A 61,236-nucleotide genomic window follows, 5' to 3' on the forward strand; every position below is an offset into this window, starting at 1 on the left:
AAGAATGCAGCATTACAAGGGTGTCCCATGTATATTATAAATATATTTAATATGAATATAAAATAAATATAGAGTATAATTCATATAGAATAATACAGAATTTATAGTCATTTTACAGCTTTGAACGTAGCTGGTCCAATCAGAATTTAGAGATGGAACTATGCATTTTAGGATACAAAATTAAGTCACTTTTAGAAGTAAATCTGTACCAGTGGCAGCACTTAAAGAACGTGTATCAGAAATAATAGCTCTTGTTTATCCTTGACAAAAGCTGTACGGTCAGAGTAAATATCCATTAGAAATAGCCTGTTAACCAGAGACCCCAGAGTCTCATTTAGAGTCCCTCACAAGCCCTATCACCTCACAGGCCAAGTCAAACTTTCAATATTTCATTAAAGCATTTAAGCTTCAATGGACAGATGTTCTCTGTTGACAGAATCACTCACTATTGAAAATCTCTGCACTGTGTTGCTTAAATTAGACCATTAAAAGAGTATAAAAACAATTGCCCTCTTTGCACCAAGCCTGCACCCAGTCCATGGCTTAAATTCACTGATGTCAAGTTGCATTAATAGAGCAGCACCAACATGCTTACTCTGGGCTTTTTGCAATTTAACCACATTACACATAATGAAAATGTGACTCTGTAATCTCCCAAAAACTCTTTAACAATGCAGTGGAATTCAACTGAACTGCATGCAAGACAAGCCCTATAATACAGCACAATTAAGGGAAGCAACCAAGGGCCATGAGGAGCAACGGAAATATCTAATCTCATTAGAAGACCACTGATCCAACCTGAACTGAGACTGGCCTTTCTAACACTTTATTACTGAGAAGTTCATAATGGTGACGTGCACATCACTTTGTTTGCATGAATGAGATGGAAAGGCTTAACAAAAGTTCACAGCTTTGTAGAATTATATCGTAAAGCTGCACTCAGTGATTTTTTTTCTTCATTCAAAATCTTTACCCCTAAATAAATGTGTAGTATTTTGGGAAAAATAAATAAAAAAATCATCAACTCTCACATGAAATATACATTAGGCCTCATGGGGGCCACCATTTTGAGGTTCCATGACTAGCCGTATACTTGTTCTCTCTGTAATCCCCTTTTATCAGACACGCATGGAATAAATGAATCATGGCTGACTGAAAAAAGTCAATTTCTACAATCGCTTCAGTAACCGAAAACACTTTTACGTGATGCTGCATCCACGTCCATATGGTGTCAGTTTGCATCCAAGAATTGTGTTTACTGTGAGTGCACCTTTAAACAGTAAGTAATAGTAACAGTACATGTATATAAGTACACAAAAGCTAAAATTAAAAAGCTCTTTGATTTCTTAACTGGTTTACACTATTAAAAAAAGGCATATAAAATGTACCAAAACATGAAAAATCTTTTAAGAGTTTGTTTTTGTCCAAGACGATGGGGGAGCTGGCAAATTCACATGGTAATACTGTAAGCACATGGCACTTCATTTCAAAAGCCAGATTATCCTGATCAGCGCTTGCAGACTAGAGCCAAGTGGAGCAAACTTAACATGACCTCTGCCTCCCCCCAGCAGCTTGCAACCCCACCACTTCCCAGCCATGCGTGTACAGAGGGAATGGTCTTAAGACGACTCCATATATATAATGCATAACCATGTTGGGCCATATTTATGGAGCATTTACGAGTATGCAAGCACAGAGCAGAAATCCAGCTCCCTCCAGAGAAACTGGCACTGGGTTTGCCTGATTGTTTACAAACCAATTTTAACTCTACCCCCTTAAAGGGATAATAAATTGGATTATAAATATAATATTGGTCATAATTTACTAGCCGTCATGTTGTGCCAAAGTCTGTATGACATTCTTTCTTTTGTGGAACATGAAAGGCGATGTTACCATTCACTTTCATTGTTTGGAAAAAATATGAAAATTGAAAGTGAATGGTGAATGAGACTAACATTCTACCATAACATCCCTATTTGTGTTCCCATAAGTAAGAGTGAATGATCACAGAATTTTCATTTCACTATCCCTTTAATAAACCAATAAGTATAAATATATCTAAATATATTTTTAAAACGTTTTTTAAACATTTTGCCATCTAAGTTTCAGAAACAAATTGCTCAATGCAAGAAAAATAGCAGAATACCCAAGCAATAGCTCAGGGTTAAAATAAAAACAATGAATAATAACAAGCTTGTTTAAAATATATTTGTGCATTTCATGTCTGAATACAAAAAAACACATCTAGCAGATCCTTGACAGATACATTTTCTCATACTTCTTAAAGAAAGTAATCTAATATGAGTATGTTAACATAAAAGACAAGAGATTTTGCTGTTGCCAATGGTTACCTATACTAGGACAAACATACATATTGGGTTATTCATTCTATTAGTTTCTAGGCAACATGTTTCTGGACTACATTTCAACCTGTCAAACCAATGTTCTCTACAGCCGACAACAAACAAATACACATACTGGTTCTCTGTCACGAGTTAACAAAAACAGCAGCAGCACCATTTGATATTATATATATATATATATACACACATATATACACACATATATACACATATATACATAACATAGTGTTCGACTTTATTCAAATTAAGAATATATTCAGCTTGTTTAGCTTTTGTTAAAGCACCATAGTATTATTATTTTTACAGACACTTACTACAGAATCCTTTACACACATTCAGCTGTACAGCTCTCAGCCCCACACCTCAAACTTGCTTTATTTGTCTCTCAAGAACAATTGTAGAGGGGCTGTCCATATCCTTGGATATTTTCAAAAAATCTTTCTTTACAGACATCATGAAATTGATTGACAGGCATTTTTTTCTGTATTTTGTAATATAGTTCAACTGTTTGATTCCGGAAGTAAAAATTCCATTCCAATTCCAAAGGGGAATTGATTAGTAACTATAACTCATACACCTTAAATGCTGAAGTGTGCAATTTATGCACCACCAGGTCTGCCAAATGGAATTCTATAAAAATAAAAAAACGTTCAAAATACTTTTTTGAACACTCCGAACTCAGTCCGCATTTATCATCAAATCCAAAAATTATGTTTTACAGTGGAATTTGTGGTCAATAACTACATTACTCATGATCCTGCTGAGAAAGATCTACTAATCAGAGAATCACAGCAAACAATCACACGAAAAGAGCCCTTCAGCGAGCGACCACTTCCATGATGCACTGTAAATGATGCAATCGTGTTGAACTCCCTACACTCTCAAACTACTTATATTCGTATATATCTTTAAAGAATATTGCAATGCATAATTACAATTGTTTTTAATTAAATTACATAATTTGCAGTGCTTCATGGTAGTGTAGTTCATGTACTCATGAAAACGTTTTTGTCCGATTTGAAAAATACTTTTTGCCTTAAATCAAAGTCTGTAATATTGTGATTCAGCTCTGAGTGGGTTGGTTTGGTTTATGGTTTAATTTTTTTATTTAAATCTTATGAAATCCCTATGGAAAAAATTTAGGAGAAAAATACTTCAGGAACCAAGATGGTTTAAAAAATTGTGTGGGCACTGTTGAACTATTGAAACAGGAAATTGACTCATCCCTTTTTTAATGGCCAATTGCCTTTAGTTGATGTCTCAGCCATGAACCATGATTTGCTACTCACTATTGCTAGTCAGAAGTAGGTGTTTTAGAGGAGGGTCCTTTCATTCTAGAGAGCAGTTTATAGGGCAGTAATGTTTTTAATTCTGATGTGTATTCAATATTTTATGTCTGTTTTCCCAGAAGAGTAATACTGTACATGGAAATAGTCACTCTACATTATAAATGGGCTCTATATCTGTTGAAAGATAATGTGAGCAACTTTGAGTACACAAGCATACAGATGACCTCAAATCTGACAGACATAAACTAAAAGCCACAAATCTCCAATTTTGAGTTCATGTGGTCTTTCAGTTGGCTGAGCTGTTGGAACATTTTTGGAACATTGTTGGAACAAAATATCTGTCACAGATCAATAATACCATAACAGCATGCGTTGCAACAGGGGCTACAAACACATTTACACTACAGCAGTTTAGCTTACACTTTTTTGGGGCTGGAATTGGTAATCTTGAGGAAGCTAGGTGCCCCTGTTGTCTTCAATTAAACATCCATCACTGGAGATCAGCAGTCTCCTGCAACTTGAGATGAACTCAGGGTTGGCATGTTGGGTGACATTCAGAGTCAAATAGATCAAGATAAACCAGGATTTAAGGGGTCAGGCAAGATACACATTAAGAAAAACCCTCCACTACAAAAGATTGAGTTTCTTAACAAATGCAGAGAGCCATCTGGTGAGAGAATGATAGTTTAGAGTATAAAGCGCCAGCACGGCTCTGATTAATCACAACCATTATAATGGTGTTGAGTTAACAGTGCTGTTCTTTCAAATGGTTAAGCCACCCCACATAACCACACCACAACAATAAACACAATAAACAAACACCTCTCTCTGTGCCTTTCTCACATACAGAATGGCACCTACTGGAACATTAAAACATGATCAATTATTCTTTGTTGTTTGTATGATGAGCAGTGGCCACGGAAAACAAAAAAAAAAGGTGGACACTTAAGCCACTTATAATGCATGAATATAGTCGCATTACATAACAAAATATCAAACCAAATGGCATTTGTTTAAAGAAAGATAGTACAAGCACACAAGCAAAACATTTCACTTTGGTAGGAGAGCTTACCTCTGCAATTGATTACTAGAATTAGTAGAAGCAATTGCAAAAATGGCTAAGAAAAGTGAAGCAATACTCCAGAATAATTTGCTTGTCGATGAAGCTTTGGATCATTTTATTATCTAATGCAAGAACATTCATACATTTATTTGTGCCTTAAGTGTTCAAATACCGTTTGGAGCCACGTAGTTGTTCTGTACTGAGATTACCCATATGTCAGACTCTGGGAAGTAAAAGACGGTGGAAAGGGGAGGGATGGCTGGTCCTCTATTACTAAAATCTTCTCATGACTCCCTCATGGTACAACTAATCCAGGTCTTGACATCCTCGAAATCCCATTTTCCCTGCTGGAGAGAGACACAACATAGTCAACCACTTAATCAAAGAAAATCCACAGGAAATCTCAAATATGTGTTTACTAACATTGTCTAATCCACATGCTTCCTTTAATGATGTGGCTTTACCCCTTTTCTGTAGCCTCTGTACTGACCTGTGAAAAAAGTATGTTGAGCTTGCCTTGGGCTGAACTGTTTATTATTTATGCATATGGCCACATTCTCAGGGGATCAAATCAGACAAGTAGTTGACAGTTAATCCCATGGAAGTTTAATCCTCAAATAGAACCTGAAGAGATTTATGTTATATGGGACCACGGAAATCAAAGTGCATGGATAGGTCAATCTTTCACCCAAATCATAAGAATACATATGGACGTTGTGAATATACAGTTGTTGTATATTTCTGAAATTATAAACACAAGTTTGAAAGGACAAGCATGGTAAAGGAGAATCTGCATGGATTATAGGTTAATTAAGGTACAGTCAGCTGGTCATTATCACAAAATATATTCTGACAGTGTGTCCAATACCCCAATGCAAAGCTGGTGACAACTTAGTAATCACTACTTGCCAAATAAATTATTAAATAGACATAAAATATTGATTTGAGTTTAAATAATTATGTGATATGAGAGACATAGAAATAGTACAGTGTAGAAGATCTGAACAATGGTCAAATATACAGTTTAGCAGTCACTAAACGAAAACATTTAAATGCAGAATTCCGGCGATTGACCAATCAGAATCAAGTATTTCGAAGTTCTAAAATAAGATGCTTTTGTATCCTCTTCCTTCTTGCTTATTTGATGATCTAACAAATGAATTTCATTGAGCTGGCACTCCATGCTGTTAAAATAAGCCCGTCTTCCCTTTAAACATTTTGACAAAATATTAAAGCTCAAATTTGTACAAATTAAAGCTATAATTAATTAGCTACTATTGCCTTTGGGAATAATTCTCTCCTTTGTCTTCAGAGAGTTTGCAGGTGCTAACACGTGTGCCTAATTGACTAGATAAAGCAATTCATTATGGAGAAAACGAATGATCTCACTTTCTCTGGTCTGCAGTTTAAACCTCTATATGGTGTATATGATCTGTATTAGCTTCTCACTCTATTGAGACCATTTTATCTATCCATCTATCTATCTATCATACTCGAGTGCTGTGTGTAATGGAGCAATTTTGCATATTGTTTGGTACAATTTTACATTAAAAAATCTGTACCGTTTAAACAGACTATTGGACAGACATCTTTATGCCATTAACTGATCATAAACTCTGCATCATAACCTTCATTTCAATCTAATGCATGCATCCAGCAACAAAAAACATCGACCCGACCTTCATTCCAGAGCCGGTTGCAATAAAACGCATAATTTATTTACACACTGCATACAAATATGTGGACAATTAACCCTTTTTGTTTGCATTATAAATTGGTATATTTAAGGGGAGCTCATCCACATGTGCTCTACAAGCTAGAAGAAAACATACTGTAGCTGTGTCATTGTGCAAACCGCAACGCCCCATCCACTGCAATCATGCCCTGCTACCTGATTTCAGTGCAGAGCCAGAAAAGGAGGATAAATTACCCCTAGCACAGTACAGAGCTATAATTATAGTTTTGCAGACAAGAGAAAGGCTCATTGATGTGTAGATGAGGATGGACTATGCATGTTGCACTGAAAGAACCCATGTTTTGGTGGTTCTCTATCAAAAGAACAGCTGGGTTGCCATTTTCTCTCAAATTAGATTTCACCAAAGCAATGCAATGTGAAACTAAGAGGCGCAATTTCAAAAAGTTATTATTCTTGTTTGTTGAGTCATAAGAGCAACAGGAAAAGTCGATTTTGAATTATGTTAGCTGGCAAAAAACGGCAAAGGAAGCACGCGTCCCAATCATCTGGGCTAGGTTCAAAGGTTGAATTGAAATAAATGCAATCATTTTTTGGCTCAACCTTTTCAGACCCTGCAGCACAATAATACCATATCACAGAAAGGCTGAGATTTTGCATGCAACAACGTGAATTAATAATTTCATACATTCAAATGAAACAAGTGATAATTGAAAGAAGAAACAAAGAATTGAATCATGTCATTTCAGCAGGGGAGGCATGCTTTTTAAAGCATGAACTGATACAGCTAGGTAAGGGAGGAAATGTTGGGTGAAATGTGTTACCTCCGTCCAGAGACTTGGCGCTGTAGTGTGAGTCCTGGTGATGGCAGTCCATCCTGTGTGTTTGTTTTCAGAGTGCTTTTAAAAAGATTGTGTGGTGAAACATTGGGGTTACTGATACCCCTGCATGCCTCAGAGAGAAGAAGGCTCCACCCAATCATGAACCCCGTGACCTGAGGGTGATAAAAAGTAGAGCACACACACACTCACACGCAGGCATATCAAACTTATTTCTTTATCCTTTATTCCCAGGTGGAAGTTTGTGTCTTACTATTGCTTTTCACCCTTATACAGTTTTCTGTTATCTTAAGTCAAATTATTACATAAATATTTAACAAGTATTACCAACATAAACTCATGTAGATGTATTATTCAGTTTGGTAATCTTTCAAACAAAAAATCTGATAAATTACAGAAAAGTCATCAAATTATTTAGCTCATAAGGAAACAAATAATTATTCAGGTTTATGATATGATAACAAGACAAACTAAATTTTGCCTTGAGTCAAAAGGGCCCATCTGCAAGATATTATGATATTCCAGTCCCAAGATATGGCTTAGGTCCCATATTTAATGTAAATCTATGGGATTTTTCCCATAGGCAGCAAGGCAGACTATAAAATAAAGTGTTTTTAAGTATGATTACTTAAAAACACAATAGCTCACATCATTTCAAAAAGCTGCAGGATTTGAAGTAGAGGTAGACCGATATATGGGTTTTACTGATTAAATGGTGTCGATAATTGCTTTTTGGAACAATCAGTTATCAGCAAAAATCAATAGTTATTTTTATTCCTTCGTGTTCCTCTATGGCATGTGCTATTTTAATTAGATGATAATCTAAATTGAAGCAAAGGCATGCAAACATTTTTTTGACTTTATGGAAATATACCCTATCAGCACATACATTGTGTCTCCAACTTTATATGCAACCCAACCTCTTGTGAATAATAATAAACCTTATTCCTAATCAAACCTCATCTGGTAAATATATAAAGACTATGAAACACTTAATTTGGTAAATATTTATATATAGAGCATTGTAATGAAGCCAAGTCTCCTTCATTTCAAATTAAGATCCCCTTGAGTGTTTTGGGCTTGTTTATAGTTAAAAGTCCCTCATTATGCACCAAATCTAAATTTTTTCTGGATTATTGGCATTTTGATTGAACAATAAATTCAATCTGGGAGTTTTATAAATTTTGTATTCATGTAGCCTCAATATCTGTGCCCGTTACAATAAGGACATTTTTATTTACAATCTTTAAATCGAATTTAAAAACTATCTGCCGACTAATCAGTAAAATCCACTATTGGCCAACCTCTAATTTGAAGCATCAGTCATGTCTGTAATACAAGACGAGTTACGCGTTGAAATATAACACTCAGGGTTAGAGGTTTGTTTAACCAACAGTAACCGTGATGCTTTCCTTAGCAAATGCCACTAATGAACACCTTTTGATAAAACAGAGAATATTACCACAGTGAATGTTTTCTAAGTTACAAGTGATTATATATGTTAACAAAACTTTAGACAATCTGAGTAAAGCAAAGAAAGATATATGCAATTCTCTCATGTCTCGCTGCTACTCTTGCCCTGAATCTTTTCACATTTCTGATTAGCAGACACATTTTATCACTCTGCAGACAACTCAATTTTCGTTTTGGGAGGGGAGACAGAGAGGGTGACAGCCCAGGGGCTTTAAGGTGGCTTGAGGACCCCTGTGAGTCCAGTGCTGAAGCTGATAATTAGACTTCCCTGAACCACAGGTCAAAGAGACAGAATTATTTGGCCTGTGTAGACAGCAATTTCCTCAAGCCACACAAGATGAGATATCGCAAGCTGTTATACATGTGCACCGGGAAGCCACAAGTGTGGGGTCGGAGGCAATCCTATTCCCCACAGATATTCGTATATTGAAAGGGCAGCTAACTAGGGACCATGATCATTTAATTTGACTTATTTCAGGGGACCGTGTTCCTCAGCCATCAATTTCAGGGACTGGTTTGCAGCTCTTACATAACCCGATAATAATATCTAGGTTTTGCCCATGCTTTTTTTCTAGAGGAGAAAGCTCTTCATCAGGGTTGGCAGTCATGTCGATTATACGTATCAAAAGTGACAGAATATAATGAAAAGGTTGCTGTCCCCTGTGTAAGCACTATCACTCTGGCTATGAAAAAAAAGAGGCTGGGGTTTTCAGAATGTAGCAGAGGTGTGTAGAAGAGTGGGATTCGGAAATGCATTATACCTTCTCGGAAAGTCTTGGGGAAACTAGCCATATTCAATACAGTGGATGATTGATGCTTCATTTGATTGGGTTAAATGAAATATTGTTCTAAAAATGGCTGTCAATCCACCCTCCTTTCTTAGTGTGAAAGACATATGCAAATGTATTTAGAATACATATTGTACTACTATTAACACACATCCCCTGCCCCTGTAATAACAAATGTATGTGCCTTTTTCCATATTTTGAGTAGAGTTCTGGATATAATTGGCAAAATCGGTAGTGTTCTCAGCAGGGCACTAGTCACAAAATTACAAAATATAAAGAAAACATGATTTTGTCTGACAAATGGAGCAATTTGTATTTAGTCTCAAAGTTAGTCATACATTTTCCTCAAATATTTCATATGGCGTATGACACCTGTTTCACAAATTACAACAATGAACCGGAGAGAAAGTTGTCAGATTCTTGAAGATAGTCTTTACTGAAAAAGGTGTTTTTTGTGAGACAGAGGCTGATGCATTGGCTGGGAATGCAAACATGGGGACAGCTGTATAATTATACTATTTTTACTGTCGGGAACTCGGTATGTGAAAGGAGAATTAGCATCGCACCTGTGCATAATTGGCTAAATTAGCTGCCATAATGCAAACTCTGAGAAGCATTGGACACTGCTGTGTTGAAAATTGGAGGAGTTGCTTGGACTCTCTCTGGAATTGAGTCAAGGGAAGAAAAGCATGGCCTGTAATCTTATATCTCAAGTCAAAAGAGCATTCATGGACCCCCTTGCAAGTGTTTTCAAAAAACAGGCAAGTCAAGACCTTGATCAAGGTCTCCTGTATCTGTTCAGGCAGGACAAACAGACAAGCAGCCCAGCACTTATTTTGTTCCACTCCAATGAATCTCTGAATCAGTTGTGACTGCCCAGCCAGGGCAGAACGGGTTAGTTTACAGGTGCATCCAGTGACCGAATGCGAATTTCATGAGAACAAAATTGTGCTGGATTTGGCACATGCTCAAAATAAGTACTAGAGAATTCTTTTAAAAAACACATTTCCTCCAAGGGCACCAGATGTATTCATCAGTTCTTATTTTGGAGACCAGTGAGTTAGTAGGCTTCTAGGTCATACGGTACAAATACAATGTTTTCCAGTATCCTACATAAGAGAACATCCTTCCTGACATAGCATTGTAAAGCAGCCTTCAATGGCAAAACTGGCACAAGGTCTCCCAATCCATGACATTTTCAGATATCTATAAGGATATTCTCTCTCGCTCTCTCTTTAAGAATATTTGAAAGAGAGTGCATTTTGAATTTGAAACTAATTTTGAAGTATAAAACAGGAAACAGATGTTTTATATTATAGGATTTTAGGGTAAATAGGGTAAGGTAGTAGAAATAAATGGATGAAATCAAGAAAAGCATGTTATTTACTATTTATTAAAATTCTTTATTAATTGCCTAAATCAAACAAAACATTCACAAATATTCAATGCATATTGGCACAAACTAACTATTTAACCTTTTTAAATGTGGGAATACTTTTAGAAAATTTAAATATACTTACAATTTCACCAACTTTTGACCTTTAATTTTACTGAAAAGGGGGGCCTCAAAAGCAATCTTGAGTGGATGTATTAATTTAGTGAACAAATGTCATCAGTTGATCTCCGGATATCCTTCTTGAATTTCTTCTTCTTCTTCAATTTTTTAAATGGCGGTTGACAACTATTTGTTGCATTACCGCCACCACTGGACTGGAGTGTATAACAGGAGTTACCTATTTTCTATAAAATTAAATTCTTTTCAAAAGGCCTGTATTCTTTAAAAACAAAAACAAAAAATGCAAAATCTTCCCATCCTTTCTTTGTAAAATATTCCTGTATTCAAATACACTTTCACTGGCTTCTACTTGAGCAATAAACCTCTGCCTATCTTGATAATATTTTTGACAATGAATTCATACATGCTCTACTGTTTCAGGGCTACACCTGATACAATACCCACAGTTTCCATCAACATGCTTTTTCATTAGAAATAAGGTACTATTAAGTCTGGTATGCCCAATTCTCAACCTGGACAATACCACTTCCTCATGTCTAGTTCTGATCGAAACTGCAAACTTTTTAACTTTAGGCTGTATACTAAAAAGATGTCTCCCACCGGGTTCATTATCCCAATAGACTTGCCATTTTTCATAAGATTTTGTTTTAATAATACTCTTAACCTCTGCTTTGCTGTATTTTATGTCCACATCAATGTTGACTTTTCCTGCTGCTTTCTTGGCATATATATCAGCCAGCTCATTCCCCTCCACCCCTATATGGGCTGGAACCCATAAGAAGGAAAATTTTAAACCCGCCTTTTGCAATCCACTCGCTAACTGTAAAATATCCAGAAGAATGTCTTTCCTAGACCCTGAGTGGGAATTCTGGAGACTTAAAAGAGCAGAACTAGAGTCAGATGCTATAACTACTTTTCTATTACCCCCATTACTTTCTACCCATAACAGGGCAAACCATATAGCTACAAGCTCTGCCGTATATACAGCCAAATCATCATTCCTTCTTGAATTTGGGATTACTCGGACCTTAAAAAGAGAGTGCTTTGAAATGTTTTGATCTACCACCACCTACTGGTTAGTTACACTGATGGAGAATCAACAAGGTGAAACCTAATACAGAGCAAGTGGAAAATATCTGACATGAAAGGAAATAATATGTATAAAGATTACAAATGCGCGAGTACATTACGATAGCCTTCTAAAATATACTAGTGGTTAAATATACAATAGACTAGAGGTTTTTAAGTGAAGGCTGAAACTAAATAATATTAATAATTATCACTGACTGTCAAACGTAACATTTTACATTACAATAAAAGCCCTCTGTGCTGCCGACGTTTATTTTGAAGGACAAACGGAAGTGGCGTATTGAGTGACCTTATTTGCCTTTTCCCCATAGCGGTGTTTTGGTCAGAGCCCCGCCCACCGGAAAACCTCTGTTTTGGTTTGAATTTAACCAACCGAAAGCAGGCGGAGGCGGATTTTCCGGGGAGAGGGAGTTTTAAATTTTTATTCTGCGATTTATACACGCAAATTGCTCAGATATATTTGATTAAAATTAAGTGAACTTGTTCTATATATTTTTTTGTATCTCTTTACGTTGATAACACTGAAGTGAGTTCAATGGGCGAGTTAGCAGCAGACTGCTAATTGTTAGCGTAGTTTTGTGTAAGTGACAGAGATCGTTTTAACATTTCAAAGTTTTACTCACTGCGCTCTGTCTAGCAAACTAATCATGAGAGCGATGAAAGAGAAGGGTACTGAAATAAAAGAGATAAAGGACAATAAAGACCTCAGTAAGTTGTTTTCTTACCAGTTTGTTTGCTTATCAACGAATATTCCAATGTCTTCCTGATGATAATATAAATTTTCGGATATCTCACTTTATACTAGATAAAGTTCATTGAGATCTGTATCTTTTCTTTAGTTTGTGATCTTTGTAAGCGGTCCGACAACAGTCCAAAAAAGTATGGGGAGAAGATCACGCTCGAACAGCACAACCTGACTGTCCACTATTTCTGTTTGGTGAGCAATTGCCAGCTTAGTTTTTTTTTTTTTTTTTTTTTTTCACTTTACAGTTTAAATTAATAACGTGCTGTCAGCTGATTATAACCATGGCCACTGACGTCTGTTTTCCATTTAAGATGTTCGTGTTGTGTGTTTGAACAATACATTTAATTTTGGACTTCTCCCTTTTGAAATAGTCCAGGTTAAACTGTTGGTGGAATCCTATTCCATTTCCCCAAGACTAGTCTGTGCTATGATTCTTATGAAAACTGTCAAGAAAATATCATAGTCCTATTTTACTAATATATATATATATATACTCATACACACACACACACAGTACTGTGCAAAAGTCTTAGGCACATAAGATGTTTCACAAAAGCATTTGTCTTAAGAATAGAAGAACAGGGATCCCTTCAACAGACGTCATGGCCCCCACAAAGCCCCCTACTGAACATTGTGTCTGTCTGAGATTACGTAAAGAGACAGAAGCAATTGAGATAGATAAAGAATTGTGGTGAATTCTCTAAGATGCTCGGAACATCCTATCTGCCAACAACTAAGAAAAACTGTGTCCAGGTGTACCTATAGGAGAATTGGGGCTGTTTTAAAGGCAAAGATGGTCACACAGAATATTAATTTAGCTTTATTGTTTACTGGACTTTGTATGACATTAAGTGATAAATGAAACTATTTATGTCATAATTTTCATTAGACATCCTCACTATGCAACATTTTTCACAAGTGCCTAAAACTTTTGCACAGTACTGAATATATATATATGTTCTGCATAAAGAAAATGCTACCTGTTTTAAGGACCATTAAGATCTTTTTTTAATTGTGAGATTATTTTCAATTAATTAAGTTAATTGAGAGCATTTTACCCACAATTCTCATTACCAGAATGTGAAAAAGATTAACAAAATGATATTCCTATTACTGCCATGTGAATGTTTTGTTTATATATTATTTAAATTGTAAAGTGTTTATACACTATCTTAGTACTCTTGCTGATTTTAATCAAAACCTTGTACAACAGCATCTTATTCTGAAAGACAGTTCGAATTACTGTGTTACAGTAATGAGAATCATCATTGAATGCAATGGGAAAGGTAAATCGTGCCTGTAATGAGAATTGGGTAAAATGTGCTCAATAAGGAAACAATGCAAAAAATCTTAATTTTTTCCTAAATGTAGGCTTCTGTTTACATCTAATTACAAATTTCTAATTACATCTGTGTGTAATTCTTTTTATTGAGTTTGGCTTCAAATTTGACCAGGACATTTTTTTGACAGGCTTTATGAGAATCACCCTTTCTCTGTCAGACACGGATCTCTAATGAGAATGCAGAATATCATATCTCAGAAACTGTATATCCTCTATAATTCAGACCACTTCTAAATTGAGGTTCTGACGATTTGTAAATATGAATTATTCTGTATTATTTTGTACAAATATAGTAAAACCCCAATACTAGACTCGTAATTCAAGTATAAAGGTACTGGAATAGTCAAAAAAGTATTTTTCTATCTCCTTGTACAGCTGGTGTCTAGTGGAGTATTTCAGAGAGGAGAAGAAGATGAAGGAATACTTGGTTTCCTTGTGGATGACATCAAGACGGAGATTCGCAGATCTTCGAGGCTGGTAAATCCACATTTGTTGCATTCAATTCAATTACATCACTGCGTAAATGTTTCTGAGGCAGTAATTGAAAAAAAAAAATTTAACTTGCAGAAATGCACACACTGCAAAAAAAAAGGTGCTTCAGTGGGATGCTACATCAAAAGCTGCAGACAAGTGGTCCACCTTCCATGTGGAATCGAGCAGGAGTTTATTTTCCAGTTCACTGACTCTTTTCCGTAAGTATCTCTTAAAAGAAAAATGATAGAGAAGGGTCACACAAACCCATTTTAAACCATATCTGAGATTGAAATGAAAATTCAGAATCAGGTGTCCTTTTTTCATTAGCATTTAAATCAAAGACAGGGGGCTGATCTTGGAATAGGAAATTGCACCTGAGATATTGATGATGACAGCTCTTGTTTACAGGTCTTATTGCAAAAAACATGCGCCTACGCAGACTTGTGCCTCCAGCCCCAGTCTGCCACTGTCCTGCTCTGTGTGTCTGGAGCCCATTGAACCCATTCTCTCCTTTAATGTGCTCAAGTGTCCTGCATGTCATGGAAGCTGGTTTCACAGGGACTGTGTCCAGGTAACAAAACATACAGCAAATTCAAGCATGCTAATAAATTAACACATCCTATATCAGGAGCTGGAAATCTAAGCCTGGTTCTCAACTCTGTTGTTCCAGCAAAATGCATATAGTGCTGCCATGTTTTTCTTCAAATGCACACTCTGCAATAACAAGGACCAGTTCCAGCAAGAAATGCTTAGAATGGGAATATATATACCAGAGAGGTAAATATACAAATATTTCCTGCTGATATTGATTCTGGTGTTAAACACTACATTCTCATTGGCTCTTTTTCCACCTTATTATTTGATTTGTACTATCCTTAAAGCTAAAGTGTGTCATTTATTAAATGTTAAAGTACTTCCTCAACAATAAAGGCCAAGATATACTTCATACTGAATCAAAGTACGAATGGGTATGGCGTCATTTAGAACTAATGCTGCCTTCACGTGATATACAGCTGAGTTTCCCACTCGGAAGTTGCTCATGAATGACCCCTCAAGTTGTAATTACGACTGGTAAACTATGAGATAATTTTCATACACAAGTTTCTGAGATGGGTGGCCTCCTAAACTTTCAACATGGCGGAGGAGAGTACGGTTTCTGTATTGAATGACAGTTTGTATAAATTTTTCTAAATACAGCTAATTGTTAACGCTTATCATTTTGGTCATATTCATATATGTATATCAGCAACAATTTGATGCATGTTGTACATTTTTACACTGTAAAAATAGCTCGTATTTGACCAAAATGCCATTATGGTCAGCGAGTAATATTTTTTTTTTGTTTTCAAAATTAAAGTTTCTCAGGAAATATATATGAATAAAAAAAAATTTCCTTCAACAAAGCACTTCCAGGGCTCTGATGCAGTTTGAAAATAAGTTCTTTTGTTGTAAATAAGCGCCGCTTCTGAATTCTCACATGAACTCGCCGACATGCTGTCAGCTACTGGAAGGAAGTGCTTTTTAAACGTTAATAACATTTTAATTATTTATTTATTACCCAAACTTATCGATTTGCTTCAGAAGACGTTAATTAATTGATCGACTGGAGTTGCAAGGATTGTTTTTATGCTTACTAATTGGGACTTTTGGCCATCAAAGTGCTGGCACCCATGTACTTGCATTACAAGGATTTTACAGAGCCCTAAGTTCTTCTTAAAATCTTCAATTATGTTCTGCTGAAGAAATACAGTCATACACAAGTGAATAATGAGAATTTTTTGGTGAACTATCCCTTTAATATCCTTTCAGTTCTATTGTTAAAAACATTTAATTCTAATCATGCCTGGCACAGATGAGAATAAAGCCATTAGAGTCGTCTCTCGTTAACATGCGCTTATTTACCCACACTCTTTTCAGAAATGCCGGTACTGCTTTTAGCACGTCTTCAATAAATCAATGTAAATACTTGTAAATAGTACACATTATGCACTTAAACTACTGTATATACATTTAAAAAAATAATATATAAAATATAATATCTTGTATTGATTGAATACATTGATTTGTTCATTTTAAAAAGCCAAACCAAAATTATGTAATTCATAAAATGTATATTTTTGTAATGTGCTTATTAGATGGTCCCCTGTATAATTCACAGCATTAGCTGGGAGAGAATTTCTTTCATATGTAAGCAAAAGCGACATTATAAATGAAATATACCCATATTAATTTATTTTGAATCTAATCAAGAGCTTGTGAATCGGAATCAAATCAGGAAATCTGTATCAATACCCAGACCTTGTGGGACTTTCAGTTTATATGACCAATGGCAGATGGAGGGAGTGTTTGGAAAACATGTCAGAAATGACACACTTCAACTATTACTACCAATATGTTGTAACATTGTATATTTGTTGTAGGGATGCATCATGGGAGCTAGAGGAAAATGCTTTTGGAGAATTACTGCAGGTGTACCAGCACTGTGATGCTGCAAAGTGTCGCTTTTCTGGAGGTCGTACTCAGGGCTCACAGTCAGGGTAACTCAATCATTCAAGCATAATTAAACATAAAAGGTTTCAAACTAATAAAGATAGTAAGTACTAATTAAGTACTATGTTAATTAAGATTGGACATGTCTGTGGTTCACAGGCTTTTTGAAATCATTCTTTGTAAGTTCTGTGGATCCAGCGGAACTCATCGAAAGTGCTCCAACCTGAGGCTTTACGATACCGACTGGAGCTGTGCTGACTGTAAAGCTGCTGTTGAAGGGAAAAGTAAGCTCTCCTGTTCTTGATCATCCTGTAACAATATTTGCTATTTTTCTTATAGAAATTAATTATTCCAAAAATACTTGCTTGGACATGGAATGGGCCTCTCAGAATTGTTGTCAGTTTTTGTTAACTCTATAATAATAATATATTATTCATGGAAGACTGAAATAGCGCATTTCTACAATGACATTGGTAACCAAAAATGTATACGTTTGCATGATACTGCATCTACGCTGATTTCAGATGGCTGCCATAATAGCCAGTGTAACATAAACAGAAAATGACTGTGAGCATCTTTAATACTTAAAAAGTATGTTCAATGAAGTAATCAAATTATATAGAAAGAAATCTAGTTTTATGTTTCCCACAATCGTGGAAAAACGGGAAATATCAGGATATTTTAAAATGGAGATTTTCAGGCTTGATAAGTCATACAAATTAGTTAAATCAAAATTCCATGACAACACTTTACAAAAAGGTTCCATTCGTTAGCATTAGTTAATGTATTAGGTATCATGAACTTACAATGAACAATATATTTTTTTTTACAGCATTTATTAATCTTTATTAATGTTAGTTAATAAAATTGTTCATCATTAGTCCATTTTAGTTCATAGTCCACTAAATGGCCAGGTATACTTTGTTTTTGTGCATTCCAGATGGCTCGTGCCTGGTCGATGGTGTTGCCTTTATGAGTTTACTCTTCTGACCGTGAGCGAATACAAACGATTTTGAGGCATGCCCACTACAATAACTTTGAGATACTCTTTTAGTACAGTCTCAATAGGAGGCACATGCATCAGCAACATGCACAGCTTAGAACCACATGCGCAGGTCAAGAAAATAGGCGGAGCGGTCAAGCTGATGACACAATTTGTGTCACACATACTGTGTGCGGAGCAATCCAAAGCACGGACAGTGATGTAAACAAAAACACTTTTGATTTTAAAAATGTATTGCTAGATTTTAAAATTAACATTAACCAATATTAATAAATGTTGTAAAAATTGTTTAAAGACCAATCCTATTGTTTAAAAGATTTTCAGCGCATGTGCAATAAGGGGTGGCAAAGAGCTGATTGACTGTTGTTAGATTTGACATATTAGATGATTAATCAAAAGTATGACAATGATTATAAATACACAAATATTCTTAGCTATACAATTATAATAATGATATGAGTTAATAACATATCTGAAATAATGTTCGCTTTATATGTTTGCTGCAAACCCTTGAGTTGAAATGATCTCCTCAGTCCAGTCAGCTCTGTTGATGGCATGAAGCCACAGCTGTCTATAAGAACCCTCAAATGTTCAACAACAGAATCCGATAAAATGTTACTGTTTGCAGATGGTTTCTGCCACCACTTCCGTGTGTAATATAAGCGGTGATGTTGCCAAAGGATTGGTCAATTGTTAGTTCATGTATTCTAATGTTGTTAACAAATGAAACCTTATTGAAAAGTGTTACAGAAATGTCATTATTGAAATTGACATTTTAGTAGTTTTTTCAGCTATAAAATATATTTTTTGTGGCTTGAACTTGCTCTTCGTGAATGTGATCTCTATAAAACAGTTTTTAACATTTTTTATCCTGTAATCTGAACAATTAGAAAAGGTATGGATAAGTCATGGAAATATCATGGAAATTAATTTGGCCTCTTTGCCACTTTATATTATTCCTGTGTTTCAGAGTCGGTGCCTTTGTCAGACTATGTTGCTTCACCACTGGCCAAAATACAAGAGAGGAAGAGGCTGTTGCAAAGTATCTCAGACCTTCACTCATCACTAATCACTAAAAGGTACTTGCTCAATCACTAGTATTTGGTTTTGATAGGGAATATTCTGGGTAATTTCCAACTCAATGTCTACGTACAGCATCTGTTGCATGCTGACGATTTCCACAGAACTTAGTTTGTAATTATGAATAAAATGTACAAGTATTCATTATTAATATTAATTTAGTTTGCTGAATTCCATTTCATCAACAACCAAACATAACATGAATGACTTTTTAGCTGTGAACAAATCAGAGGTTAGCAGAGGATAAGACGCTTGCCGACTCTATTCCAACACACACTAAAGCTGATCCAGTAGATCGTGATTTTTGCAGTATTGTGTTATTACCGTGACTGTTTTTTAGGCAGTGTGTGTCAGCCACTTCTCCACAGATCTTAATGGATCTGGCCTATCAGATATCACAGCAGCAGTCCACAGAGGTGCTAGTGGGAGTTGATGATGATAACGAGGTGCTGGAAGCAGCTCTGCGGGTTCTGCGGCAAAATGACTTTAATCCCTGCTACACTCTTTCTGTGAAATTCTCCAAAGACAAACTGAACAGCAAAGTTAGGAATCAGCATCTATTCCTAAAACGTCTTATTCAGAACTTGCAGATGTCAGAAATCTTTGAGGGGCCTGATGGTGCTAAAAACCTGGTTCTAAACTCAAAAGGCAGGTCAGGTTTTTATTACGACATTTTTCAGTTTAAAGGGATAGTTCACCCAAAAAGAAAATACTGTTTTGTTTTGTTTTTTGTTGCTGTTTTTTTATCATCTTTATTTTTTGCTCACCTTCATGTTGTTACAAACCCATATGACATTCTCTCTTCAGCAGAACACAAAAGGAGATGTTAGCCTCATTCACCTTTTTTTAAATATTTTTCCATACTGAAATGATTAAAGTGAGAGGGGACTTCAGCTATCTCTCTGCCTATCTCCTTTTGAGATCCTTAGAAAGAAAGTCATGTAGGTTTGGAATAACATGTGGAAAAGTAAATAGTGACAGAGTTTTAATTTTTGGATGAACTAATCATTTTAAGTTTAGTTGATTTCCAATACAGTACCACTCACTGATAAACAATTGTTTTATATGAATAGCCCTGAGGGATGATCTTTACTTTGAGGTTGGCAGCCTGCTGGCTCTCTCTTTGGTTCATGGGGGTCCTCCCGTGGGCTTCTTCTCTCCAGCACTGTACCATAGTCTGTTCAACTACCCCACAAACTACAGGCCTGCTTTAGAAGACCTTGGAGACACTGCTTTAGCACACAAAATCAGAAGGGTAAGTATTATTTTTATTTTAGGATTCAGAACCAGAAATATGAACATATGAGGCACAAATCATGATTATAGCAAGCAGAAAGCAAATGACTGTTGTTGTACATATAGATTGCAGGAGCAAACACCATGAAGGAGTTGAAATACGCAATGCATTCAGCATCACAATATTTGGAAGCAGCCGGCTGCTGGCGAAATATCAGCAAGCTGTCTGAGAAAAACATGTTGGTGGAGGATGTTCTAAATTTTTACCTGATCATCAGAGTACAGATGCCTCTTCAGAGGTTTGTACCCTAAACTGCTTGTGTCTCTATGTACACCTATATAAAAATAGTTATCCTAGAAAATTCAAGTTCTCTTCTTATTGCCTTTTTCAGATTTCGTGAGGGTCTGAGGACACTTGGACTGTTTGAGCGAGTTCAGATGTGTGCAGATGGTTTCTATTCCGTTTTCTGTGGCCCCGTGGAAAGTTTGACGGCTGAATCAGTTATGGAGCTCTTTACTGCCCAATTTTCAGAGGAGAAAGAACAACAAGCAAAGGAGAACACAACTTTAAGCTTTTGGAATCAGTATCTACATGAGTGTGAGGGTATGTTCATTACAAAACTTAGAAATAGAATTTAGAAATTGAGTCCTGTCCCAAAGCAATTGCATAATATAACAATATATAATATTATTTGTTATAATACATAACATAATGTTTAGATTTTGTACAATATTTCTATTAACAAAACACTAAAGGTGCTGTAAATGATTTACCCCCTCTTTCCAAAACCCCGTACTCCAAAGATACCCAATGAGCTTAATTGAGACCAACACTGAGCAGAAGCGGTTGTCAAAAACAACAGCAGCAAAATAGCGCCCTCAACTGCCAACTTTAATGAACAACATGGCATAAAAATGGCAGTAAGCCTCAATAATTCTCTGTGATTACAATACTATGAAGCGTCTGTCTATAAATAGGCTATTCACCTTGCATAACAAACTCCACGCTGAGTCAGTGATTGTCTTTATTTAACCTCAAGAGGGTGCTGTTATATTACTCAACCAAGGAGGTCAGAATATAGAACCCTCCAGCACTGGCCACGGAGAAATGAAACCAAAAATAAATATCGGAAACTATCAGAGTTGATTTTTCCTGATAGTTGCATTTTTTTAACTATCAGCCCCGATTAATCTGTAAATCCAATATATTGGTCAACCACTACTTCAAATTCTGGCCACCATTCACTTACATTGTATGGACCTACAGAGCTGAAATATCCTTAAAAAATACTTTTGTGTTCAGCAGAAGAAAGAAAGTCATACACATCTGGAAAGGCTTGAGGGTGAGTAAATGGTGAGAGAATTTTCATTTTTGGGTGAACTATTCTTTCAATCCTTCCCTTGTGTTTCAGAGGGCCGGTGTGCAGCATCACTTGAGGATGTTCTAATGTTTGCCACTGCTACGGATGTGGTTCCTTCCATTGGATTCAACCCTGCTCTGTCTCTTTCATTCCTAAACTCGCAAGACCCTTCTTGTGCCTTTCCTCAGAGCAACTGTGACACCAATCATCTCGTTCTGCCAATACTACCCTCTTATGAGATCTTCAAGAAGCACTTGGATTACACTGTGTGTCATTTTTCAGTTATGCAGGCCACTTGAAGACACTCTTCCCAATCTATGGATATTTCAGTATATTAATGGTGTTGATTTATCCAATAATCCCCAATGGTGCTAAATTTCTGTTTCTATTTATTGGGGTTATTGAGTATTGTTATATGAACTGTATTTTTCAATGTAGCTCACATAAGCATTACTTTGATTACCATGATCACAGTTTGCTCATTATCCAATTTAACCTTTCACATTCATCAGACGTTTCTAGCAGTTATTTGGCAGTAAATTGAAATCCCTAAATGGAGAACATAGATGATGGTTTGGCTCTGTTACAGTTTACTAACATTTACAGTTATAACTGGATTATGAAAGAGCAATTATACGTTAGTCAGCTGTTGTCACATTTCATAGGAATTCACTTGAGGACTTGATTTGAGCTGTTAAAAAAAAAAATGGGCCTCAGTAATGAGGCAATGCAAGTTCTTTACATTCATAGACTTGTGTTAAGGTTGTGTGTTCTTTGGGCATTTTCAAAAGAATAGTTGCATTTTTTCCCAATGAAGAGAAGTACTTTCTACTGTAAATTTGGTCTTATAGAGAGGTATTAGAAGTTCTTGAAAACTATTCATTTATTCATATGCAAGTACATGAATGGCTCTACAATATTGTCTTTGGTGTCAGAGCTGATATGCTACCAGCCGCACATCTCAAAGGTGCACTGGTTTTCGTTAGTAGTGCAAATAAAGTTTATGCTGTTGAATAGGTAGTGTTTTATATATTCTGGCTACAGCACATGTATTAATCAGAGATTGGAATTACATTTTCACTCAACAACAGTATACAGTATAAAAACAGATTGTGATTTTCTGGTTGCCACAAGATGGTGCAATTGTTACTTGATGCCAACACCCAGTTGGCCTACAATGGATATGAATAAGCAGTTGCTGAGTTCTATGGTTTCAATCAGTTTGTTACTGAGACCAATGTAAGGAATCATACACGAGAAATGTATATATGTTTTCTTTGTATAGTGTTCTATTTTTCCTGGTTTTGTTTGAGAATATATGATGGCTTGCCTGTTCTGTAATTGTCATAATTTATTAAACTCTTTCGCTTTCCTGTTTCACTCACTGTTTGCCCATTGGGTTGAATACATAATTTTGTATCTGTTTTGCAGGGGCTTTAACTCGGAGTAAGAGTAACTCAGATTCAAATATATATGAACACCATAGTAAATTGTGGAAGAGAATAGGTGGATCGATGGATAGAGAGAGAGATTCTGGGCCCTATATTGATTTTAAATGCATAAGGGTATATATAACTAATCATATAGTTCTAATACCAATATAGCACACTGCTTCACTGATCACCTGTAGCGAGGCCTTTTACACAGACAGTGGTTCACCGGTAGCCACGTCACCATCACAGTCGTCATCGCATAAACAGTAAAGATGGCGGCCTCCATCCGGGAGAAACAGGCAGGTCTGTTTATAAGTTTAATTTTTTATCGAAATAATCAAAATTGTTGATATTATGTAAATGTAAGATTTTCACTAGGTTTTCACACCTTATTTATTCCAAATTCATGACATACTGACGAATAAACAACAACTGTTCTAACAATCTAGCTGATACTGCTAACAGTTTTGTTGACCTAGCAGCTGGTTAACATCAGATGGATGAACTATATTTTAAGCCTGCATAACTAGATAAAGAAGTACTTGTGTTTTAATCGCTACATACACCCAACCAGTTCATTTATGAATTCTGCGGGTATTTAAATCCTTGAGAACTGTCAAGAAACACAAGATGATAACACAAGCTTAGCGAAACTATTAACCATAATATTAAGTAGTATAGAATAATCGTCCTTATGTTAAATGGGTACTGTTTTCGTGGTGAGCTTTATATTTTATTTTTCGAAGGCTGATATTTTAATTTATGGATGTTGACACTGACTGTCAGTTTCGACAATTTAAAAGCGTATTGAGCTTTTATGAATGTGCAATAGATGATCTGTAACTACCTAAAAATAATTAATGACTTGTGGACGATACATTCAGACTTTTTTTTTTTTTTTAAATTAAGCTAAAAAAAAGGATGTTTGCAAGTTTTGCGTTACCTTGGTGAAATCCTGTCAAAAAAGGTCTGACAGTTGCACACATGCAAGTCCTTTGAATCCTTTTTGAGTCCTTCCAAGGATGTTCGTCAGTCCTGTTTTCTTATTTAAAAAAATATGGAAGTTGTTTTAAATAGTGATATATTCACATGATGTGTCTGTCACTAGCTGCTTTAAAACGAATGCTCAACTTCAATGCCCCACCCCTGAAAAACACAGCATCTGAGCCGGTATGGAAGGTAAGGGTACACCACACACTCCAAGGGTTTTCCTCATGCACTGTCCACATTGGCACAGTGAAACTTTTGTAGTTATAATTTGCATGCACACTCACACTTTGCCAATCTTTTAGGTTCTTATTTACGATCGCTTTGGCCAAGATATCATATCTCCTCTGCTGGCTGTAAAAGAGTTACGAGACATGGGCATCACTCTGCACCTGTAAGAACTCTAATACTTCTTTGTTTTACACTAATATTTTGATATGATTATGTCATTGTGGTGGAGTAAGCCTTTTATATAATGCATATGTGAATACATTTTTCGTATTTCAGATGTACATTTGTGTTTTTTTTTTTTTCTTTGAATAATTGTTTACATTTGATTTATTTTGTTCACACTCTTGTGTTTTATCTCTTAGCTTGTTGCACTCAGATCGCGATCCCATTCCAGATGTTCCTGCCATTTACTTTATAATGCCCACAGAGGAGAACATTGACAGGATATGTCAAGTAAACCTTAAATTATGTTTTCTTCTTTCACACTAAATGATTGAGACTTACTGTTTGCATTAAAAACATTAAAACCTCCTCCCAATGAATGACTCTAGTAATGTTAAGAGGTGACATGGTTGCAAAACTGATAGTTACTTTTACCATTGCAGGACCTGCGAAACCAACTCTATGAGTCTTACTATCTGAATTTTATCTCCGCAATCTCCAGAAGCAAATTGGAGGACATAGCAAGTGCTGCTCTAGCAGCTAATGCAGTAAACCTGGTGACCAAAGTAAGTCACACACATTTCATGCATCTGTCATCTTGATAATGTATTATGATTAATGGGTCAGGTTGACAGTGGATTAATAGTAACTTGCTTTTGTGATTTGTGTTGTTGTTGAGAACATGTGCTTATGTGTGGACCAATTATTTTATATACAAAAACTGCTTAAGAGTGGTAACAGCCTATTATTGAATTGGGGGGGGGGGTCTTTTATATATAAAAGACAAGCTTTATGAATGTCAGAAGAGAAGCAAATACATGACTGGTTGTTTTTAAAGCATAGACTGGTCCAAATGCCTGAAGGTGCACTTCAATATTTTTAAAGGCTTCTTTCTAAAAGCTGATCTGTCTCTCTGCAGGTTTTTGATCAGTATTTAAACTTCATCACACTTGAAGATGATATGTTCATTCTCTGTAATCAAAACAAAGAACACATCTCCTATCATGGTATGCTGCCAGGAAATCATGAATTATTTTAAACCTAAATCAAGTGATTAACAACACAACTGTTCTCTACCTTCAGCGATCAACAAACCAGATATCATGGACACAGACATGGAGGCCATAATGGACACTATAGTGGATAGTCTCTTCTGCTTCTTTGTCACTCTTGGTAAATAATGGCAGTGTATTGATCCTCCAATACATTTACTCTGTCAACTGGGTTGTTTTGAATTAGGAGCATTTATGTATGTTTAGGTTAAGTGTGTAATTTCTGCCCCTAAATTTCACACATTTTGGGTAATCAGATCACAAGCGGTCTGCGCTAAATATATGTGTAAATGGGGTCCAAAACATTTTTTGATCGGATCACAAAAACCACATTCGGAAGTAGTAAAAAAACGCATGTAACCACATTGCATTTGAGATGTAAACAGTAATCCGTCCTGACAAAAGCAAAGCACCACCCTTCACCTTTCAATGAAGCACTGTGCTAAAACCTTTAAAGGGTAACTAAACACCTGCTCAGAGTCTGACTCCACCCACTAGAAATATTTGAAAATGCAGGAAAAGTGGGCAGACCCCGGCGGGGATAGAGGGAACGAAGTGCGGGGCAGGTCTGAGGGGGTGGGGGGGGGGGGGGTGTGCACCTGAGACTCGTAGTGACGGATTAATTGACAGCTGCTGTCAGACTCTATGTTATTATTATTCTTCACACGGTCGCAAGACGACATGTACATGAATCTGGCGTGGTCAGCTGGAACCTGCTTACGTCAGCAGTCACCGCTTACGTCACGAAGTACCGCAACAGCCAATAGGAAAATTCAACTGCAGTAGCCACCGTTCAACCTGAAGAGGGCAGCACTCTCAGACGTTTTTACACCATATATTGTAGAATTAAAACACTTTATACACAAATGTCAAAAACATTACTTGAATCAATGACCAGTACTAATAAAGCCCCATGCTTACAGATCATTAACTAAAAAAAGTTGGTTTAGGGTTTAGTTACCGTTTAAAAGGAAAATACTGTCTGAAAATTTGAAGCGACACAGATGAAAAACACACACATCTGAACCTCAGTTAATGTAGGTACTCCACTAAAATAATGGAGAATTCTGTTCTTAATGTTTTGATTATGCTTTGACTAAATTTGAACTTCATCTGGGAGAAACAGTGTGTTGTTTTATTTTGCGCGTTGTATTTTATTACTTTTTTGTTTTGTTTTATTAACATGCAGGGACACACTGACATAGTGATTGACGTATGTTGTTATGAAATCAGAGACCCTCCCCTTGAACCTTAAACAAGTGCTCACAGGAGACACATTTGAGCGACCAGGTCTAAACAGCGACTTTTTTGCATGACAATGTGATCGGATCACCCGAGATATATCTTAAAACCATTTGTAAACAGGACCTATTAGAGCTTGGAGTTGAAATATCAGTCCACTCAAACAAACAGAACAATGTTTTAAAAAGGTACCATAGAGCCACAGTGACTACGTTTACATGGACACCAGAAAGCTGTTTATTGCGAGAAACCAGTGTTCCGGTTTACATGTACTGTACTGTATGACACACTCTTAACTCCCGTATACATATGGATCAGTCATTAAGTAGCTTTCTCTACACAACATAATTACCCAGGAGGAACCTGGAAGTATTAACCTGCTTTCTCTTAACCCCTGAAGTGGCGTAATAAAATCAGCATTCTTGTTTACATGACATTTCAGAACGCAGCTTTCTGCAAAAACCCTAGAATAAACAGCTTCCATAAGTGCATGTAAACATGGTCAGCATTTACACTCTTTGGTAAAATCAAAATACATATAGTTTACTTAATGTTATGAGAAAGTATTTTAACATTGAAAAAAATGCACACATAACCTTTAAAGTGGAAAATCCCAACTAACATTCATTGTGACTGAAATATCTTTCCTCAGATGTTGATGTTGTCATTTTTGTAATCCAGATGGAATTGTTGATAGATGATAATTACTCTCATTGTACACAAAGTAACTGTTTAGATTATTTTATAAATACTTGATATTTAATCAAGATAGAAAAGATAGTCATTGCAAAAAGCCACTGGGGGGCAGAGCTTTACTTAAATTGTTCAGTGCATTTCTCAAAGGAGAAAAAAACATTTAGGTAATGCGTTGAATATTAACATTAGGTCAGTTTACAATTTACTTTATACAATTTGTCTTTCATGCTATATAATAATAAGAAAGTTTAAAATGCAGATATATGAAAATGTGGTTCAATTACATTAGCCTTAATACAAATCAGAAAAAAATATTTTTAAATAATAGAAGAAGAGTTTTATTTGATAGAAAAGTAACATTTCAAATGAATTAAAATAATCTAGCCTATATTGCTGTGTTTTGAAGTGCGAGCGAAAGTTTCCTGAATATTCTTGTCTGTCTTGGGAGACTTTGTGCTGATATTTAATGCACCCTCCTATTGGCAGTAGAATGAGCTTTCCTGTTATCATAGGTGCCGTCCCAATAATCCGATGTCCTAGAGGGAATGCTGCAGAAATGGTAGCCGTGGTAAGAGACCCACTGATCTGTTATTTAATGTTCCTCTGATACCTTCTTTATGAGTTGTCTGAGACACCTTTGTCATTTCCTGCTTAGTAGAGAGGGTCTAATAAACTCTTGAGTGCTATATTATGGCTGTGGTAATTCGATGATCAAACCTTCCACTAATCTCTGTGTTACAGTGCATTTGTAAATGTTCATACTCTAGGTGCTGTGTGCAAACTGATAATGTCACTTAATTCTCTTGTACTGATGGCACAAAATTCTTCTTTGTTCTGGATGTGGGACTCGGTCCAACCTCAGCTTATTTTCTCTAGAGAGCTGATCTTTTAGATTATTATTTTTAGCAAAATAATTTCCCCTGTAATGTGAGATACAATGAACACCTAAAGTTGCTCAGTTTATTGGATTAATTGATTTTATACATATCGTACTACTCGTTTCTACAGGAAATATTAGTTTAACTCTGTTTTTCACAGAAACTTGACAAGAAACTGAGAGAGAATCTGAGAGACGCTCGGAACAGCCTGTTCACCGGAGACACCATGGGCACTGGCCAGTTCAGGTGGAGCAAAACACACTCGTACAACCCATTTAAGAGCAAATGAAGAGACTGTGTCTATCAGTTTAAGTTATAAGTCTTTGTGAAGTATTGAATAATTGAGACAGACAGACAGACAGATCAATCGATCCCAGCTCTTTGTTTAGAGACAGATTGAGTAATTGTTTGTACAATTCTAGAAGAAAATTATGCTTTTAGTACAACTCTATTATCTCTCTTATTCTTTCCCTCCATCACTCCCACAGTTTTCAGAGGCCGCTGTTTGTTCTTGCCGACCGTAATTTGGATCTAGCAACTCCTCTCCACCACACATGGACGTATCAGGCTCTCATTCATGATGTGCTGGTGAGCAGAACTCAAAGAAACTCACATGACCCGCGAATAAGGCCCTATTACTTATTTTCCCCCTTTTTTTCTACAAGCGTTAATGGATATTTTTCCCCAAATGGAAACTCTTTAGAAGCTTATGGAAAGATTAAGTTATTGCAGTTATCATATGGATAACAAAGAGGTTTCATGAAATGCGGAATGTACTAGCAGAGTTGCTTTTTTGTGCCAATGATCATTTATCCTTTGGGTATATTTATTTTCCCCATGGTCTCAAAAATGCTACTGTTTAAATAAAACATGACTTCAGTCCCCTGTATGTCAACAGTACTCTGAGGGATTCCATCGTCCATACTTTAATGAAGCTGACATTATGTTTCAGTACAGTTATTATACAATAAAGTAGTGTTGTCAAATGTACCGGTACTTTGGTACCAAGTCAATACTAAAATAAATAAAAAATTACGATACCAGTGTTTCTGCAGTACCGGTAGTACCATGCACAGATTCTATCAGGTACCAGCGCGCAGTATGACTGTCACACGACTGATTTCAAATGCTCACACGCTTATTTTGAACGTGTGCTCTGTTACTCCTTGTACACTGAAATTTTAAATGTATCAAATTAAAATCATGACATGTCCCTTACTGTGGAAGAGTTGCATACTTTAAATAAATCCAACTGCTCATCCACTAGAAATGCCACAGACATTGAGAATCATTCAAGTTATAGGAGATGATAGAGCAGAGCACTTAGTCATTGTGAACCACGCAGCACGTGTAAAATATATATTTATATAATTAAAATAACGGCATTTGTGCTTTAATCTCATCTCAGCTTTATTTATATCTCATTTAAAACTTCTTGGTAAAACAATTTAAACAATTTAATATAACATTTCAAAATTGCCACATACACAAACACCAGTAATCTAAAATACAAACACTCAAAAACTGTGTCATACACAGGGTTGGGAGGGTTACTTTTGAAATGTATTCCACTACAGATTACAAAATGCTGTAAAATGTAATTTGTAATGTATTTTGTTAGATTATTGAAGGTCAGTAACATATTCTAAATACTTTGGATTAATTCTTCAGCACTGGTAGATTTTTTCACTTGTTTTGACTATAAAAATCTGTCAGTACAGTAAGACAAAATAGGCTACACATGTTAAAAATACATTCTCTGAAAAACCTAAATATCTTATGCAGTGTTGTTTCTAAAACAAGATTAATCAAATTGATCTTGTTTTAAGGATTTTTAGATATTTTTACTGGAAAACAAAACAAAATTATTATCAAGAATATGATTTTTGCCCTAATATCAAAGTTCTTAATAGAAAAAAGAAATTATGATCTAACATGAATTTGCTTGCTAAAAAATATGATCGTGTCTGGTAACACATGCATGTAAAATAGCTTGAAATAGCTTCTTAGCTTAGCGTAAAGTTTACAATTTACACAAGGTTTATTTCTATTTCTTGTGCTCCAAACTTACTTCAAACCTTCTTCTCTGTCTGCTCGTATGAATGTAACACATCATAAGAAAGTATTTCACCGCTCTTCAAATGCACTTTTGATCGCATCATTTATATGGATAAATGTTTTCCAGGACTAAAAATTAAATGAAACAAATGACAATAAAATGCAAAGTAATCTCTTCTGTAATCAAAATACTTTTTGAATGTAACTGTATTATAATTACCAATGATTTAAACTGTAACTGTAGTGGAACACAGTTACTTATATTTTGCATTTTAAATACATAATCCCATTACATATATTCTGTTACTCCCCAACCCTGGTCCTACATTTCATTTGTCAGACTCAAAGGCCAGTGTTAAGAGATTTCACACAGGACCATGTATCAAACTGTTTATCCAGAAATGTGAAGCATCTGGCAAAAAATTAAAAACACATCATAATAAAAGCACAATTCAAAATACAAACTAGATGCCTGAAATTGATGGAATTGTGACAAATATATAACAACTGTATAATAAAATGTAATATTCAATGTAATATGAAAATAATACTCTAATAATAACAATAAGAATAAATCAGTATATCACAAGCAAGACAGCTGTTGAATAAAAGTTTGCAATGACATGTTAAAAAGTTATGTTTTCATTTATTAAATATTTTAAGCATTAATTGATTAGACACCATTTTGTTGATGAAATTAAATAAAACTTTAATACATGGAGTTCTGGAAAATAATAATAATGATTAAACTATTTATTAAATTACTAACTGTAATTAAAAATAACTAAACTGTTGTGTTCTGTAGCACATTATCATATTAGCATATTTTTGCTGTGGTATCGAAATTGGTATCGAGATCTGTGAAATTTCACTGGTATCGGTACCGACTACTGACATTTTGGTAACATGACAACACTACATCAAAGTGTAAGAAAGTAATTTTGTAAATTTTATACAGTACATTTAGAGACTGCATTATATTTGGGTTTTCTGTGGCATAGACTCATTTTTTATATATGTGTTTATATCAGGATTTCCACCTGAACCGGGTTAGCGTGGAGGAGTCTCAGGGGTCAGAAGCCAGTCCAGCAGGGGCACGACCCAAAAAGAAAAACAAGAAGAGCTATGATCTCACTGCTGCGGACAAATTTTGGCAAAAACACAAAGGAAGGTAAATATCTACTGTTAGTGAAAGTCATGTGCCACAGTGATCAGTGATAGGTCTAATTATTGTTTATTTTCAAAGGGAATAACTGGACTACAGCCTACTGAATTCCAGTGTATTCTGTTCTATAGTATTCTAGTATTTAGTATTGTGAATAAATGTAATTAATAAAATTGGGGCTGGGCGAATCAATATTTAATATCAAATATTTATTATATATTCACAAAGATGTTTCTGTTTATATAAAATTCAGCAACAAAATTAATATAACTATGATTTTAATGTGCTTTTTATTTGGCTAATATGTTTCAGCGTCATTAGATTCATTTTTGCTATCTTTCCTTCTCTTGTGATTTGTGAGTATGAGAGTGTTAAGACTTCTAAAAACGTCAGTAGCAAAACACTGTTAGAGTTGGGAAATTTGATTCATTTCAGCGCACAAGTTCAAACAGTCTGCTTCAATTAATTAGTTCAAAATAGTGGTCGACCGATAAGGGATTTTCAGTGGCCGATGCCCAAACCGATATCTGGAGCAGGATGGCCGATTGCCAATATTAATGCAGATAAACATAATACAATTTCTCAACAGCAAATCAGATGTACACACATTTTTTAAAGTGAAACAAACACTTATTTTATACAATATTTACTCAGTTTTGCATAAACTTTAAAGAAAAAAACTTGAAAACAGAAAGTGTTCTAAATACTTCATATGTATTAAAGTGTAAAGTGTATACATTATTCGATGTTAAAGTACTTTATTCAATTGCAGCTTAATATGTAAACAACTGTAAGGAAGCCATTTGTTGGTTGATTTCCTTGAAAACTGTAAACATTTTGTCTCTTTGGTGCTATAAAAATATTGCTCTGTTGGAGCATCTTGACTTAACCAATGGCATGACTTTTGGGTGGTACTATTTGTTTTATCGATAACCGGCAAAAGAGGGAAGTATTCAGGAAAGCGTTTTGAAAACAATGTTTATTTTTGTAATTACGTTTGGGGGTGCAAGTGGCAAGGAATTACACACTTCAGCTTTAAAACTGCAAAGTTTTGGTTTCACGACCTAAGTCAGGCTTGCATTTAATGTTTCTTTTTCTAACAGCATTTTTAATATGCATTGCCAACATTTGGCTTGTACTGGTAAATGTGTAAAGGTTTGATGGGCGAACATGCCTAGTTGTCTTAATTCACTGCAGTGGTATGTCTGCTGTTGCTGTGTTTGTTAATATTTACAAAGATTGGTATTTGCTATTAAATATTGGAAGATGAAAACAGCTGTAAGTTTCTCTGTTTCACAAACTGTTTTAGTTCCATTCCTGCTTTCAGAATATATCCACTAATTTATAAATTTTATTTATGACGGCTAAATTGCATTTAGCCTCAACTGAATTAAAAGTATTTAATTGATTTCCATTCACTGTTTCAGTCCATTCCCTGAGGTTGCAGAAGCTGTGCAGGAGGAACTGGATACATATCGAGCTCAAGAGGATGAGGTTAAACGCCTCAAAAGCATCATGGTAGGACACAGTGATGTGGTTTGATATTTGTTGAGTCTAAAGAGGTTGATACTAAATAATATATGAAGCAATTGTTGCATGATAGCTGTGATAAGATGCCAATAACACAGGTATGTGCTTTTCTTCAAAGGGCTTAGAAGGGGAGGATGACGGCGCTATTAGTATGTTGTCAGATAATACTGCCAAACTTACCTCAGCCGTCAGGTAAGATATTCCTTTGTACCACGAAGCAATTTTGCCTTAAGCACATTTACACATTTATATTGATATATATTTTGTATTATTACATGTCTTTCTTTTACACTCTATTCTGATTTGTCAATCATAACATTCTGTGGTCAGATATTTTTGTTTACTGACCGCTAAATTGTATATTTGTCTGTCCCTGATAACCAATTTTGTACAATGCACTAGTTCCAAGTTTCTTGAAGCATTCCACTTTCTTTCTTCACATGATCAAATCATTTTAAACTCAGCAATATTTCATTTCTTTGTTTAGTAGATGTGTAATAAGCAGGATAATAAAGTCAGCTGATTACTATCACAAAATAAACCCCTTCAGGATGATACAAGACCCCTCCGCTTCTTATCTAGGTCCTGATCACCCTGTTTATTTAATGATAATGACCGGCTGACTGTAAATTATCCCTACAATAGTTTTATATTAACAGAAATTTCTTTTTTATCTCAATAACATGGTTATTTTCTTGGCTGAGAGTGGCAGGTGAAATATTTCAGTCCCATTTACAAGAAAATTTGAACTTCCCACCCGGAATTTAAGTTTGTTTTTATTCAGTTATATATATATATATATAATCTAATTACATCCAGTACTTGTCTCATGTTGCTGGAGAGCTGTTATAAATATGTATTAGTCATTGTATTTACAAAAGGCCTACTGATGTACCTCTGTCTGACTCTATGCATATGGAGTTGGATAACACTGTGCTCCTTTTTCTAAACAGTTCTCTTCCTGAGCTTCTGGAAAAGAAGAGACTGATTGACCTCCACACCAATGTTGCCACTGCAGTTTTGGACCACATCAAGGTCAGTGCACCATGAGAAAAATGTTTTTCATCTCTTGGGTTACATATTCACAGCATCTTATTATTCCTGTGATGTAGAGCTCCATATTGTTCCTCTAAATTTCCCTGTCTGTCTTTAGAGCCGCAAGTTGGATGTGTACTTTGAGTATGAGGAGAAGCTCATGAGCAAGTCCACCCTCGATAAATCTCTGCTGGACATTATTAGTGATCCTGATGGTAAGTAAGACTTAAGTTTAGTCATGACAACTCTTGGAAAGATTTAGCATGTTAATGTGGGTATCACATATTGATAGAATATTAGTCTTTGCGGACTAGATCTGCTACACTGCTGCAGAGCAAGTACAGAGACTTGCTACAACTATAACATACTAATTTAAGCACGTGGACATGCTGCTGTTGCTGCACTGTTAGACAAAACACAAGGCATGTTGCATCAAGTGTCTATGATAAACAGACATGTAAACAATCCCCCTACATAGCAGAGAAGCTGCAAAGATGCATAACACATACACACAAAACACAACCCACCAACCAAGCAGATCTATCTCCAAGACTTGTGTACTACTGCTACTCCAAATAGCCATGTGCGCTGAGAGTATGCTACTGTAGATAGATGTGCCTGGGCCACTGGATGAATGGTATAACACTAATGAAATAAATGTTGATGTGTGCCTGGGCCTGCTTGGCTTCTTTCAATATTATCTGTATACCTTTGACTAGCATTGCTGTGCTGTTATTGTTACTGTTGTGTATTGTTTTGTTGATTCATGTCATTATATCTTTGTACAGCATCCTTGAGATTGGAAAAGGCACTTTAAAAATAAAACATATTATTTATTATTTCCTGACTCATAATGTGTACCTGGACCAGGAAAGCCCAAAACTTATTTAACTAGTGACTTAGCATAGCTATGTGTGCATTTATTTAAAAATATGACCTAATATCAATCATTTTAACGTAACTTTTCATCACAAACCATAGAGTAACAACAGTTTTACTTGTTTGTTAACCTTCATAAAATGGATGGTACTAGCTGTTTGGATGAGCCATATTTCAAAATCATGTTAAAATAGCCAATGTATGCACATCTCTTACTACACATCAGTTGAATTTTATATTTATGTGGCAAGTTGCTAAAAAACATTTATATTAATCCTTAGGGCCATCAATAGGTTAAAATATTCTAATTGTGATTATTATTAATTTTAACACATTTAGTTATTGCATTAATTTCCTTTTTAACATGGAAAACAAAATATATGTTATTGCTGGATTCTGCAATTTGTGCTTATTGTGCTATAAAATGGCACTGGTAGATTTATGCAACTGCAAGACGAGGGGGACTGGGTAGCTCAGTGGGTATTTCCACCGCTGACTACCACCCCTGGAGTCACAAGTTCGAATCCAGGGTGTGCTGAGTGACTCCAGCCAGGTCTCCTAAGCAACCAAATTGGCCCGGTTGCAAGGGAGGGTAGAGTCACATAGGGTAACCTCCTTGTGGTCGCGTTTAGTGGTTCTTGCTCTCAATGGGGTGTGTGTTAAGTTTTGCTTGGATCGTGGAGTGTAGCATGAGCCTCCTTTGTGGTGAGTCGCCGCGGTGTCATGCACAATGAGCCACGTGATAAGATGCATGGATTTACGGTCTCAGAAGCGGAAGCAACTGAGACTTGTCCTCCACCACCCGGATTGAGGTGAGTAACTGCGCCACCACAAGGACCTACTAAGTAGTGGGAATTGGGCATTCCAAATTGGGAGAAAAGGGAGAAAAGGGGATAAAATAAAGGGGATTTTTTTTAACTGTATCCAAATGCAAGTCAGCAATAATTCAATGGTACATTTTCCCAAACTTTTTGGATGTAATCTTAGTGTTTTTGTTGGCCTGCTATTTTTCATTGGTTTTCACATTACCATTTCTACGAATGACATTGGGGCTTGTGGATCTTAAATTAAATTTCACCATACACATTACATTTGTTAAACAGCCCTCTGGGTTTCATTTACAAATACAGTTAATTATCTGTAAAAAAAAAAATATTACTGACAAACATGTGCCCCAAATTTTTATAAAATTATTTAAAATGAAATAAATGTGTTAACGGTGAACAATGAATGGCTATAAACATATTTAATTAATCGCATGCATTATTTGTTTTCTTTGACATCACTAATGTAATATTGCTAGGTAATAAAAATAGTGATGATAATAATAATTATATTTCATTTGTTACGTTGCTTGTCAACCTTGCTTAACTTTGCGTTGTTCCTGACAATACCCCTTAACCATGTTAGAATCACTGTAATGCATGGCCTCACATGGTTTATTGCTTTAATAAGCCTTGAATTGTTTACTGGTCTTCAAGCGTGATCATATTCCAAACACCACTTTATCCCTCCAAGCATGGCATTCTGCCTCTCTATCATAAAATTTTGTTTTACCAAGACCAGCCTCATCATAAAAGAGATCAAACTAAACTAATTGAATGAGTAACTCATACCCCATTCTCTAATGAGACTCTATCCCACCCCTTATCATAATCCAGTCATTATTCCAGTTTAGAGGACTGAAATACCTCACATCCCAGGGGGAAATGGTCTGCTTTAAAGGCTGTCTGTGATGCTACCACAGGATGAAATTTGTTTTCTCTTCTTCCAGCACTAAGAGGTTTCAAGAGGACACAGCTTCTTGATCTCCACAGGGTCCTCTTTAGGTTCATAGGCTTCATATGAGTACACATGAATGGCCACTATGCTAACCATAATGATAATGATCAGTTATTTTTCAAGTGTTCAGAATACACAGTGTGTTATTGTTCAGTCGAGTTTAATGTTTGATTTGATGATCACGTTTCAGCGTTGGTGGACAAACACTAACAAACTCTAGTTTGGTTTATTCTTGAATTTAAATTAACTTGAATTTGTTTTTATTAATGTACAAATGTTTTTCTTATTGGTAGCTGGAACAGCAGAGGATAAGATGCGGCTGTTTTTGATCTACTACATCACTTCCCAGCAGCCCCCATCTGAGGTAAAGCCCCACACTAAAGAGTATCCATAAATAAGAAGTTAAAATATCCTGTATCAAGCTTTAAATACAGTGTAGTTGATTGTGGAGTCCCATAGCAACCTTAAAGGATTAGTTCACCCAAAAATGAAAATTCAGTCATTGTTTACTCATCCCTGTGTTGTAATAACCCCATATGACTTTCTTTCTTTTTCTTAACACAAAGGGAGAAAATTTGAAAATGTGTTGTGCTCAGTGATGTCATACAATGGCAGTTTATGTTGACCACCTCTTCAAGCTTCAAAAGGACACAAAAGTATAATTCAGAAGTCTAATGCCATGCAACTCATGGCTTGTTCTGAAGGAATACGATAAGGTTTGGTGAGAAACAAACCAAAATCTAATGTATTATTAAGCTAAACTCTTCACAGACTGTTGATCTTCTGTGCACGTTCATGAGTCTGCATGAGCTTAAGAGTGCGAGAGCAACAGTAGTTTCACTGCCGCTTACACAACATAGCTGCACACAAACCAGAGAGCTGAACATGTCTGAAGAGTTTGTAGTTGAAAAATAAATGCATTTTTATGCCTAGCCTTATTTGTTTGAACCTAAGTCCTCAATCAAACAGTGTCATGGAGGAAGCTGAAGGTAGCTACATATACATACCCAGATGTTACAGTATAGTCAGACAGAGAGTACAGGAGACCGCAGATCTTTGGAGGCTTTGCTTGCTGAAATTAAAGTGGAGGAACCAGAGAGAAAGGTGGAGGGAGCGGGAATGACTGTCACCTCTATTCTGAACCGGTGTGTGTGTGTGTGTGTCAGACCTCCACGAAAACAGTTGGTATAAGTAACATTTTCGGCCAAAATCAAGTAGTTTAAACTGACAAGTGAGATGCTGGCTTCAATATAAAGTTATCATAATGATTTTGTACCGGTGCCAGTTCATAGCCTCAGGTGACAAATATAGAAACAAAGCAGTGGACAGAATTTCTTGTCACAGCTGCTTAAGACAAAAACTCTGATTAACATAGAAAAGATAACTTTAATTGCATGTCGTTTGGCGCATGAGTAGGACACGGTGTGACTGTAGCTACCTTTAGCCCCATCTCTCGGTTTGATTGAGGACACAAATAAGGCTGGGCATTGAAATGCATCTATTTTTCAGCTACAAACTCTTCAGACATGTTTTGTAAGTTCTGTTCTCTGGTTTGTGTGCTGCTATGTTGTGTAATCTGTTGTTAATATCACTGATGTTCCTGTTATAGCTAAATAAAGCGTGTTTTCGTTGAATGGCACACTTCGCGAGCGGCAGCGTAACTACTGTTGCTCTTGTGCAAAGAGCTCTAAAGCTTGTGACGACTCATGAACACACACAGGAGATCAACGTTCGGCAAAGAGTTTTGCTGAAGAACGCATTAGATTCTGATTTGTTTCTCACCAAACCTTATTGTATTCATTCAGAACAAAATAATTAAGTCGCATGCAATAATTTATTAGACTTCTGAATTATAATGTTGTGTCCTTTTTATGCTTGAAAAGGAGGTCACAATAAACTGCCATTGTATGGCATCACTGAGCACAATTGTTTTTCACAACTTCTCCCTTTGTGTTAAGAAAAATAAAGTCATACATGGTTATAACAACACAGGGGTGAGTAAACAATGACTGGATTTAAATGTTTTTGTGAACTATCCCTTTAACCCTTGTGTTGTGTTCCTGGTCCACCACCCCAAGATTGTTAATAAACCTCTCATATTGCATATATTATCCCAAGATATTGCATTAGATCTTTTTGTTTTACATATTTAATATATATATATATATATATATATATATATATATATATATATATATATTATTGATAGAACTGAGCTTGTACCAGGCTACTGGGGGCACTCCTGCAGAAAAAAAATATTATTATGTAATCAATTAATAACCATTTGCTTGATCTAAACAAAGCAGGTATCGTCTACCTGTTCTTAAATAATGCCTTTTAAATTGCTTACAAATAAGAACTGTTTGGTTCTCATAATTTGCTAATTTGTTTTCACAACAATTATATTCAGAGTTGGCAAAAACATAAAAAGATGACATAGCCATGTGTTATATATCACTGGAAAGGTCTCAGTTAGTTAAACGCAATGAGCTAATTTGTTTCACTGAACTGTAGTGAGTGTTAATGTATTAATTCCCATAGATGCAAATAAATATGATAAACAGGAGTGTCTTTTTGTCATGGTTTTCCTTATTACTTTTGAGTTTGAGGTCAGGGCTTTGTGGTGGCTCCTCCAATACCTTGACTTTGCTGTCCTTAAGCCATTTTGCCACAACTTTGGAATAGAGTGCGGATCGGGCCGCATTTTTCTGTCCGAGCCCGGCCCGTGTCCGACAGGGCAGTAACCGAACCCGACCCGAACCCGAACGTCATTAAGATATATATGTCCGAGCCCGACACAGTTAAAAATCTCATTTTTTTTCTCATACTATGACACGTACGTTTGTTTGTGTAGAAAGCCCGCTTTTATTTAGCAACTGGAAGGCATTCGGTAATGTTTACAGATGTGCGCAACGCATCAGCGTGCGCTGCACACGGCCAACAAAGCGCATGTTAACACAGGTGCGCACAAGAGGCCCAAACAAATAGCCAATTGAAATTAAATGAACAAAGCTAGGTCTACCAAAAATTGCCCAAGCTAACAGAACAAAACTTTAACGTAACACAAATGCAGCTTATTGAAATGAAAATCACTCTTCTCGAAAACTGTGTGGCTAATAAAACTGTAACATGGGATCTATTCACATAATCCATCAACTTCTTTTTAACGTCTTCCATCGTTGCGCTGCCAGCCACATGTAGCCAAATATGCAATATTATGCACACACGTGTTGTGCGTTTGTAACAGCAACATAAACAAATTTCCGCACACATGAAGATGGATGTTAGGGTAATATTTTAAATTTATTTGAATCACAAAAATAAACATTTGCATCCAGTTAAACATTATAATAAGCTGTTTTAAATGTAAAATGTTCAATGCCTTATCGCGCCGACGTGACCGAGCCCGACCCGAACCCGAACGTCATTTCAAAATATGTGTCCGAACCCGGCCCGGCCCGTCGGGTCCCGTCGGGCTCGGTTCGGGTATCCATCCTCTACTTTGGAAGTATTCTTTGGGTAATTTCCCATTTGGAAGACACATTTGCGACCAAGCTTTAACTTAATGGTTGATGTCTTGAGATATTGCTTTAATATATCTACATAATTTTCCTTCCTCATGATATCATCTATTTTGTGAAGTGCACCAGTCACTCCTGCAGCGAAGCACCCCCACAACATGATGCTGCCACCCCCATGCTTCACGGTTGGGATGGTGTTCTTCGGCTTGCAAGCCTCACCCTTTATCCTTCAAACATAATGATGGTCATTATGGCCAAACAGTTAAAAAAAGAAATTAATTAGACCAGAGGGCATTTCTCCAAAAAGTAAGATCTTTGTCCCCATATGCACTTGTAAACTGTAGTCTGACTTTTTTATGGCGGTTTTGGAACAGTGGCTTCTTCCTTGCTGAGCAGCCTTTCAGGTTATGTAAATATAGGACTCGTTTTACTGTGGATATAGATACTTGTCTACCTGTTTCCTCTAGCATCTTCACAATGTCCTTTGCTGTTGTTCTGGGATTGATTTGCACTTTTCGCAAACTACCTTCATCTCTAGGAGACAGAATGCGTCTCCTTCCTGAGCGGTATGATGGCATGGTCCCATGGTTTTTATACTTGAGTACTATTGTTTGTACAAGTCTGGATTAACCAGACTTGTGGAGGTACACAATTTTTGGCTGATTTATTTTTATTTTCCCATAATGTCAAGCAAAGCAGCACTGAGTTTGAAAGTAGGCCTTAAATACATCTACAGGTTTTTTTTTTTAAGCTGCTTGAAGGCACAGTTAACTTATTTTATGTAAACTTCTGACCCACTGGAATTGTGATATAGTCAATTAAGAGTGAAACAATCTGTCTGTAAACAATTGTTGGAAAAATTACTCATGTCATATACAAAGTAGAGGTCCTAAATTACTTGCCAGAACTATAGTTTGCTAATATGAAATCTGTGGAGTGGTTACAATTTTTTTTTAGTGACTTCAATCTAAGTGTATGTAAACTTCTGACTTCAACTGTATCATAGCTATGACATATCGTAACTTACAGCAGACTATGACAAACAAGCCCAAACACAACATAATATGATAAGTAGATCGTAAAATATACCTCAAAGAGTGTACATGGAAGGGGGGCCTGGGTAGCTCAGCAAGTAAAGATGCTGACTACCACCCCTGGAGTTTGTGAGTTCCAGGGCGTGCTGAGTGACTCCAGCCAGTTCTCCAAAGCAACCAAATTGGCCCGGTTGCTAGGGTGGGTGAGTCACATGGGGTAACCTCCTCGTGGTCGCTATAATGTGGTTTGCTCTCGTGGGGCACGTGGTGAGTTGTGCGTGGATGCCGTGGTGGATGGCGTGAAGCCTCCACACGCACTATGTCTCCGCGGTAACACGCTCAACAAGCCACGTGATAAGATGCGCAGATTGATGGTCTCAAACGCGGAGGCAACTGAGATTTGTCCTCCGCCACCCAGATTGAGGCGAGTCACTACGCCACCACGAGGACTTAGAGTGCATTGGGAATTGGGCATGCCAAATTGGGGAGAAATAAATAAATAAATATTTTACATGGAAAGACGATGCACAAAAGTGTGCTCAACACACCATGTGTGTTTGCGTGCATGTTCAAGGATTTTGTATCCTTGTGGCAAACACAAATCCACATGTGTGCTCATCTAAAGGATTGGGATGCTTCTGAACATTTACTATTTATTTTTTTGAAGTCGAACCAGGGGTTTTCAAATCCAAAGTCAGAGGGCCTCTTTTGTGCCTGATCCTGTCTAACACTTGCTCTTTCACTTCCTGTGTCATGTCAGAGAGTGGAATAGAATCAAGCTTAGATGCAGCTGCCTCTCCTATATCAAGGATATATATATATATATATATATATATATATATATATATATATATATATATATATATATATATATTAGGGCTGTCAATCGATTAAAATTTTTTATCGAATTAATTACATGGATTCCCAATTAATTAATTGCATATACAAATATTTGGTGAGAAAGCCCCTCATGTAACAATAATTCAATTTATAATGATGAAAAAATTATACATAGTTATCTAATACTCAATCTTTAAACACATCTTGAGATCACTTAATTCGGATTTGCGCTCCATCAAGTGTTTTGAATGCAAGAACGTAACTCATGTCTGTGTTGTTGCTGCTGAAGGTTGTTTTCTTCACTGTATAAACTGCATGTTTCACTTACTGCTCTCTGGAGTAAACAGGTGGTACTACAAGCTTGCATTTCTCATTTCTTCCTTATACGGGGGCATGCGATTAATTGCGTTTATTTTTTTAACGTGTTATTTTTTTATAAAATGAATCACACTGAATTAACGCATTAAATCGACAGCCCTAATATATATACACACACACACACACACACACACACAACCATATTCATTATTTAACTAAAAAATTCAACACTCTCCGCGCCTCCCCTAACATGCTCTAGCGCTTCCCTGGGAATGTGCACCCCACACATTGAAAACCCATGTTCTAATCCATTTATTTCCAATGGACCATCGTTTTAGACTGGGAACACCACAGGTGTAACAAAGCAAAATAAAACTAATACAATTTTATGAAAATTGTCTAAAAAATTGTTGTGTGTTCAGATGCCCTGTGTGAAAAAAGTCATGGAATTGTATTCCAACTGGATGAAATAAACTACAGTTTTCAGGGGAAAAAAAAGGTTTTTGAAAATAACAATATAAGGGTTAAAGGATGAGTTGTTCTTTCATCATTTACTCACCCTCATGTCATTCCAAACCAGTATGATTTTCTGACTGAGAATGTAAGTCCCTTAATGTCTGTCTAGCATCTCCTCAAAGCAAAACAAAGAAAGTCTGGAACCACTTGAGAGTGAGTAAATGATGACAGAATTTACATTTTTGGTTCAACTATCCCTTCAAGATTCCTAGATAAATAATCATAAAGCATAGATTGGTGGTGTCTTCTATTGAGGTTGATTGTGGTGGGCTACCCTGATGTGCACTTTCGGTAACACCACACTTTATTATAATCAGTGGCAAATGCATAGGGAAACATCAAACCGACAATATTTCGGCTGCTCCCTACGAAGCTCGGCCCGGGTTCTTAAGCCTTGTACTTTCAGACTGTCTTCAAAAGCCTTGTTATTTTTTGGGACACATGCAGTGCAGATTTGAGGAACACTGACACCCTTTGATGCAGTGGCCAAAAGTTATTACTCTTGTACCTTGATAAAGCAGAATTGTTCTGATTATGGCAAGACCTTTTCGGATGTTACTTAAATGGCCGTATGATTGATGTATGAGTTCTTCCGATGAAGGGACAGACCCATGGAACCAAACTGGGATGGTGGTTTCACCCCCATCCCAGTCCTTTTATGCTAGAAAACACATTGATGACACACTTGACAGTGCTGTGGGCAAGAACCCTGCAGTCATTCTCTATCATGTTGATCAATGCAGGCTGTAAAAGCTTTGACTTCCAAAGAAGAATAGCGTGTTCAGAGTTGACTGCTGAAGTTGAGCAGGACATTTTTTTCCAAGTCTTTCGATATCATTTCTTTCATCTGTGTCCTCCTGAACCAGCGAAGATTATTGTTGGCTAAGTATTTGTTTAAACTCCAAAAACAGCAATTTTTTGTTTGTTTTCTGAGGCAGAAATGAGATTGGTGACATCAAAACGGCCTTCTCACTCATGTGGTGCAGACCACTATGTCCCAAACACTATGTCCCAAATCTCCTTTTGATGAATGCAAATGGATAATGAGCTATATGTCATTCTAGAAAAACAATCCCATTTGAACTGTTGATTTTTTTTTTCTTTGACAGTCGGTTGTGTTAAATAAATGAAAGTTTGAGGCAAAGACATTTTGTTCCTTTTAGGTGGATCTAGAGCAGTATAAGAAAGCTATGGTGGATGCAGGCTGTGACTTATCCGCACTTAACTACATAAAGCAGTGGAAGTAAGTGCTGTCCATTGTCAGCAATCACATCATAACACACTTTCACACTTGCCTAGTTACTACATTCAATGCAGCAGAAAGATGAGAACAAAAGTGTTGCAACTTATATAATCTATTTTCCAGAGCGTTCACCAAGATGGCTGCAGCACCAGCCAATTATGGGAGCAGTGGAGTGAAACCAATGGGGTATAAGGCTACACCAAATTGAATTCCCAAAATGCGAATCCTTTTGTTGGTGCCATAGAATTTTGAATACAAAATTATAATGGCCTGCCTGTTGTATTTTAGACTTTTCTCAAGGGTGATGAACACCGGCTCCCAGTTTGTAATGGAGGGGGTAAAAAATCTGGTTCTGAAACAGCATGTGAGTATAAAGACTTTTCATATACTTTAACCTACATTAACTAACCTATTCTAACTATTCATATCTGCATTGGCTACTATGAACTACACCATAGTAACTGACTTAAATTAAATTAACTGCACCTATCATGTTAGATTATTCCTCAAATTTAGTGGCTTCTTGAGGAGAGGTGGCTATTTCTTCTAAGAGATCACAACTAAACAATTTTCACTTGAAGGGCAATAAAATGGGTGAAAAAATCCCATATACTTCAACTGAAGGAAGGACCCAAGCTATATCTTGGGACCAGGATATTATAGCAACATGGGGGTAGGCTCTAAGCAATGTAAAAAAAAGTCAAATGTAATTAAACATGAGGTTGGTCTCACTACTGAAGAGAAACAAAACTTCTCTTATTTTCTTTGTTGCATAATTTGCCTCTATGCTGCCTTTACATGCTATCGGAATTAACCTACTTCCAACTTCTGAAGTCATACTTTCGAGTAAGAGACATGGAAACATGGATGTCATCAGGTTCAATCTTGCATATTTCTTTGATAACTCTTATTTTTGAACTGTAATATGTTAGTCAATTTGCTGAAGATAATGGAATTTTGGTCAAATACATACTATTTCCTTTGTGTAAAAAAAATAACAATAAACATCAAATGGCTCCTAATAAACGTGAATGTATATAACCGAAATGGCAAACAATAACAACGTAGCTGCATTTAGAAAAATGAATAAGGGTTGTCAATCGATTACAACTGAATGGAAATTAATTACATGAAATGCAGTTGCATCTCAATATTTACCTACAAAAGCCCCCCAATGACAATAATTCAATATGTAATTATTAAAATTCAATAATTATAATATATATATATATTACAAATATAATAATAACAATTATTAGAAAGCATTGTTGCAGACAAGTGGCTTTAGAATGCAATGTATTGTTTATTTCCTTATTATTGAATACAAGCCCATCACTGGCCTTGCAATCCATTTTGCAAATTGAATTTGTCAATCTGTTAGAGAATGTAAAGACTTTTCTGAGCACATCTCACCTCATCTCACGCAATGCATCATCATAGCTTTTTTAGTTCACTGTATAAAGTTAAACGTAGTTTGAAAATACAGGTGAAACTCGAAAAATTAGAATATCGTGCAAAAGTTCATTAATTTCAGTAATTCAACTTAAAAGGTGAAACTAATATATTATATAGACTCATTACAAGCAAAGTAAGATATTTCAAGCCTTCATTTGATATAATTTTGATGATTACAGCTTATGAAAACCCCAAATTCAGAATCTCAGAAAATTAGAATATTACATGAAATCAATAAAAAAAAAGGATTTTAAATACAGAAATGTCGGCCCTCCGAAAAGTATAATCATGCATATGTACTCAGTACTTGGTTTGGGCCCTTTTGCATTAATTACTGCCTCAATGCGGCGTGGCATGGATGCTATCAGCCTGTGGCACTGCTGAGGTGTTATGGAAGACCAAGATGCTTCAATAGCGGCCTTCAGCTCTTCTGCATTGTTTGGTCTCATGTCTCTCATCTTTCTCTTGGCAATGCCCCATAGATTCTCTATGGGGTTCAGGTCAGGCGAGTTTGCTGGCCAATCAAGCACAGTAATACCATGGTCATTGAACCAGGTTTTGGTACTTTTGGCAGTGTGGGCAGGTGCCAAGTCCTGCTGGAAAATGAAGTCAGCATCTCCATAAAGCTTGTCTGCTGAAGGAAGCATGAAGTGCTCTAAAATGTCCCAGTAGACGGCTGCGTTGACTCTGGACTTAATAAAGCACAGTGGACCAACACCAGCCGATGACATGGCTCCCCAAACCAACACAGACTGTGGAAACCTCACACTGGACTTCAAGCATCTTGGATTGTGTGCCTCTCCATTCTTCCTCCAGACTCTGGGACCTTGGTTTCCAAATGAGATGCAAAATTTGCTCTCATCAGAAAAGAGGACTTTGGACCACTGAGCAACAGACCAGTTCTTTTTTTCTTTAGCCCAGGTAAGACGTTTGACATTTGAAGCCCATGTCCAGGACCCGTCTGTGTGTGGTGGCTCTTGATGCAGTAACTCCAGCCTCAGTCCACTCCTTGTGAAGCTCCCCACACATTTGAATGGCCTTTTCCTGACAATCCTCTCCAGGCTACGGTCATCCCTGCTGCTTGTGCACCTTTTTCTTCCACACTTTTCCCTTCCACTTAACTTTCTATTAATGTGCTTTGATACAGCACTTTGAGAACATCCAACTTTTTTGCAAATACCTTTTGAGGCTTTCCCTCCTTGTGGAGGGTGTCAATGATGGTTTTCTGCACAACTGTCAGGTCAGCAGTCTTCCCCATGATTGTGAATTCAACTGAACCAGACTGAGAGACCATTTAAAGGCTCAGGAACCCTTTGCAGGTGTTTTGGATTAATTAGCTGATTAGAGTGTGACACATTGAGCCTACAATACTGAACCTTTTCACAATATTCTAATTTTCTGAGATTCTGAATTTGGGGTTTTCATAAGCTGTAAGCCATAATCATCAAAATTATATCAAATAAAGGCTTGAAATATCTTACTTTGCTTGTAATGAGTCTATATAATATATTAGTTTCACCTTTTAAGTTGAATTACTGAAATTAATGAACTTTTGCACGATATTCTAATTTTTCGAGTTTCACCTGTATGTCTCGAAATCACTGCATTTGGAATTGTGCTCTGTCCAGCTGTTTTTAAATGCAAGAACGCGTCCTTGTGCTGTTTCTGTCAAGCAAGCCTGAGTTTGGTTTGTTGTGTGTACAGCTGCACATTGCTTGTACAGCTGGAGTTTCACTTACTGCCCCCTGCTGAAAACAGGTTGTACTTCAAGCTTGAATTGCTCCGATGGTAGGAACATGCTTTATTACGGTCTGGGGACATGATCAATTGCATAAAATTTTTAACATGTTTTCTTTATATGATTAATCACACTCATACGTTTTAAATCAACAGCCCTTAAACCTATCATTCACTACAGAAACCATACTCTCCTCCACCATGTTGAAAGTTTCCTCCCAACTCAAATTATTCAGTTTCCCTGTCGCAATTGCGACTCCAGGAGGGCATTCATGTGCAACTTCCGAGTAGGAAACTTGTATTTACGATCATTCTGATAGTATGTGAAGGCAGCACTAAGTTCACATGTGATAATATTGAGGTTTTTGAGCTTATTGTGATTCTCATTTGTATGTCTCGTATAGAACTTGCCAGTTACTCGCATCTTGGACAACTTGATGGAAATGAAGTCAAACCCGGTGAGCACTTAATCTGTTCTTCTTACCCCTCGTAAACTCAAATATTCAGCAGGTTTTGCTGCTCTATTAGTGTGACACTTACATGAAAAGTAAATAATAATCCTTCATCTCATGGTTGTTTTTTTTTGCACAAACACCTGGCTAGCCTAAATGCTAAAAGCCTTTATCCAAAAATGTATAAAGCTCATTTGTCTTTGTCCAGCGTGCACATAATAGTGTGTATCTATAAGGGTGACTGCTTTACCTCCCACTGCTGATTAATGCGTATGACACTGGAGCGCTATGGGACACTGAACTCACTCTGAAAGGGGCACTGAAGAAGCGCTTTGAGTGTACCCAGGCCTCAATCCAGGCAATCTGATCTGTGCGGTTAATGCAACTGTCTCTGCCAGGGAAACACCTGCAGAGAGAGAATGAGAGCAAGAGAAGGACAGGCTTTCTAGTGAGCAAACCCCAAACAAGATGTATTAAATTTCTAGGGCTTGGGGATTTGGAAGCGCTCCATTTGGGCTTTTCACCTTTGTGAAATGGAACAAAGGTGCATACCCCTCTGAGCGCAAAGCTACGTTTAAAGCAGGGAACTTCTGTATGCAAACTGGATTCTGTTCTGCTAGACTCAAGGGTCTCATCCCTTTAAAAGCTGCAATCGACTGTACATCAAGAATCAGGTACTTTAACACACTGGCTGTTTTCAAGTTATTGCTGGACCGTCTTGAAGGAAAAGTCTGCTTTGAAAATGCTTTGAGATCAACTAACTGCCGGGACTGTGTGGGGGGAATGATTGATGCTGATTTTTTTTATAAATGTGGAAATACTGAAGAGGATATGATGTGGCAATTCTTTGACAGCGGCCTCCTAATATGACTTTTAAGACTTTTTTAGACATCTAGATTTCTCTCTAAGCACACTTCCAAGAACTATTCTGAAGTGTTTTAAATAATGTAATGTAGGTAGCGAGCTGACATATTAGCTCTTGAAATCATATGCTGGTGTAACAGTTGCCTTTTAGCATCCCCTTCTCCCACTTTGATATAAAAGACTATTTTTCCCTCTAAAACACCCTCAGGGTCCCTCAAATCTTCTTGATCTCAAAAGCTGGGGTGGACAGGTTGCCGTATCTCTTTACCAACTGGAAATGCTTCCAATTCAAACCCTTGAACATAACAGTGTTATCATTTTCTCAGCTAGTGGAATTTCAGTGCCCTGCACAATAAAGTTCTTGTTGGAGAAAATGGGTGACTGTAAGCCTCAGAATGATCCAGAATCACCTGCCTTCACTACTTGTCCATTTGAGCATCACTTTGACCGAAAAAAATAGATCTTGTCTCATAAGAGCTAAGAGTCTGTTCCACACTTGCTATTAATATTGAGCCTCGCTACCCAGGAAGGGTAAACTGATAGCAGAAAAATCTGGAGTATTTAGCCTTTTGGAAGGACAATGGAGCTCCTCTTTCAGAGAGTTGACGGCAAAGTATTTTTTCCAATAATGAAGTATGCGCCAGGGCTGCCAGGTCAGTCTAACTGAGGTCCCGTGGGGGAAGAGACTGGCTTGGCCCATCCGATATGGAGGAAGAGGAAGTAGGAGGCCACTGGCCCCTATCTCAGAGACAGCTCTCCTCAATTTGTGTCAAGACTGTTCAAAGCAGGAAGATGATATCTGGGTATTTTAGTCAAATTTAAGGAATGGGAGAGGATTTTTTTTTACCAAGTTCTCGGACTGTATTGTTGCTGGGAAGCATTTTATCTTGATAAGCATTTAATGCAGATGTATGAGGTGGTTTTTGGAGGTGGGGAAAATGCAGTGAAGGTTATTTCATCCTTAATCTATTTACGTGCTCTACAATCCCCAATGTTATGTGTTTTGATTTTTGTAGGAGACCGATGACTACAGATACTTTGATCCCAAGATGCTTCGTGGAAGTGAGAGGTAGGACACCAAAGATGAAGACTAGGCTTGAGAGTCATGAAAGCTTCTTAGATTTTCTAATGATCCATCTCTATGTTTGACTTGGTCCTGCTGTATTCAAATATTATGTTAAAGGCATTTGATCCATGGAGGAATTTGAATCGGTTGTGTCTTTATTACATACACATAAGGTATTAAAGTTAGGTAAATACTGGATCCACACTTTCTTGCCAATGCTGCAGCTTTGCACTGAAAATATTTACAATATAAGATCTGTCGTCTTTCCACAACTATTGGCTGTTTGCACTCTCAGTGATGATTAATTAATTCTAACTCTTTAACTTCCTCAGCTCCATTCCAAGAAACAAGAACCCCTTTCAAGAGGTGAGTATAGAAACCAACACTGATATCTGATGTTTACAATGAGTGGTCTTGATTTTGCACTGTGAAGATGTTGATATGGTATCTTCATGGTTTGGCACCCATGCACTGTAACCTGGCAGGGATAATCTGTGTTCACAAGGCACAGACAGTCTTCTGTTCCAAGTGGAGATTAGGCTCTGCTGTTGACAAAGTGAGCTGGAAACCCAGAGTGTCTGAAATTATGTCTGTAGGAGTGCCATTCATTTCAAGAAGAGTCCTTCTATGAAATATGAATATATTTTTTAATAGAATACTTTTTACAGGGAAAAAGCATTGAAATGCCAATTACCAGTAAGATCAAACAACTGATGTCAGCTTTTCTTATTTCACAGGCCATTGTCTTTGTTGTTGGTGGTGGCAATTACATAGAGTATCAAAATCTTGTTGACTACACAAAGGTATGCTTGACACATTTTGATATGTGAAATGTCCTACTTGAACTTTTTTGCCAATGAAGATGAGTGTAATTACTTATTTTTTCTCTTTAGGCCAGGCAAGGGAAGCGGGTTCTTTATGGCTGTAGTGAGCTTTTCAATGCAGCTCAGTTCATTAAACAGGTACGATCACTTCCCCTACAGCAAACACCTGTAATACATTTTTTGTTTGAATCACTGTTATAAAAAAATAACATGTCATTACAGACTATGGGCCCTATTTTAAGAGTGCTAGTGCTGCCCAGCGCTATGCCATAAGTCATAAACACAAAGTTTTTTGGGGTATTTTCGTGCAATCATTCACCAAGTCTAGGCACAAGTGAGTTTGGCTAAATTGTGAGCACAAAGCGCTAATGGGCTGGGTCAAGTGCAATTGAATTCTGAGGCACTGTACTTTGTCCTATAAAATAGTCCATTCCCTGTCAAGCACCAGCGATATAAACAAAGAAAGCACATTCATAAGAAGTCGGTAGTGTAAATGGACTGTATGCAATGAATTAGAGGAATAGAAATATTTTCTTTTGTTCATTAACTGCTTCCTTATTGAATGTCTGGCATATTTCTATGACAGGGACACGCTTCTTTTATACACATGGAAAATGAAAATTGAGAATGTATTATTAATTATTAAAGTATTATTAATAATGTTCATCTACTGACACACAAATAATGACTAGTATTAACAGTGATTGTATCAGAATGCACTTCACTTCTACCAGTTGAACCAAAAAAAATTACCAAACAAAAAAAAATACACATAATATAATAATATAATCAAAATAAGTGGTAAAAAAATTATACCAAATCCAGTTTACTCTCTCCAACTTCTTCCAGCTGCCCATTTTGAGTGACTTAAAATTCACTCTATGACAACAGGTGGAAAACGCCAATACAAATTAGATCATAAATACAGTTGTAAATATAAACATAATAAAAATGTTAAAATAAACCATAACCTAAATATAGTTTAACAGAAATCCCATAAAAATACGTTTCATAAAACGGCTACAACAGTTATCGTCAAGGACATAACTTAATGCTCCACTATATTTTTAAGAGTTTGGATATTAACTTTATTACCTGGTGGAATATCAAATCTGCAAATGCAGGAACTGAGTTTAGACTTAGTGCTGAAAACAGGCGTGCTTTTGAAACATCTTAGAGCAATTATATATTTCCCGGGAAAATAGCAAATTGCGCTTTTGCGGCACTTCATTTACATAAAATACACCCACATTTTGTGTGCAGACACCCACAAATAGTGCAAACACTTCCACTCATGCACACTTGTGCTTTGATAAAAAGACCTTGTGCATGGTTTTGCACACTCACGAAAATAGAGCCCTCTGTTAGGCATTTAGTGCATCATTCAAGATTTCAGTCTCGGTTTCACAATTTGCGTCACGTTTCAGCTGAGTTTCATATTTTCACATACATGGACAGAATTCCATGAAAAATGTGTTGCTCTGCAATCCATCTGATTATCCCTGAGTTGGAGGGAACAACATTGCTTTGAGTGTCTTGGAATGCTTTTTGCTGCTTGAAGCAAATCTACTTTGTACTTTGTCTTAACAAAGTTGACACCAAGTCATAACGTGCCTTTCCCTCTGTAAATATTTTTTATACATTTTGCCCAGTTCTTTTTTCACATAGAATTCTTGTTCATATACTTTTACCCCATATTCCTCTGCCTGAGTGAAAAAGAGGGGAATGTTTTGTGTCTCGCTTCTTACAACGTTAGATTTTAGGTTATGTGTGTGATCTGTATCTGGCACCTTTACTGCAAAACAAGTCTCCTCTAGAGGGATCGAAAAAGTTGAACAAAATTGATATCTTCGCTTGGCCATGAATTTCAGAATATGACTCAAATTATTCAGTAGTAATCCTACATTTGTTTAAGTATTAATGTGTTTATGCAGTATCAGAGCTGTTAAGACTAAACCCATTCATTTTTCCACAGCTCTCCCAGCTTGGTCAGAAATAGGAGCATTGAAGTCCAGTTATCCAGCCTTTTCCAAACTGGAATAAATATCTCTTCAGTTATTATCCATTAAATCCCACTTATTTGAGAATCACTGCTATTCCATGTGCTTTATATTGTTTTTCTGTACCATTTAATGAAATACTAAATGTTCCTGACAATAAAGTCTTACACACGACTTGTGTACTGTTTTCTTTCTTCTGGATCACTTTGGGCCATCAGCATATGTGTAGACATCTAAAGTCTCAGGTTTATCGATGTCGGAAGAGTTCAAGAGTGGAGGTAAATGCCTTAACTGATTTGGTGACAAGTGCTGTCCCAAAATCTCAGTCTCTAAAGTCCTTAACAACATAAGGAGATTATCCAGGAGATAATCATTTAAGGAGATAAATCAACACTGCCCATGCTACATGGCACTTTAGATGTGTTCTCAAGCAAAGATTGAGGGCAGTGTGTCTGGTCTGGGTAGCCTGTGAATATCTGCTGGATGTGCTTCACTTCTGGTTGGAACATCAGAGTTGAGCCAATGAAGAGAGCAAGACTGTAAACCCTAGCAAACCTCTGCCTGAGATGAGTCCAATCTAAAAGTTTCACCATCATCTGAGACAACATCATTGAAGATGGATACGCACAATGTTCTTCCCTTCAGTGTCACAGTCTACAGAGTGTCGAATGGAAAGGAAACAGCTATTGGTGTATATTTGATTATATTTGGTCATTAAGATCATGTCGATTGTTAAAAAGTTTGTTATAGTTGTCAAATTTGCTGTGCTTTATATGATTTGAAGCTTTACTACATTGAAAGATGTTTTGTGATAAGAGAGATAAGGTCAATTTTACATATCATTTTTCGATAGGATGGATCTCTTGGATTTGAAAGGGGGCTGTGATATTTCTTTTAACCAAGCAAAGGAAGTCACTCAAACCGCAAGATTTTTTGACACTCAAACTTGCAGTTTTGGATGCCAGTATTGCGATTTTTGTGTATTCTCATGGAATTCTTGAAGTTGTATTCAGAGATGAGGGCTATCTTATAAAGATGCTTTGGACATGCAAGTTAACAGCACGATTCTTCATTAAATCCTTTTGTAGCTTCTCAAAATATTATGTAAAACCACAAACTGATGTGAGAAGTCCATCACTCTGTTCTTTTTGCTGTCTGGCAGGTGGTGTTATGAGGCAGAAGGGGCTGTAGAGAGTAATTATTTGTACTCGTTCCAAGTACATCGGCATGTGTACTTTTATCCCCTAATCTTGCTCCCAAGGGCCTGGTTAGTGGGTGATGGAGACAAATCAAGAGCGATTACTGCCTCTGAACAATTGAACTGTTTGCAATGTACAAGATGTGTCTTGGCCAGGTGGATGGATCCCTAATCCTCTTTGGACTCATCAGCATCAACACGCTGACAGCCATCAGTGTCATCCGCTACATCAAATCTTGCCAGCCTCAGCATGGTATGCATGATTTATTACAGCTTTGTATAGCTTATAACCAATTTACTCTCACTGAACACTTTATTATGGCGCATAATTTAACACACAGCCCTGTTGCGAATGTCACTTATCCCGCCCAATTCGCAAGCAAGAGGGAAGCTCAAGCTGGGGTATCATGTTTTCTAGTTATCTAGAATATATCATTCCAGAGTTTATATAATTTGTAAACATTATATTTCTAGCAAGATATGTTAGCATTGACAACTCACAGACTGTAAGGTATATGCCCTAGCACGCCCTCATTTGGCCTGATTGTGGAAACGTGGCTACCAAGATAAAAAATGTCTCATTCTGATGGTTGATGTGAACATTACCTGAATCTCCTGACCCATATCTGCTTGATTTATGCATTGCACTGCTGCCACGATTGGCTGGTTAGATAATCGCATGAATAAGTAGGTGTACAGGTGTTCATAATAAAGTGCTCGGTGAGTGTATTGTCCAGATGCTCAGTTTAGTGGGGCCAATGAAATCTGTTCTGCAATTACGTAATAAAAACGGTGCCATTATTTTCAGGCATTGTTCTGATGGAACTACCTAAGTTCAGACTCACAGCTTTTTTAGGGTTAGTTTGTTAATCAAAGTATTTTAGCCCCCACCAATTGTACCTTGTGTAATAGAGCACAACAGTCTGGTCTCTTAAGCTAAAGTCCCATTCATTTCCATTGGGGAATTGATTACCTTGAGTTCCAAGATTGTTAGTTGAATAGGTATGCTTCTAACTTTTTTTTTTTTTTCCTGTCATGTTTAATAGCAAATCTAGTGAGAAACTACACTATCCCTGATCATGAGGAGGAAAACCCATCAATCAGAGCATTGCAGTAAACTGTGTCAAAAGAACCCAGCAGAGTACCTACTGCCATGATGCACTGCAAATGATGCAACAGAGTCCTCTCTCCACACATTCGAACTACTTACATATTTTTCCACACTTCCTACATATAAGGATTATTTACTTATAATCAACAACTTTAAATCAGTTGTTTTATATTTTTCCATTGTTTTTTTTTTTTTTTTTCGTTTGTAATGCTTCTTGGCATTTTAGTTCAGTCCCTCATTAAAGACGTTATGTATACCTTTGACTTTTTATTCGATTTTTAAATACTCTTTTGCTCCAAATCATAGTTTGTAATTTTGTGATTCACCTCAGAGCTGGTTGGTTTGGTTCATGACTTGGAACACGTTTATGAAAGATTTTATGAAATCCCTATGGGGAAAAAGGGTGAACACTGTTGTGCTCCATTATCTCTTAGCAGATGCTATTTGCATCTTGTAAAAAGTGGAGATACTATACTAGTCAGAATCAACTTTGGTTGTCCGCACAAAAATACTAATGTATGTGCTCTTCCCTCCAGGCCACATCTCTTACATCCATTTAGCATTTATTATACATTTGGGTGCAAAAGTACGAGCCTGATTGGGCAGTGCTATTTACAAAAAGTCTCCACATTATCCATTACTCACCTCATCTGACAGTTGTGCAGTACCAAAATACCATATTCTATGACAGCATTCTAGGAGCAGTGGTCAAAGAAACTGGCCCAAAACTAATTGGAATTTGCAGTCCCTGTTCATTGCATGGTGTTCCTTTTATCGAGCCAACATTTATTTCTCGCGTATTGAACAATTAATGATTCAGCCAGATTCTTCCAAAATCTCTTTAATTGATTATTTGATAAATTACAGATTATTTTCATTATTTATTTTTAGAATATCTTCAGACTTGGCAGCACAAATACTAGATAAATCAGCATTATTATATTGAGAGAACTGTGCTGATTCAAGTGTTTCTGCAATATCCTCAGCTCATCACATCCGCAAGCATAGCATCAGCATGGTCATAGCAAAAATGTGATTTCATTACAAATTTCCTCTGCATCTCACAAATATGGGATGTGTGAAATTGACTGGGGACAATCTCTGCACTCTGTTTCTATGAAGCTCTCCATCATCAGCATTTTCTTCTTCAACTTCATGTCTGTGTCCATAATAGTTTTTACCTACGTGTCCATCATTCGGAAAGTCAACACCATCCACAAGTCTAGCCAGTGAGGAGATGTCAGTGAGAGGCAGCAGAAGATTTAATATAGCACTACATGGGTAAAACTGTTGCTCAAACCCGCTTAATTTCCCCCCATAAGGGGCATTTAGTCATTCACCCAAAGACTAATGGTCCTTAAATGCGGAAATGTGCTCTTATGGCAGATTCTCTCCTATTAACACCGGTCCGTATGTAGTAAAGTGTGTTTTAGATTCTCACTCAAGGTCTCCTTCATTCTGTGTGCGGCCTTCCTGTTGGCTTGGTCCTCATATGCAGTCATTTCCATGTGTACCGCATGGGGTTACCAAATCTCCCCACTCAAAGGCATCCTGGCAAGTCTCTTTGCCAAGTCAGCAAGTTTCTACAATCCGTTTATCTACGTTGGCATGAGCTCTAAGTTCCGTAAGGACCTGCAGGCTCTGTTCTACTGCCTCAGACCCACATCAGTGCATTGACACACCCCTCCTATTCCAATGTCCCAGCCTTGTGATGTGCAGGTCAACATGAACGGCTTCAAAGAGGATTAGCTGTTGAATCCGGACTCCAGAGTGGAGATGGGCCATAATGCTAATGAAAGTGTCCTGGAAGAGAAGTTGGAGTGTCTTGCTGAACTTGAAAGCCAGAGTTTGTCCCTTAATGGAGACTGGCAGCATCAGTCATCAAGGACTTTTGAGGAAATCCAGCAACTCTGGAAGACTTTGAGCTTTTGCTGTATTATTAATGTTAGTTTTGTTTTATGCATATTTATATAACGTCAAACTTAAATGATAAACATATAATGTACATTCATTGTCTGTTGCTACAGTATCTAAATATGTGAAAATTGTGCATAGGTGAGTAATAAATGGCAACAGCCTAGAACACTGCATGTTGCTACAGTCAGGTCCATAAATATTGGGACATCGACACAATTCTAATCTTTATGGCTCTATACACCACCACAATGGATTTGAAATGAAACAAACAAGATGTGCTTTAACTGCAGACTTTCAGCTTTAATTTGAGGGTATTTACATCCAAATCAGGTGAACGGTGTAGCAATTACAACAGTTTGTGTATGTGCCTCCCACTTTTTAATCATATAAAATTGAGATTAACACTCTTATTTAACTGAATTTCTGTCTCCGAGGCTTGTTAAGTGTTCATATACACATCTGAGAAAGCAAATTGTTTGACATACTTAGTGCAAACTTTAGTCAATTGATTTTTGACTTTGTCCAACTTTAAAAGCCTTAAGCATTTTTAGCTCTATGAATAGTAAAGAATGTGTAATAAGTACACCACCAGTCCCATGGACCAGAAATACACCCAAACAAGGTGGAGGAGCTATAATTTTAAGCCACCACATAGGGTACAAAATTAGCACTCATCAAGCACCAAATTGCAAGTCAGAATTGGGGAATTGTTATTACAATATGTACAGTCTTCTAAAAAAAAAATAGTTTAGGGAATAGATGGCTGCCCCCTTTTTAACAGTTTTTACCTCTTTGAAAAATGTACTGATAAGTTTGGCTAGAAAAGGCACTACCTGCAAAAATGAGTATGAACACATTGTGAGTTTGCTTAGATCTAATTTTAGGCTAAGCCTTTAGATCTAATTGTGAATATTGGGCTGGTTTGAGTATTTCTGTAACTGGTGATCTCCTGGGATTTTCACGCACAACAGTCTTTAGAGTTTACTCAGAATGGTGCTAAAAACAAAAAACATCCAGTGAGCTCCAGTTCTGTGGACAGAAATGCCTTGTTGATGAGAGAGGTCAATGGAGAATGGCCAGACTGATTTAAGCTAACAGAAAGGCTACGGTAACTCAGATAACCACTCTGTACAACTATAGTGAGCAGAATAGCCCGGGCTCGAGTCTGAGGGTATCATTCACAGTTTTGTTTCTTATACATTAAAAAGCAGGAAAAGGGTGTTCACACCAAAGTGTGTTCTGAACCCAAGTTACATTTATTTGTCAGAAGGGACAATTTCTAAAACAGCAGAGAGAATTAGTCCCACACAGTGTTCACAAAAATAGAAGATCTTATGATGTGGTGCCTTCAAATCAAACCATCCCTCAAACTGGGGGTGTCAGGGGTTAAAACTGTGTTAAGCAAGGACATTTTTGGCTCAAATTATACATGCTTATTTTAGTGCAAAACATCACATGGCTACCAGGTCATTTGAAAAAAATATGAATTCTGGAAAATATTTATCAGCGTGATTAGATGGCCTATTGTATAATTTTATGATTTACGGGAGGAAAGTCTTAATAGAAAGTCTTGCATCTGCTTAGAGATGAAGAGGTTATTTCCGATGTAAACATATTATTAGTGCTACTGCCATTCATTGTCAAGCTATTGACACATTTAGATGCAAATATACACATTCACATGAACTACAAGTTCTAATGTAGAATACATAATAGTACATTATAGAGTATTAGAGGAAGAAGCATTTATTTTGGTCACATTTTTTACTTACATTCTTGCATATATAAAGTGAAATGCAGTTGTTTTCACATATCCCAGCTAAGCTGGGGTCAGAGTGCAGGGTCAGCCATGATACAGCGCCCCCGGAGCAGACTGGGTCAAGGGCCTTGCTGAAGGGCCCAACAGTGGCTTCCCGTGCTGGGGCTTGAACCCCTAACCTTCTGGTCATTAACCCAGAGCCTCAACCGCTGAACCGCCACTGCCCCTTACTACTACACCACTACCACTTAGGAGGTCTCCATAAATAACCCTACAAAGCTGAACGAGATTGCAAAGAGCCAAAATCACATACAGCACACAAACAACTACAAGAAATGTCCGGGAACTACCTTAATCAAATTTCAAGCTAACATTTTTCAAAAACAGACTTTCAAAAAGCTTTTTAAAGTGCTGTAGATCTTCATTCCTCTCACATTTAAAGAAATAATACTTCTGCTGCAACGTTTTCATTGAGAGACATTTGGAGCATGGCATAAAGGGAATATTTATCCCAAAAGTAGAAACCTAATATTTATCCTCTCTTATATTAATAGTGAAGTATTGTAGATTCTGTTTCCAACATAGAGAATGAAATAAACTTTTATTTTGGGAAAATAAATGTATCTTTTGAGCAGAAAAATCTGGGATAAAGTCTATGCAACATTAGCCAAGGCTAATATTTGTGTAGGTAAAGAAGGTCGCCTAAATGAGACACCCATCGAAGTATTGGACGCTTACTACTATTTATAAGAAGTGGAGTGGTAGCCTTTGCATTCTTGGAGGAAAAGCAGTGGATCACCCATGAAGTCTCACATGGGGTGAAACGTGACAGTGCGATGCTGGCCTGGGAAGAAATGCGTGTGTCACTTCTCCTCAATTCAGCTTTTTCATTTGACTGAACAGACTGCACAATGCCAGCAGAGTCAAGCCAACTTTTCCATATGACCATCAGCAGCCCAAGTGGGAACAAACTCGGTGTACCAAATAACAGGGTATTATCGCTTGCTTGACCTATTAATAAAAAATGTTCTATTATATAAAGGAACACAATGTTTTTCCCAGAACAAAGCCAATTCTCAAAGAAAAAACGAATAAAGCCAGTAACACTTCACAATAAGGTTTAATTTGTTAACAGCATTAATTAACATAAATTAAAATGTTTTCTTGGTTAATGTTAATTTCAACATATAGGAATACATTTTTAAAATCAAAAGATGAATAGGGTAACATTAGTTCATGAAGTAATAATGATTTAACTAATGTTAACGAATGGAACCTTATTGTAAAGTTTACCATAGAATCTTACATTAACATGTAGTATATTCATATCTATCTACTGTATAATTAATATATGTAAAAAATAAATAATAAAATAAAAAAACAGTGACACTTTAATATTAGTTTAATTTCTGGATAATGCTGATTCGTAAATAACAAAAAATAATTCAAATATACTGTATAAAGATAGTTACCATTCACTTGTACTGCATTTTTCTTTTTCAGTGAGTGACTAGAGTATATATACATATGCATACACACACAAATGCGAGAGATGTTATGCAGAATGTTATCTTCAGTCACCATGTATATTCATTGTACTGAAAAAAGGATGCAATAAAAGTGAATAGTGACCGAGGCTAACATTTTGCAAATCTTCTTTTGTGTTCCACATAAGAAGGAAAGTCAATGGATTTTTATTTTTGATTGAACTTTCCCTTTAACAAAACACATTATAACATTATATAAAAATGTTTGTTAATGTTGTAGTCAATGATATTTCAATAATAATGTTACAAGTATAGTTATTATATTATTATAACATATTTATAATGCAATGAAAATCCTGATTAATGCTAATTAAAACAATATTCTTTATTTGTAGGTTAAACTTCAATATTTCCCTTTATTTTGTACAAAATAAGATTTATTACTTGGTAATAGTTTATAAGGGACCAATATACTGTAACCTGATTGTGTTCTATCCACAATCTGAGGTGCCACCCTTTTCTATTCCAGTTGGCACAACATTAGTTGAACTGTGAACTATCATAAACCTCTTGAACTGTGTTCATCTAACCAAGCTTTAATTAAATTTGCACTCTGAAGCATTGATGACCTTCTCAAGAATTTCCTTGTGAAAGATTGCTTTAGCTTTAGATCGCTTTAGACGTTGTGTCCTGTGAAATATTAATTGAGACACTGGGAGAGTTCCCAGTAGTTACAATGAGCATTTGTTCAAAGAAGGCCATAACAGATGGATCAAGTATCATTCCCCGAGACATTTTTTATCTGTTGCTCTGAATAAGCACCTTGTCGCACACCACACACCCATTCAAACTTCTTCAGCACTCAATCGGTAAATGCCAATGAGTTGGGAGATGCCACAGTCAACATTATCCTATCATAT

The 61,236-nt window shown here is 36.6% G+C and overlaps 2 protein-coding genes, 1 long non-coding RNA gene and 1 pseudogene across 3 annotated transcripts; 3 read left to right on the top strand and 1 right to left on the bottom strand.

Moving 5' to 3' along the window:
* Window positions 1–2,218: 2,218 nt before the first annotated feature.
* Window positions 2,219–11,136, bottom strand: LOC127657086 (uncharacterized). The gene is made up of 3 exons (XR_007972247.1): window positions 11,029–11,136; window positions 7,233–7,402; window positions 2,219–5,062 (listed from the first exon to the last, which is right to left on the bottom strand). It is a non-coding gene; the product is annotated as an uncharacterized LOC127657086 (long non-coding RNA).
* A 1,389-nt stretch (window positions 11,137–12,525) lies between these two features.
* LOC127657085 (G2/M phase-specific E3 ubiquitin-protein ligase-like) lies at window positions 12,526–23,159 on the top strand. Its single transcript, XM_052145730.1, has 14 exons — window positions 12,526–12,821; window positions 12,953–13,050; window positions 14,576–14,677; window positions 14,768–14,892; window positions 15,083–15,245; window positions 15,345–15,451; window positions 17,095–17,211; window positions 17,324–17,448; window positions 19,138–19,246; window positions 19,588–19,895; window positions 20,321–20,502; window positions 20,610–20,782; window positions 20,876–21,087; window positions 21,896–23,159. Exons 1-14 carry the CDS (start codon window positions 12,761–12,763, stop codon window positions 22,141–22,143), a joined length of 2,130 nt encoding a protein of 709 aa, XP_052001690.1. The 5' UTR covers window positions 12,526–12,760; the 3' UTR covers window positions 22,144–23,159.
* Window positions 23,160–23,528: 369 nt separating this feature from the next.
* On the top strand, window positions 23,529–53,012 carry scfd1 (sec1 family domain containing 1). Its single transcript, XM_052145454.1, has 25 exons — window positions 23,529–23,580; window positions 24,386–24,456; window positions 24,570–24,658; window positions 24,858–24,948; window positions 25,101–25,223; window positions 25,577–25,664; window positions 25,741–25,830; window positions 28,160–28,215; window positions 28,686–28,771; window positions 29,014–29,113; window positions 31,615–31,754; window positions 33,176–33,266; window positions 33,397–33,470; window positions 34,232–34,313; window positions 34,432–34,528; window positions 37,268–37,338; window positions 44,367–44,446; window positions 44,570–44,632; window positions 44,735–44,810; window positions 48,043–48,096; window positions 49,971–50,023; window positions 50,353–50,386; window positions 50,758–50,823; window positions 50,914–50,982; window positions 52,820–53,012. The coding sequence occupies exons 1-25, from the start codon at window positions 23,550–23,552 to the stop codon at window positions 52,841–52,843; spliced, it is 1,899 nt and encodes a 632-aa protein (XP_052001414.1). The 5' UTR covers window positions 23,529–23,549; the 3' UTR covers window positions 52,844–53,012.
* Window positions 53,013–56,554: 3,542 nt separating this feature from the next.
* Window positions 56,555–57,077, top strand: LOC127656747 (visual pigment-like receptor peropsin; annotated as a pseudogene).
* The last annotated feature ends 4,159 nt before the right edge of the window (window positions 57,078–61,236 follow it).

Source organism: Xyrauchen texanus, chromosome 16, assembly GCF_025860055.1.
Source record: "Xyrauchen texanus isolate HMW12.3.18 chromosome 16, RBS_HiC_50CHRs, whole genome shotgun sequence".
NCBI classification, from domain to species: Eukaryota; Metazoa; Chordata; class Actinopteri; order Cypriniformes; family Catostomidae; genus Xyrauchen; species Xyrauchen texanus.

Bases quoted from the DNA above. Each gene is read 5' to 3' on its own strand.
- scfd1 (XM_052145454.1), top strand. From the start codon at position 23,550: ATGGCGGCCTCCATCCGGGAGAAACAGGCAG. The intron at 23,581-24,385 runs GTCTGTTTATAA...GTCTGTCACTAG, and splicing joins CATCCGGGAGAAACAGGCAG to CTGCTTTAAAACGAATGCTC. The intron at 37,339-44,366 runs GTAAAGCCCCAC...TGTTCCTTTTAG, and splicing joins CCCAGCAGCCCCCATCTGAG to GTGGATCTAGAGCAGTATAA.
- LOC127657085 (XM_052145730.1), top strand. From the start codon at position 12,761: ATGAGAGCGATGAAAGAGAAGGGTACTGAAATAAAAGAGATAAAGGAC. The intron at 17,449-19,137 runs GTAAGCTCTCCT...CCTGTGTTTCAG, and splicing joins AGCTGCTGTTGAAGGGAAAA to AGTCGGTGCCTTTGTCAGAC. The intron at 20,503-20,609 runs GTAAGTATTATT...TTGTACATATAG, and splicing joins TAGCACACAAAATCAGAAGG to ATTGCAGGAGCAAACACCAT.